Genomic DNA, 72,089 nt, shown 5'->3' on the forward strand with positions numbered 1-72,089 from the left:
CACTTCCTTCTCCTCCCTTACAGAAACCAAAACATACCAAATGAAGAATTATTAAAGGAGCAAATTTAAAGCAGGGTTATGGCCAATATTTGAACAGCGCACTTGGAAATTTTCATCACACAGGCTGCCAAAGTCCTCAATAAGAGAACTGCTGCAGATGCACCTCAAAGTTCTGTTTCACTACAGAAAATGCCAGCAGCAAACATCGACCACTCAGACTTGACCAATAGTTGTGAAACTAGGGTTGTCTCTGCCCTGCCTCAGCTCATCTGCTGCTGAAACCCTCATCTATGCCTTTGTTATTTCTAGTCTTGACTATTCCAATGCTCTCCTGGCCGGCATCCCACCTTGCTCCCTCGGTAAACTTGAGCTCATCCAAAACTCTGCTGCCCGTATCCTAACTTGCACCAAGTCCCGTTCACCCATCACCCCTGTACTTGCATTGGCTCCCAGTCTGGCAACGCCTCAATTTAAAAATTCTCATCCTTGTTTTCAAATCCCTTCATGGCCTCGCTCCCTCGCTATCTCTGCAACCTCCTCCAGCCCTACAACCCTCCGAGATCTCTGTTCTCCTCCAATTCTGGCCTCTTGCACATCCCCGATTTCCATCTCTCCACCATTGGCAGCCGTGCCTTCATCTGCCTAGGCCCTGAGCTCTGGAATTCCCTCCCTAAACCTCTCCACCTCTCTACCTCTCTCTCCTCCTTTAAGATGCTGTTTTTTAAAATTCGTTCATGGAATGTGGGCGTCGCTGGCGAGGCCGGCATTTATTGCCCATCCCTAATTGCCCTTGAGAAGGTGGTGGTGAGCCGCCTTCTTGAACCGCTGCAGTCTGTGTGGTGAAGGTTCTCCCACAGTGCTGTTAGGAAGGGAGTTCCAGGATTTAAAACCAGCGTTGCACCCGATCCTGCCAGTTTCCCAATGAACGAGGTTAGCTTAAAATTGTCCCCTCAATGTAAGGTGTGGACAAACAAAGGGAACTAGAGATTCAAATAGATAATTCGCTGAAAGTGCAGGAAGATAAAGTCGTAAAAGGATTTTATAAATAGGGGCATAGAATATAAGACGAAAGAAATGGGTCAAAATCCTGGAACTCCCTTCCTAACAGCACTGTGGGAGAACCTTCACCACACGGACTGCAGCGGTTCAAGAAGGCGGCTCACCACCACCTTCTCAAGGGGCAATTAGGGATGGGCAATAAACGCTGGTCTTGCCAGCGATGCCCAGATCCCATGAACAAATAGAAAACAGCACGTACAATGGGTTAGGCCACAGTTAGAGGAGTGGGTGCAGTTTTGGGCACACCATTATAGAAAGACCATTAAAGCCATGGAGAGCATACACTGTAGATTCACCAGGATGATGCCATGGATGGAAAACTATATGAGGACGAAACTTGAAATACTGGGTTTAAGAGAAGGTTTAATAAAGGTCTTTAAAATGACGAAGAGTCTGATAGAGTTCATAAGGAGGAAACTATTTCCTCTGGTTGGGGAGTCAGTTTAACATTGTCACTAAGACGAGGAGGAGGAATTTGTTTACAGGGAGGTTTGTTGGAGCGTTGAATGCTTTGCCACACGGAATGGCTGAGGCAGAGACCATTACATTTTTTAAGTGAAAATAAGATAAATATTTGAAACAGAGCCAGATTCAAGGCTATGGGGAGAAGGCAGAGCAGTGGGATTAGTCTTGGATTTTTGCAGCAAAAAGCCAGCCTCCTTCTGTCGTGCAAACTTCTGTGACTCTATAAACAAAATAAAGCAAAGTACTTGGGAGTTGCTGATCTAATATTTATGTGACTAACCATGTTATACAAATGAGTAAGTATGATGAAAAGCAAACGAGTAATCAGACACCAATGTGGGCAGGTCGTTTTTCCATACAGTAAAATAAAAAAGATTGCAAATGCCAGAAATCTAAAATAAAACCAGAAGAGAAAAGATAAGCTGTGGGGGTGTAACTCTTCATCGGAACTAAAAACTGAAAGATAGAAAAGGCAATTTAGGAGGGTCAGTAAAAAATGAAGAGAAAAAAAGAGGTACCCCTGACTGGTACTCTCTCCCTCCCCCATTATGTTATGCAAGTACCAAAGTATGATAAATGAGCATTGCAAACTAGTATAGACATGAGTTCAGTTGTGGTGACGGTATTGCTATAGTGGCATCACAATTACGCAGAAAGCACGTTGGAACTTGCACAAGTGTTTGCTCAATACCTGTCTTCTTCTTGCAAGTACAATATTGCAGAAACTTGTCTCACAATCTAAATGACAGATTTAAAACTAATTGCCAGCTTGCATGGCATAAACTCAGTTCATCACAAACGCCACTCTAGCCTGCAAATAACAAATGTTGTTCTGTTCTACTGAGCAGAGACAAAGGGGCAATTTTAACCTAACCTGCCCGTCAAGAAACTGACGGGATCGGCCGCAAAGCTGGTTTTACACCCCGCCCGATCGGAGTCAATGGAGAACACTATTGGGCGAAGAGTAAAACTGGTGCTCCTGCCCTGTGAGTTAGGTTAAAATTAGCCCCCAAAAGAACAGCAATGTACACAGTGGAACAGTGGTTTTAGTTCCCAAGCAACTTATCTTGCTTAATCACCGAAACTAGCCCAGTTTCCCATTTTTTGTTAAACATTTAGGGCGCTAGATTGGGCCGTGTAGTACCCGTTGCTTCGGCGCTACTCGGCCTCTCTGACATCCAAGATGGCTTCTTAGATGCGCACGCACGTTTCCTGCGTGACGTGCGCCAGACGCCATCTTGGTATAGGAGTTAGAGCAGGTGCAGATAACGAACGCTGGAATCATGTGAAGTAGGGAGAAAATGGCTTCAATCAGTGTGCAACGCTGATTTAAAGTGATAGACACCATTTTGGGTCTTAATGCTCAACTCAACGCACAGTCTGAACCCCCGACCATCTGAAAGTGTCTTAGAGTGCCTGGAGGACCCCCCATCAGCGCTATTTAAAGGGACCATGCAGGATTTACAGGTTAGTGGCTGGATTATTGCTTCTGGCTGCCGAGACATTTGTAACTGTTTTTGGAGGTCTCCTAGACTTGAATACTAGGACTAGGGGACATAGCCTAACATTTAGAGCCAGGACGTGCAGGAGTGAAGTTAGGAAATGCTTCTACATGCAAAGGTTGGGAGAAGTTTGGGAAGCTCTTCTGCAAACGGCAGTTGATACTAGCTCAATTGTGAATTCTAAATCTGAGATTGACAGATGTTTGTGAACCAAGGGTATTAAGGGATATGGGGCTAAGGCGGGTATATGGAGTTAGGTCACAGGTCCACCCTGATCTCATTGAATGGCGGAACAGATGCGAGGGGCTGAATGCCACTGCCACTTGCTGCTACTGATATGTGCTACCTTCCCCTGCAAGAAAGTGGGACGTGTGTCTGGGTGATGTGCCTGTCATGTATGAATAGCTGCCAGTGTGTGCGGCCAGTGAGTCGTGGGTCGGCGGCTTGCAACAGTGTTAATATGTGAGGGTGAGAGGAAGCATCTGATTGGAAGAGTTGAGTACTGATGGAAAGAGTTTGTTGGTAGGTGAGTGTTGGGGGGTTTAGTGCCTGGAGGAGTGGATACGGCTAGTGGTGCAGTTGTTAGGAGACGCCACTTGACAGTTGACCTGACTCACCTTGACCATTCATGTCAAAGCATTGAACTTCTTCCTGTACTGCATCCATGCTCATGATGCTGTGCACCTGGCATTGACTTCATCCCCTACTGCCTTTTGGGTGTATGTCTGGAGGGCCTCTTGCTCCCCCCACCCCCCGCGGATATAGGATGTCCCTCCTTCTGTCCAACTCTTGCACCAAGGCCTCTGGTGCATCAGCAGAGAACCTTGGTGCATGGACTTTCAGATCGGCAGATTGGTGAGGCCTGGCATGCAGATTGGAGGATATGGGATTTAGTGGTGCGCAACCTTTATTCAAACATAACTCATCAGTATGTAAACATAGGGATGGGACCTGCATCTGTGCTTTACGTGTGTGATGTCTGATCTCCGTGCAGACAGCAGGCTGTTAGATTCAGGAAATAACAGGTACCAGCTACCTTTAAGAGATTTCTAACGGACAGCCTGCCTTTAAGAGATTGGAGCGCCCCCCTGCTGGTGGAAAGTGCGAATTGCACAGAATCCTCGTTCAACGCTGATTTCCAACGCAGATTGCAAGTGAGTCCTCAGGCCTGACGAAAATCTCGTCCTACCCGCGCAGGGACCATTGGGCGCGGGGTGATGGCGGATCATGCCACTCCCGCCCAAAAACAGGCCCTATCTAATTTTTCCCCCTTCGTTCTCTATAACTCATGCACGTTTATCGCAGAATCCAAAGGCTGAATTATGTGCTGAAAACATAACAGGAAAAGAACAACTTGCTGCATTCATGACCCTGGTGTGATATCAGTTTGTTTTTAACCATGCAAATTTATTATCAATCATAAACATTGTGTTTGGAATAAGTCTACTCGTCTTCCTTATAAAGGGACTTTTGCTATGAAGAGCCCTACCATAAATTAAAGGAACTAAAGTTCCTGTGGTGAGGATGTTAGCAATCAAAATTCAAGGGAATACAAGCCAAGTTTATGCAACTCTCCTCATACCTTAACCCTGTAGGTCCCAGTATAATTTCTGGTGAATGCTCTCAAAGACCAAAATAGCCTCCCTGAGGTACGGTGCCTAAAACTGAATGCAGCACTACATATGGGGTCTGACCAAGGCTCTGTACAACTGAAGCATAACTTCCTAGCCTTTGTATTCCAGCCTCCTTGAGATAAAGAAATGTGTGACACAGGACTACAATTTGTAAAGTATTTATAATGCGGACGAGTTTTGTAAGCGCACCCCGGACAACATTTATTGCATCGAGGAACAGCCGTGTGGGTAAAAAAAACATCAAGACCGTGCTTCAATTCCTCTCACCAACGTGACTGGAACAGACGAGCGACAGCTTCTTGGAGGTCAAAAACCCACAATCCACTTACATCAGCAAAATGACAGTGGTCCCCAGCCTGTCGGCATAAGTGGTCAGACTGTACATTAAGGGATGAGGGCATGTTGAATGGATAGACATCACAGGGTAAATTTTCAGCTGGCGTACTGCCAGTGTAGAGCACATACTGAGAAACCGCACTGTCTTCCAACCATGAATTTTACCCTTGTGTCCTCCATCCAGGCTTGGGCTGATAAGTGGCAAGTAACATTCGCTCCAGACAAGTGCCAGGCAATGACCATCTCCAACAAGAGAGAATCTAACCACCTCCCCTTGACATTCAACAGCATTACCATCGCCGAATCCCCCACTATCAACATCCTGAGGGTCACCATTGACCAGAAACTTAACTGGATCAGCCACATAAATACTGTGGCTACAAGAGCAGGTCAGAGGCTGGGTATTCTGCAGCAAGTGACTCACCTCCTGACTCCCCAAAGCCTTTCCACCATCTACAAGGCACAAGTCAGGAGTGTGATGGAATACTTGCCACTTGCCTGGATGAGTGCAGCTCCAACAACATTCAACAAGCTCGACATCTTTCCAGGAAAAAGCAGCCCGCTTGATTGGCACCCCATCCACCACCCTAAACATTCACTCCCTTCACCACTGGCACACAGTGGCTGCAGTGTGTACCATCCACAGGATGCACTGCAGCAACTCGCCAAGGCTTCTTCGACAGCACCTCCCAAACCCGCGACCTCTACCACCTAGAAGGACAAGAGCAGCAGGTACATGGGAACAGCACCAGCTGCACGTTCCCCTCCAACTCTCACACCATCCCGACTTGGAAATATATCGCCGTTCCTTCATCGTCGTTGGGTCAAAATCCTGGAACTCCCTTCCTAACAGCACTGCGGGAGAACCTTCACCACACGGACTGCAGCGGTTCAAGAAGGCGGCTCACCACCACCTTCTCAAGGGCAATTAGAGATGGGCAATAAATGCTGGCCTTGCCAGCGACGCCCACATCACATGAACAAATAAAAAAAAATTCCCCTTATGCGTAGAGATGTTTCCACTTGTGGGGGAGTCCAAAACTGGGGGCCATAAATGTGAGATAGTCACTACTAAATCCAATAAGGAATTCAGGAGAAACATCTTTACCCAGAGAGTGGTTAGAATGTGGAACTCACTATCGACGAAGAAGTTGAGGCGAATAGCACAGATGCATTTAAGGGGAAGCACGATAAGCACATGGGAGGGGAAGGAACAGAAGGATATGTCGATAGGGTGAGCTGAAGTAAATAGTGCGTGAGGAGACTCATGTGGAGCATAAACACCAGTCTAGACCGAATGGCTTGTTTCTGTGCTGTAAATTCTATGTAATTCTGTTTAATCTTTTAAGGCCCGCTATTTAAATATGCTGGGTGTTTTTTATTAAATGTATTAGCAGCAGCTCCACTACCTACAGTGAACAATAAAGGGTCTGTTGTTCTGTTCTGGTGTTGTAGAAACCCATTGTTGACTCAGCACAGGGCTGGTTTTGGCAAGGGAACAGCACAGGGCTGGTGTTGGCAAGGGAACAAAGAGAAAACATTTTGTGTGAGTGTACAATGACAAAACTGTCTCACCCTAGCCTGTAATTTTCTGTCCGAAAAATAATGAACAAAAAATCCCAGGCTGGGTGGGGCATCATTTCTTGGTATGAGCTCCCGATGTCTTCAGAGAGTGAGCAATCTGAAGACACCCCTCTTGTGTGAAGACGTAATGCGAAACTCATAATGAGACCCATTGGCCTTTTGTGTGAAGCTGTAACTTTCTGTTCCTCACACACTGTGAATTTCCAACCATTAATTTAAAGAGAGGTAAATCCCAGTCACTGGGGGTAATTTTAACTTTGGGCACTGCTGTAAAACTGCCGATATCGAATTAACCGCCCCTTGTACACTCTGCCTGGTTTTTCCTTTCCATTGAAATTTAGCCTAGCAACCGTTTACACAGCAGGAAGGATGGAAAATACATGAAGTGGTTAAATCATACATATGCACACACCGTACTGCACAAACATAATTTAATTAATAAACAAAGCTGTATTTATCATCCAATTCTCCACTGGGCTATATTTTATAAATCTTTCATATTGACTTAAAAACTTGCTACACCTGCTCCAAACCACAGCGGGCTGGGATTTCCCAACTGTGTGCACCAGAAGGGGTGCAGTGTTTTTCCTTTACATATACTTGCTCTGCTGATCTGAGCCTGGATTTTTGGTTTAACGCTGGCATTAAACCACGGCCCTCGTAAAATCTAGTCTCAAGCGCGTGTGCTTTGGCAGACTAACGGACGAAGGCTTTTCTGGCCTTGGTGCTGGAGAGAAGTTTGCTCACCAGTGCGGCTGATTGCCTGCTGTATTAGGCTAGTCTCCTGCTCGAGGTAGCGTCAGCCTTGTGCCAAATGGGGAATATGGAAAGTCTGGACAGCAGCACAAATTTAAAGGGATGTGCACACCTAAAGGCGCCTAGGATTTCAAGTTTTGTTTCAGCTTTTATCGTGCTTCAAAATGAATTTTTAATTTTTGTCAATCTCTGCCAAGGCTGGGGGTGGGGTGCAGGAGGGGGAGAGGATTAATGTCCAATAAGAATGATGTGAGAAGAAGCAGAGGCGTGAAATGGATTCCATGGACAAGTGATGGAGTGGTCCAGCGTCCATCCTGTTGTTTGGTGGCTGACAATGTGGACCTGTAGTTGCATGACGTGACGTGAGGCTGCTTGGTGGGAAGCCACATATTCTTTAGTCTGCAATCTCCTCTCATTCGCGTTACTTGGTATTGGAAAAGCTGGAGTAAGGAATTGTCAGTGAAAAGAGGCTGAGATTCACATAAAATGAGGCCGAAACAGCACAGAGAGACGTTCTGGTGATAATGCTCCTAGGTTCGGGATAATTCCTTCCTGGTGCTCGTGCTCCTGGATTTGGGATGGCTTGTTCCTGATGGCTCATCCCCGGTGGTAGTGCTCCTAGATTTGGGATGGTTCCTTCCTGATGGAGCTCCTAGGTTTGGTCGGGTTCTTGCCCATTGGCAGAGCTTCTACAGGAGAAAGATAAAAGAGCAAAAGACATGGGCTTGGACATTTCCGCAGGGTTTGCCTAATTTCAAGCCGTGATTTCAGCGGGAGGCCAGCAGAAACCCCACAGGAGATTGGAAAAGCTCCCCACATGGGTTTTCAGGGCCCAGGTATATTTCTTTAACTTGCACAAAAATATAGAATCAATGACCAGCAACAATTGGTACCTTGAATTTGAACAGTTTCCCTCAGATGTTGCTTGCAGTGGCACTTCTTCCTTCAGATATCAACAAGAAACTTTATTAGTCAAATCTTTCAACAAATATCTCCGCCTCTCTGAGTGATGTAATGATGGAAGGGGGACCTGGGTTCACGAGGCACACCCATCCAGTCAGAATTTCCCAACTTACAACCAAAAAGAGGGGAGAAGGGGAGACCCAATGGAATTAAGCCCCACCCCAGATCCCAAACCCCGCTGTTGGACTCGAATCTTCCTGCACAGGCACAGGAATTTCTGGGTTGGACAACGAGGGATAGATTTGTCTCCTCCTGCGCCTAGTCCTATTGGATCACCTGGGCTCAGCGGCTACGGGGAAAATTGGTGCACATCCGTGAGGGAGCCTGCCCGAGTGGTCCCGAACTGTGTTCACTCCGGGCCACACGATAATATATGGACATTAATACAAGTAATTCAACTGATCTCTACATAGTAGTACTTTCAGTACTCATCTATCGCAATTCAACTATATTCTACAGTTCCCGCTCTTTTCAATAGAGCCCCCCCCTTACTGCTGTTTACTAAAAAGGAACATTTTCAACAAAAGAATACCACCCATCAGATTTTGACTTTGTGCAATAGTGTGAAACGGCCGATATTGATTCAGCCGCCCGTTATACATCTCCTCCGATTTTCATTTTCATTGAAGTCAGTGGAAATAAAAATCGGGAGAGATGTAAAACGGGCGGCTGAATCAATATCGGCCGTTTTACAGCATCGCACAAAGTCAGGATCTATCACATCCTTTTCTGATTCACCAACTTTGTTGACTCTTGACTTTTTTTTTTGCCATGCACTGTACATTTGTCATCGTAACAAGTAAGAAAGGCCTTCAAAACCAGATCCGAACTCTTAGCCGGGAATGTTTACAAGGACATTGTAAGGGCTGAAATTCCAGGGCCGCTCCACTTCCGGAAGTGCGGGTCGGGGGGGGGGGGGGGGGGGGGGAAGGGGGAGGGGGAGGGAGGGAGGGAACTCTCAGCTGTCAATCTGACCAGACATTTAGAGCACTACCCTGTGGGATGGAGGGGGGCAGAAAAATCAGAACGGCACCGTGCCACTTTGTCTCGGGGGAGGAGGAAAGACGGGATTGTGGTCACTCTTGCATTGCTCCATTGCCACTCCCCCAATGGCAGTTGATCACTCTGTGACGAACGGTTCAGAGCAATGGCTTAATTTCTAACTTATCTCTTTATCCCAATACTTACAGCGCATTGAGGTTGGCTGCTGTCTTCTTCATCTTGACATGCAGGTGGGGTTCCAGTTGTCTGTTGTTTCGGTTTTTTGTCTGTTGATGTGAACATACAATGAGTTGTATCAATGCCAAATGGGCTGAACAAAACCCGAAATAAAATATATGTTTTAATGTTCTTCAATCAGGAACAGGAGTAGGCCATTCAGCCCCTCGTGCCTGCTCCGCCATTTGATAAGATCATGGCTGATCTGTGATCTAACTCCATATACCTGCCTTTGGCCCATATCCCTTAATACCTTTGGTTGCCAAAAAGCTATCTATCTCAGATTTAAATTTAGCGATTGAGCTAGTATCAATTGCCGTTTGCGGAAGAGAGTTCCAAACTTCTACCACCCTTTGTGTGTAGAAATGTTTTCTAATCTCACTCCCGAAAGGTCTGGCTCTAATTTTTAGACTGTGCCCCCTACTCCTAGAATCCCCAACCAGTGGAAATAGTTTCTCTCTATCCACCCTATCTGTTCCCCTTAATATCTCATAAACTTCGATCAGATCACCCCTTAACCTTCGAAACTCCAGAGAATAGAACCCCAATTTGTGTAATCTTTCCTCGTAACTTAATCCTTGAAGTCCGGGTATCATTCTAGTAAACCTACGCTGCACTCTCTCCATGGCCAATATGTCCTTCTGAAGGTGCGGTGCCCAGAACTGCTCACATTACTCCAGATGCAGTCTAACCAGGGTTTTGTATAGCTGCAGCATAACTTCTGCCCCCTTGTACTCTAGTCCTCTAGATATGAAGGCCAGCATTCCATTAGCCTTATTGATTATTTTCTGCACCTGTTCATGACACTTCAATGATCTATGTACCTGAACCCCTAGGTCCCTTTGGACATCCACTGTTTTTAAACTTTTTACCATTTCGAAAGTAACCTGTTCTTTTGTTTTTTGAACCAAAGTGGATGACCTCACATTGTCTACATTGAATTCCATTTGCCACAGTTTTGCCCATTCACCTAATCTATCAATATCCCTTTGTAATTTTATGTTTTCATCTACACTGCTTACAATGCCACCAATCTTTGTGTCATCGGCAAACTTAGATTTAGCTGGTTTTCTTAGTTGTATTACCTTTCTAAAGCATGGGTAGTGTCTTTTGCGGTTTTCGGAGCAAAACTGTTGGGAGTCACACAAAGCTGATCAGTTCCACTTTGCTTGCCTTTGACCCTCTGCGAAACCATTCGGATTGCAGTGGGTGGTTGTGATGATGCAGAGGAAGAGGAGAGAATCTATCTCTACCGTCACCATTAAAGCTGCACTGTGCACCTAACAGATTCTCAGGCTCCCAATGGACCTCTCTCTCTCTCTCTCTCTCTCTCTCCCCAGCACCCACACCTGCTCGTGAGCGCTGGTAAGAAAAGCCTTTTATTTTATTTTCAAACCATCTAAATCATGAAGGGTCCAGACAGAAAAGATAGAGAGAAACTGTTCCCATTGGCGGAAGGGTCAAGAACCAGAGGACATAGATTTAAGGTGATTGGCAAAAGAACCAAAGGTGACATTAATAGTTCTACTGAATCACACAGTTCAACTGCTTAATGAAAGGGAGTACAGGGTTTCACACCTTGGCTCGTCAATGGACAAAGGTGCACATCCCATATGCCTGGCACAGGGCACCTCAGGCTGCAGTAGAACCACTAATACAGCACATTATAAATGGAGCACGAGAACTCCTTTGAAGAGGGTTGTCCTGGGCTGGCCGGCACAGACCCGGAAGTTGCTGTCAGGCTTTGTTCTAGCTGTAAAGTTTTCCTAGAGAAATGCAAGAAAGCAGCCAGGAGAGTTCCCATTCTCAAGGTTAAATACGGAGACATAGGGGGGTAATATTAACATAACCCACCCGGTGTGAAACTGACCGGTGCCGGTCGGCCACCAATTTCACGTCCCGCCTTGTTTTAGAATGGTTGCAGCACAGATGGAGGCCATTCGGCCCATCGAGCCCGTGCCAGCTCTCTGCAAGGGCAATCCAGCCAGTCCCACCATCCCCCCCCCCCCCTCCAGCCTTTCCCCGTAGCCCTGCAAATTTTTTCCTTTCAAATGCTTATCCAACTCCCGTTTGAAGGCCACAATTGAATCTGCCTCCACCACCCCCTCAGGCAGTGCATTCCAGATCATAACCACTCGCTGCGTAAAAAAGTTTTTCCTCATCTCACCTTTGGTTCTTTTGCCAATCACCTTAAATCTGTGTCCTCTGGTTCTCGACCCTTCCGCCAATGGGAACAGTTTCTCTCTATCTACTCTGTCTAGACCCCTCATGATTTTGAGCACCTCCATCAAATCTCCTCCCAACCTTCTCTGCTCTAAGAAGAACAACCCCAGCTTCTCCAGTCTATCCGCGTAACTGAAGTTCCTCATCCCTGGAACCAACTTTCCACTGACTTCAAAACGGCCAGCCGATCAGTGCCCACCAGGTGGGTTAGGCTAAAATGATCCCCCGACCTCCCCAGCCATTTCCAATAGACAATCACATCTCACCCTGAGATGCAACAGGCCTCATTCACGCCCTGTTAATTGACAGATAAGTGGCAGAAATTGTCACTTACCAATGGTGGCAAAGGTACATTCAAAAGCTTCCCCACCTAGCCCGTGTCCTAACATTTCACTCCAATGTGCGAAACCGCCATCCCAGAGAAACGGAGTCTTGTTTCACCGATTTAACAAGATCCCAACGACAAAAGCAAAACGAACAGTCGGAAAATCATTAGCTGGAGGTGCGGAATTTCCCAACAGGCATGCCCGGTGTGCGCCAGGAGTGATCGAAACAGAGAATCCCGCCCACACCATTCTGCCCACTTTGTGCCCATTACAATATAATGATCTTAAAATTCTCCTCCTCGGGTTCAGATCCCTCCACGGCCTCGCCCCTCCCTATCTCTGCAACCTCTTCCAGCCCCTACAACCCTCCGAGAACTCTGCATTCCTCCAACTCTGGCCTCTTGTGCGTCGCCCATTCCCTTCGCCCCACCATTGGCGGCCGTGCCTTCAGCCGTCTGGGCCCTAAGCTCTGGAATTCCCTCCCTAAACATAAGCATCTTTGTACCTCCCTCACCTCCTTTAAAACAATCCTTAAAACCTACCTCTTACCTTTCCAACATCTCCTTTTCTCGCTCGGGGTCAATTTTTGTCTGATTACACTCCTGTGAAACGCCTTGGGATGTTTTACTGTGTTAAGGGTGCTATATAAATGCAAGTTGTTGATGTTTCGAAACAACCTGAACCTGTATCATCATTACTTACAGTGCATGATGTAAACCCCAAACAATAGTAAAAGAATAATTAATGGCACCGCCACAGCAGGAATTATACTTGATTGTAGATTGGCAACTGGTTCACATCCTTTACCTGCCAATAGATATCATCATGTAAAAATATGAACTGCAGTCCTAATCAGTGCATTAGTTGAAAGTCCAATTGTCACAACTTTTGATCAAGTTTTTTATGGCAATATTTGACATTGAGATTGCCTATGTAAACATTAAGAAAATAAATCTGTAACGATGTGGTTACAGGCTACGGCCAATAGGTAGAATTTTGGGTGGAGATTCTTAAGTTTCTCTTCGAACTCTGTCACCATCTTATATCTCCAAAATAAAATACATCAGCTGACTGTGGGCTGCATTATTTACTAGTACAACATATAGGGGGGGAAAAAAAATAATTCGATATGGGCTGTTTTTGGGCGCGGGTAGCGTGATGTGCTATTACCCCATGCCCAATGACCCCTGCGCAGGCAGGACACGGGTTTCGGCCAGCCCAAGGGCTCACCTGCAATCAGCGTTCCAATCCAGGCCTTGCACGTGGTATCAATGCAATTCACACTTTCCACCAGCAAGGGAGCTCAATCTCTTAAAGGGAGGATGTTTCTTCGAAATCTCTTCAAAGGTAGCTGATACCTGTTATTTGCTGAAAATAACAGTCTACTCTCTGCACGGAGTCTGAACGGAGATCAGACATTGCACACGTAAAGCACAGATGCAGGTCCTATCCCTTTGTTTACACACTGATGAGTTACGTTAAAACATTGAATAAAGGTTGTGCACTACTAAATCCCACATCCTCCAATCTGCACACCAGACCTCACCAATCTGCCGATCTGAGTTGGTACCAGGCCTGCGAGAGAGCGTGTACCAAGATTCTCTGCTGATGCACTAGAGACCTTGATGCAAGAGGTAGTCAGAAGGAGGGACATCCTATATCCGTGGTGGGGTGGGGGGAGGAGACAAGGGGCCATCCAGACGTATATCCAAAAGCCAGTGGGAGGCAGCGGGGGACGAAGTCAATGCCAGGCACACAGCATCATGAACATGGATGCAGTGCAGGAAGAAGTTCAATGATTTGACATGAGTGGTCAAGGTGAGTGAGGTCAACTGTCAGGTGGTGTCTCCTACCAACTGCACCATGCACTACACCCCCATCACCCACATACCAATAAACTCTTTCCATCAGTACTCAACTCTGCCAACCAGATGCTTCCTCTCACTCTTACACATTACTGCTCTTTCAAGCCGCCCACCCACAATTCACAGGCCACACACAATAGCTATTCAACCATGACTGTCACATCACCCAAACACACATCCCACTTTCTTGCAGGAGAAGGTGGCGAATATCAAGAGGCAGCAAGTGGCAGTGGCATTTAGCCCCTCGAGCCTGTTCTACCATTCAATGAGATCATGGTGGACCTGTGACCTAACTCCATATACCCCACCTTAGCCCCATATCCCTTAATACCCTTGGTTCACAGAAATCTATCAATCTCAGATTTAACATTCACAAGTGAGCTAGCGTCAACTGCCGTCTGCAGAAGACGTCTCCCACCCTTTGCGTGTAGAAGCATTTCCCAACTTCACTCCTGCACGTCCTGGCTCTAAATGTTAGGCTATGTCCCCGCGTCCTAGTATTGAAGTCTAGGAGACCTCCAAAAACAGTTACTACTGTCTCGGCAGCCAGAAGCAATAATCCAGCCAGTAACCTGTAAATCCTGCATGGTCCCTTTAAATAGCACCGGTGGGGGGGTCCTCCAGGCACTCGAAGACACGCTCAGATGGTCGGGGTTAAGACTGTGCGTTGAGTTGAGCGTTAGACACCATTTTGGGATTTATCACTTTAAATCAGCGTTGCACACTGATTGAAGCCATTTTCTCCCTACTTTACATGATTCCAGCGTTCATTATCTGCGCCTGCGCTAACTCCTATCCCAAGATGGCGTTCAGCCCATGTCACGCTGGAAACGTGCGTGCGCATCCAAGACGCCATCTTGGATGTCGGAGAGGCCGTGTTGTGCCGAAACAACGGGCGCTACACGGCCCAATTTTAGCGCCCATAAAGTCTTAGATTGATACAAGGAGGCCATTCGACCTATCGTGCCTGTGCCAGCACTTTGAAAGCGCGATCCAATTAGTTCCACTCCCTTGCTCTTTCCCAGTAGTTCTGTAAATCTTTCCCAATACCCTATTGAAAGTTACTATTGAATCTGCCTCCACTATCCTTTCAGGCAGTGCATTTCAGATCATAACAACTTGCTGCGTAAAAAAATTTACCCTCATCTCCCCTCTGGTTCTTTTGCCAATTATCTTAAGTCTGGTTACCGACCCTCCTGCCAAAGGAAATAGTTTCACCCTATCGGTTACACCCGAGCAGGACCGGGACCAATGTCCTCGTGGGGGTGTTTGCTAGTGCTGTTGGGGAAGATTTAAACTAGAGTGGCAGGGGGATGGGAACCTGAGCGGGGAGTCAGAAGGGAGTAAAGTTGAGAGCAGCAAGAGAGGGGAAAACCCAGGAGAAATTTACAATACAAATAGTACAAACAGTTGTTCAAGAACAAGTGAAAGGGAAAAGCGTAGAGCAGCAGAAAGAAAGTGTACTTTAGACACTACAGATAAAGTGAAAACTAGAAGGCGTAAGGCGATTAACCCAGCATCAAAGTTGAAGGTCAGGCTAGGGTGTGTAGCCGAACTAAGAGTTCTATATACAAATGCACGGAGTATAAGGAATAAATTAAATGAACTACAGGTTTAAATTCAAATTGGAGGGTATGACATGATAACTATTACTGAGACATGGCTGTAGGATGGTCAGGATTGGGAACTAAATATACCAGGTTATAAGGTCTACAGGAGAGACAGGGAAAATGGAAGAGGGGGAGGAGTAGCCTAGTGATTAGAGATGAAATCTTGGAGGGAGTGCAGCATAGGTTTATTAGAATGATACCTGGACTTCAAGGGTTGAGATACGAGGAGAGATTACACAAATTGGGGTTGTATTCGCTGGAATTTAGAAGGGTAAGGGGTGATCTGATCGAAGTTTATAAGATATTAAGGGGAACAGATAGGGTGGATAGAGAGAAACTATTTCCGCTGGTTGGGGATTCTAGGGGTAGGGGGCACAGTCTAAAAATCAGAGCCAGACCTTTCAGGAGTGAGATTAGAAAACATTTCTACACACAAAGGGTGGTAGAAGTTTGGAACTCTCTTCCGCAAACGGCAATTGATACGAGCTCAATTGCTAAATTTAAATCTGAGATAGATAGCTTTTTGGCAACCAAAGGTATTAAGGGATATGGGCCAAAGGCAGGTATATGGAGTTAGATCACAGATCAGCCATGATCTTATCAAATGGCGGAGCAGGCACGAGGGGCTGAATGGCCTACTCCTGTTCCTATGTTCCTATCTACTCTATCAAAACCCTTCATAATTTTGATAACCTCCGTTAAATCTTCCCTTAACCTTCTCTGCTTTAAGGAGAACAATCCCAGTTTCTCCAGTCTCTCCACATAACTGAAGACGCTCATCCCTGGTACAATTCTAGTAAATCTCCTCTGCACCCTCTCCAAGGCCTTCACATCCTTCCAAAAGTAAATGTATTCTTTTGAAGTATATACAACACACATCATCAAAAAAAAAAATCAACTCTCATAACACTATCACCACTAGAAATTTTGTTTCCTTTTCAGCTTATATTATTAGTTCCAGCACATCCACCATAATACGCATCGCATCTATATTACAATAAAAAGGCAGGCTTGAGTTTCCCACTTCAGCACTCCTGATGCCTATTGGGAACGAACATTGCAAAATTCCAAGCCTCCGACCTGTGATTTTCCAATCATTACTTCTAATGGTTGGAGATTTGCAGGCTGGGATGCGGAATTTCCCGGTGCTCACTCCCAGTTTGCACCAGGAGCTCTTAAGTGGAAAATCTCCACCTGTCTGTCCAGCGTGCGTTTCTTGTTCATCACGGTTCTCTGTCACACATTTCCTGTCATCGCACTTCTCCGTCAAACTTCGAGACCCTCGCTCAAATTTCTGCTTCATGCTTCGAAACAACAAAGTAACCGAACGGCTGTCAGTTGAAACTCTCCAGGAACACATAAATACCAGAACCAGAACGTCCGCAGTCTCGTAACTGACCCAGTGCTTACTTAATAGTAGGCTTTGTGACCTGAAAGCTTAGTGTAGCAGCAGAATACTACTTCTATATCACACGGTATAGCATCCCTGTCCTTGCAAAACAATGTAGCATCTGACTTACTGTGAGCAATGCCAATAATGAGATTAATAATGTGTTTAACTTTGACTCTGATGTTTATGATATGAGCCTCTAGTCCATAGTTGGCTAAAGATACTTTGGTAAAAACAAAAGGTAAGAGTTTATAAAGTGATGGTTATCCCCATATTATTATATGGATCTGAGTGTTTTAACTTGAGAAAAGTTGACGAGCAAACGATACTAACAGCAGAGATGAGTTAGTTGAGAGGAATATTGGGAGTATCCAGGATGCAAAGAATCAAGAATGATATAAGATATAACATGGCATGGACAAGAAACAACACTTATACAGGAGATCCAAGAAAGATGACTACGATGGTTTGGGCAGGTTCCAAGAATGGAAACAGTTGGAATGCCTTTCATGGCCCTGCACACAGAGGTCCATGGGACAAGAAGCCAAGGAAGACCAAGGAAGTGCTGGGTCGACATTGTCAAGAGTGACTTGCCACAGAGGGGGAAACAGATGACTGAAGCAGCCTGGGCTAGTTCAGAATCAACAGCAGAGGTGTGAATTCATTCAGCCCCATCATCGCTGCTGGGCTGATGGGGAATTTAGTCCTGGTAGTAGTCCAAGTGTTTAGAGCATGTTCTTTCCTTTTTTTGGTTGATATTATGGGTTACGTTTGAATATTTCCCCCCTACTCACTGTCCTCCCCAGCGTGCACCAACCAAGACTAAAAAGGGGAACCCGATCCCAGGCATCCACCAACTGAACTGACCACCAAGAGCGGTCCAGAGTCCACAGACCATCATATCTTCCCACTCTCAATTCCTGCGAGAGGCACATGGCCTCAAACTGGCCTGACCGGTCCCGAACTCTTTAACCTCTTCCAACCCTAGAAACTCTCTGCTCCTCTCACTCTCCTTTCGGCCCACCATTGTCAGCCGTGCCCTCAGCTTCCTGGATCCCATGCTCTGGAATTCCCTCCTTGAAAGGCCTCCGTTTCCCCACCTCCCTCTCCTTAAAACCCAACCCTTTACTGAAGTTTGGGTCATCCCATCTAATCTCTTCTTCTTTGGCTCAGCGTCCCTGCTCCACAAGCCTCGGTGAAGCATCTTTGAACGTCGTTCTACTTTAAATGTGTTTGGGTGTTCTTCCACTCTGTAGTGCCTTCATTATGCAAATGGGTTCCTAATACAGTGAGCCTGCTTTTTGTACCTATGTGTACATGTGGATATGGCTAAAGATACCAGGAAGATGCCAGGAATGGGAAACCATAGTGACGAGGAGAGACTGGGACTATTTCCAATGGAACAGAGAAGGGTAAGAGGAGATTATGAGGGGTTTATCGGTGAACAGGGGAAGACTAATTCCTCTGGCTGGGGAGCCAGTGATGAGGGGTCATCAATGTAAAATGATCGCCAAAACAGGGTAATTTTAACTTTTGGCGATCGTGTAAAACAGGTGATATTGGATTGGCCGCCCATTATACCCCCCGTCTGGTTTTCCTCTCAATTGAAGTCAAAAGTTAAAATTACCCCCCATGAGAGTGAGGAGAAAGGTTTGAAGGAATTTCTTTACTCAAGAAATACTTTGCCGCAGGGAGTAGTTGAGACCATTGTTGCATCTCTTCAAAGAAAATTGGATAAATATTTGAAGCAGAGGAAGATCCAAATCTAAGGGGAAAGAATGAGGCAATGCGATCAGAATTGGATTTCGCGAGCAAAGAGCCGGCACGGACACAATGGGCAGAATGGCCTCTGTCTGCACTGTAAATTACAATGGCTTGATGGCTTCCTATGAAGATTGTGGCAAAAATTGACTGTAATGAACCCTCCTAATCACAATATTCCTCATGGGGTGTTACTTTCAGAATTGATTTGTTGGATACAACTCTACCATTGGACACTCACCTGCTTGTTTCATTACTTCCTCAAGCAGAATACCTGATGCACATATCACAATGATTACACCCAGTGGAGTTACTGCATCCATCATGACACTGCAAACTGATAACAAATAAAACAGGAAGAATCTCAGCGCACAGGACATGGACATGGACACATCCTAATCTCTCCGCCCCCACTTCTGGCTCCACGGACTGCAACTGGTCAGGAAAAACACAGGGAAGATTTTTCTGCTCCTGCATTTGGAATTATTGGATCATCTGGGACATTGAGCCTATAATCTAGGCCGGCACTTCAATGTGACGCTGTCATTTGGATGAGACATTAAACCGAGATCCTATTTGCCCTCTCGGATGGATGCTAAAAAATTCCATGGCACTATTCAAAGGAGAGGGGAGTTCTCCACTTTGTCCTCATCAACATTTATCCCTCAACCAACACCTCAAAACAAGAGGCCTGGTCATTTATTTCATTGCTGTTTGTGGGATCTTGCTGTGCGCAAATTGGCTGCTGCTTTTCTTACATTACAATAGTGACTACACTTCAGATATTAATCATTGGCTGTAAAGCTCTTTGGGACATCCTGAGGTTGTGAAAGGCGCTATATAAATGCAAGATCTTGCAGTGAACAGCTCTCAGCCTCATTCTACAGGATATAGAAGACAATTACCCTTTTGACCCCATACTATCTGCAAACCATGCTCGAGAACATTTGAAAAAAATCCACTAAAATTACAAAAAAATAGGAGTGAACTTAATTTATTTTTTGTTATTTCTGTCAGTCCTTTTGCTGCTGGTCTCTCAGAAAAAGAGAAGTTTAAAAGGTGTTAATTTTACTGTTTTGGCTTCCTCCTCTGAGTTCATTGCAAAACAAATTTCCTTAACCTTGGACCTGCCCTCTCTGAACTTAGTTCAGTCTCTGTCAGCCTGTTTATCTTGGTCGTTATTTGTTTCAGAACAATTCCAGCACAGATGGAGGCCATTCGGCCCGTTGTGCCGGTGATAGCCCCAGATGATGAACTATCAGCCTAGAAACTCAGCCCGTCGCTTCCGACTCTCCCCGACCCCTGACCCCAATCCCGGGAGGTCATTGATATATTGGGGACAGGCTCCTGAGCTGGTAGTGGTGCACACCCAGCATTGCCAGGGATATCTGGCTCCAGCAGCAAGCCTCTCGGAGGCAGGGAGCCACAAGCTGACCTAACTAATGACTTAAAGACTTCCCAAACTGTACAGTGACGCTCCGACTCTGGTAGATTTACAGCCCAACCTGCTGATCCTGCAGCTTGCTTGGTCCTAACTGCAATGTTCAAACTGAATGGAAGTATTACAGGGCCCTCCTGCCTCATGTCTCTCTTAAAGCTGCAGTATAACTAGGCTCTCCTGCCTCATGTCTCTCTTAAAGCTGCAGTATAACTAGGCTCTCCTGCCTCATGTCTCTCTTAAAGCTGCAGTATAACTGGGCTCTCCTGCCTCATGTCTCTCTTAAAGCTGCAGTATAACTGGGCTCTCCTGCCTCATGTCTCTCTTAAAGCTGCAGTATAACTAGGCTCTCCTGCCTCATGTCTCTCTTAAAGCTGCAGTATTACAGGGCCCTCCTGCCTCATGTCTCTCTTAAAGCTGCAGTATTACTGGGCTCTCCTGCCTCATGTCTCTCTTAAAGCTGCAGTATAACTAGGCTCTCCTGCCTCATGTCTCTCTTAAAGCTGCAGTATAACTGGGCTCTCCTGCCTCATGTCTCTCTTAAAGCTGCAGTATTACAGGGCTCTCCTGCCTCATGTCTCTCTTAAAGCTGCAGTATAACTGGGCTCTCCTGCCTCATGTCTCTCTTAAAGCTGCAGTATTACAGGGCTCTCCTGCCTCATGTCTCTCTTAAAGCTGCAGTATTAAAGGGTCCTCCTGCCTCATGTCTCTCTTAAAGCTGCAGTATAAATGGGCTCTCCTGCCTCATGTCTCTCTTAAAGCTGCAGTATAACTGGGCTCTCCTGCCTCATGTCTCTCTTAAAGCTGCAGTATTACAGGGCCCTCCTGCCTCATGTCTCTCTTAAAGCTGCAGTATAACTAGGCTCTCCTGCCTCATGTCTCTCTTAAAGCTGCAGTATTACAGGGCCCTCCTGCCTCATGTCTCTCTTAAAGCTGCAGTATTACTGGGCCCTCCTGCCTCATGTCTCTCTTAAAGCTGCAGTATTACTGGGCCCTCCTGCCTCATGTCTCTCTTAAAGCTGCAGTATTACTGGGCTCTCCTGCCTCATGTCTCTCTTAAAGCTGCAGTATTACTGGGCCCTCCTGCCTCATGTCTCTCTTAAAGCTGCAGTATAACTGGGCTCTCCTGCCTCATGTCTCTCTTAAAGCTGCAGTATAACTGGGCTCTCCTGCCTCATGTCTCTCTTAAAGCTGCAGTATTACAGGGCTCTCCTGCCTCATGTCTCTCTTAAAGCTGCAGTATTACAGGGCTCTCCTGCCTCATGTCTCTCTTAAAGCTGCAGTATTACAGGGTCCTCCTGCCTCATGTCTCTCTTAAAGCTGCAGTATTACAGGGTCCTCCTGCCTCATGTCTCTCTTAAAGCTGCAGTATTACAGGGTCCTCCTGCCTCATGTCTCTCTTAAAGCTGCAGTATAAATGGGCTCTCCTGCCTCATGTCTCTCTTAAAGCTGCAGTATTACAGGGCCCTCCTGCCTCATGTCTCTCTTAAAGCTGCAGTATAAATGGGCTCTCCTGCCTCATGTCTCTCTTAAAGCTGCAGTATAACTGGGCTCTCCTGCCTCATGTCTCTCTTAAAGCTGCAGTATTACAGGGTCCTCCTGCCTCATGTCTCTCTTAAAGCTGCAGTATAAATGGGCTCTCCTGCCTCATGTCTCTCTTAAAGCTGCAGTATAACTGGGCTCTCCTGCCTCATGTCTCTCTTAAAGCTGCAGTATTACAGGGCCCTCCTGCCTCATGTCTCTCTTAAAGCTGCAGTATAACTAGGCTCTCCTGCCTCATGTCTCTCTTAAAGCTGCAGTATTACAGGGCCCTCCTGCCTCATGTCTCTCTTAAAGCTGCAGTATTACAGGGCCCTCCTGCCTCATGTCTCTCTTAAAGCTGCAGTATTACAGGGTCCTCCTGCCTCATGTCTCTCTTAAAGCTGCAGTATTACAGGGCCCTCCTGCCTCATGTCTCTCTTAAAGCTGCAGTATAACTGGGCCCTCCTGCCTCATGTCTCTCTTAAAGCTGCAGTATTACAGGGCTCTCCTGCCTCATGTCTCTCTTAAAGCTGCAGTATAAGAGCTTCTTGAAAAAAGGCGGATGGGAGACTAGGTAAGGAAAGAGGATCGAGTTAATGAAAGAAAAATAAGGATAAATGCACACTCTGCTTGAGTAATGGGATCAAGGAAATCATTTACTCAGCGACGAGGCCATAAACCTCTTCACCATCACCCACTTGTGTGTTGCATGTTCTTGCACCCTTTTATTGGGAGACACAGTCACCAATTACATAACGGTAAGGCTCATAGAAAGGGCATTAAAGGCATAGAGAGCGTACTGCGTAGATTAGCAGGATGAGATTAATGGCACTCTTTAACTGGAGTAGAGAATGCGGAGAAGAAATTTAATGGAGGGTTTTGACAGAGTGGCATAAATAATAATATAACTCCATGCCCGAACTTACGTTTGATCGACAAGATCGCACTTAACCATTGTGAGACGCTGGCCTTCATAACATAAGCCGCTAATATGGTTAATATTAGCAAGACAGACAAAAGCACCAACATAAAGACTGCGATTCCAGACGGTCCTTTTGAAAGAACAAAAAGTGAATAAAATTACACACATTCATAGATTAGAGAATAAATACAAATGACCTGTAGATGTTTACAGCACAGTCAGAGGCCATTCGGCCCATTAGGTCTGTGCCAGCTTTTTGCTAGACTAATCCAAAACTAATCGCTCACTCCCCATAGGCTCCTCAATTTTCCCTTAAAAGAGGCAGTGGTCTCTGCCTCAAACAGACCCGGTGACACAGCATTCTACGCTCCAACAACCCCCAAAGTAAAGGATTTCTTCCTAACCTCTCTCCTCACTCTCTCGGTGACAAGTTTGCCCCGCAAACTGGCAGCCGAGTTCCCTACGTTACGACATTGACTACACTTCAAAAGTACTTCATTGGCTGTAAAGCGCTTTGAAGCGTCTTGAGGTCACGAAAGGCCCTATATAAATGCATGTCTCTTGCTTCCTTTTTCTGGGTTCTTAGCCTAGCACCTTAACCACTACACTACCACACGCACTGGAATATACAGAGGGTGATGTTAAACCCCAAGAACAGGTGGGTTGGGGGCGGGTGGGAGTTGAAAATAGTCATTTTTTGGGATCGGGACCGCAACCCGGCTTTATTTCCAGGTTTAAGGTTGGCCTGGAAAAGTCCAGGCTTCCCACTGGGAATGCCAAGTCCGAAAATGTTGCGGTCGCGACCCAAAAAGAAACAACTCTTTTCAACTCCCACCCGCCCGTTCTTGGGGGTTAAAATCACCCCCACTATGTCAGAAGTATTGTAAAAATGCAATTGCCAACTGAAAGAAAAGAAACAGGAGCATACAGTACCTTCACCACATACCCAACACACGAATGCAGCAAAAAGAATGATCAACGAAAGCATTGTAGCAATCTGCAAGAATTGTAACATCTTTTTGTGCAACTCAAGACCTGGAAAAATAAGCAAAATGTATATTAACGTCACTCATGGAATCATAGAATGATACAGCACAGAAGGAGGCCATTTGGCCCATTGTACCTGTGCTGGCTCTTTGAAAGAGCTCCTTTGCTCTTTCCCCATAACCCTGCAAATTTTTCTCCCTTCAAGTATTTATCCAATTCCCTTTTGAAAGTTACTATTGAATCTGCTTCCACCGCCCTTTCAGGCAGTGAATATTCACACGTTCGAATGAATGACTCAAGGTCCAGAATTTAAAATGACACGTGCGACGCATTTAAATATTTCACAGGGTCTCTATTATTAGTTTTAAAACTTTCAACAAAGAAAGTTCTGTGCAAAGAACACAGTTTTCTTACCTATTGCTTGGCTGTTCTCATGCAGGCATAAAATGATTATACCAAACAAGGTTGCAGCTGCCGAAATCAGTGCAGCAATGGACAATCCCACCGTGTAACGATGCAGAGGTGGAAGACCTGAAGCAGAAACATTATTTTAAACTTATACTATTTTCAAAGCAGATTACAAATTGCAGACAGGAACATTTTATTCCCTTAAAAGTGTAGGTATCACTCGTTACCCTTGGAGAGGGTAGAATGATACCAGGGCTGAGGCACTTCAGTTACATAGGATTACATAGGAACAGGAGTAGGCCATTCAGCCCCTCATGCCTGCTCCGCCATTTGATAAGATCATGGCTGATCTGTGATCTAACTCCATATACCTGCCTTTGGCCCATATCCCTTAATACCTTTGGTTGCCAAAAAGCTATCTATCTCAGATTTAAATTTAGCAATTGAGCTAGTATCAATTGCTGTTTGCGGAAGAGAGTTCCAAACTTCTACCACCCTTTGTGTGTAGAAATGTTTTCTAATCTCGCTCCTGAAAGGTCTGGCTCTAATTTTTAGACTGTGCCCCCTACTCCTAGAATCCCCAACCAGTGGAAATAGTTTCTCTCTATCCACCCTATCCGTTCCCCTTAATATCTCATAAACTTCGATCAGATCACCCCTTAACCTTCGAAACTCTAGAGAATACAACCCCAATTTGTGTAATCGCTCCTCGCTCCCTTGAAGTCCAGGTATCATTCTAGTAAACCTACGCTGCACTCCCTCCAAGGCCAATATGTCCTTCCGAAGGCGCGGTGCCCAGAACTGCTCACAGTACTCCAGGTGCGGTCTAACCAGGGTTTTGTATAGCTGCAACATAACTTCTGCCCCCTTGTACTCCAGTCCTCTAGATATAAAGGCCAGCATTCCATTAGCCTTATTGATTATTTTCTGCACTGGTTCATGACACTTCAATGATCTATGTACCCGAACCCCTAAGTCCCTTTGGACATCCACTGTTATAAGGAGAGACATGAGAAGTTGGGATTGTTCGCCTTCGAGCAGAGAAAGTTAAGGAGAGAGTTAATAGAGGTGTTTAAAATTATGCGGGATTTTGATAGAGTGAGTAAGGAGAAACTATTTTGCTGGCGGGAGGGTCGGTAATCAGAGGACACAGATTTAAGGTATTTGGCAAATGAACCAGAGGGGAGATGAGGAGAATTTGATCTGGAACGCGCTGCCTGAAAGATTCAATAGTAACTTTCCAAAGGGAATTGGATAAATACTTGAATGGAAAAATTTACAGGGCTATGGAGAAAGAGCAGGGACTAATTTGATAACTCTTTCAAAGAGCCAGCACAGGCACGATGGGCCAAATGGTCCCCTCCTGTGCTATATTATTCTATGATCAAAGTGAGGTATATTAGTGTTGCAAAATAGGACACTTCCCACTTCAGTTACACTTCGACGCAGTGTAAAGTGCCCTCCACTCTGCCCCAACAATATCCCTCATTGTACCCACAGGAGAGTGCATCATACTGCACTAGTGTGATACTTTTCATTTCCCACACTGGGCATCTTGGCTGCACACTGAGTGACACTGATAACATAAAGGATGATTTTCCACTTTAGCACTCCTTGTAAATGCCGGGAGCTTATATCGGGAAATTGGGAACTACCAGTCTGTGATTTTCCACCCTTTCCCTTATCCTGCCATGGAAACTCGTGGGCCACTTGTGGGAGAAAAGTGAGAAATGACGACACACGATGTTAGTCCCACATTAAGGCCCTTAGCGAGGCCGAGTGCAAGGGATGTCAGTGGAATATTGGTTTTAACTAATAACTGGAATTCACTGGCTGGCTTGACTTACCATGAATAGAAAGAAAGTACAAATTATTCATCTCGCTAACAGGGTTTTTCACAGTGCAAGTGTAGTTCCCACAGTCTGACTTTTTGGCTTTAGAAATAATCAACTTGTTTTGCACTAATTGATACTGTGGGCCATTCGTTATCACTTCATCGTCTTTCCTCCACTGAATGGAACTCGCTTTCCCCACAGAAACTTGACAGATCAGTTCAACGGTGGTATCCACATCGGTAAGATCACTCATGATCAAAGGCTGCGACAGTGGTTCTGTGGGAGATAATGCATCAACAGTTAAACGGGTTTGAGCATTAAGGCAACATTATCGCTTCACAGTGGGCCGGATTTTCGCTGCGAGTGGTGAACAAACAGCGCCTGCCTCTCATTAGCTTTAAAGTTACCCACAAACTATCCACAGGCTTTTGGGCGCCAACTTGCTGCGTCGGGGAGACGAGATGAGTGCAGCGTCCTCTCCCGGGCATCTGTGAGCTGTGGGAGCAGGGAAAGGAACTGTGTCCCCCCCCCGCAATCAAGCAGATTGAAGCATTTGAATAAGCCGCGCAGAGTGAGAACCAGGAAGTGTTAGTTAGAATAATAAATTCAATGTAAAATCGGTTACAGAAAGTGAAATAAAGAGAGAGGGTAAGAAATATTGAATTAAGAGTCAGAAATATAAGGGACAGAAAGTTAAAAAAAACCCACTTTTTTTTAAATGTCCAGCAACAATTTAAAGCAGAAGGAACGAGACTCCACATTTTTAGAAGTTAATTTTCAGTGCCGGAGAGATTGTTTAGCAATCATTAAGACTTACCACGCCATTTAAAGTAAGTTTAGACCCAAAAAACTGAGTGCACCTTTTTTTTTCTGGCGAGATTGTATCACTTCCACCAGGGCAGTGCAGGAATCTCACACCATTCCATTCATTTGAATGGAGAGCCAGCCGGAGAGATGGCATTCTCCCGGAATTTACGGAGAAGGGTCACGTCTGGTAAAGCAAATTCCGGATTTCAGTGTTTGGCTGCGCATGTGCGGTCACTGGAAGTTGCTGTACCAGATGCACAGAAATAACGGTGAGCCTTGCTGTTATTGGCACAGGAAAATCCAGCCCATCTTAGCGTCGTTAACTAATGAGAGCTCTGTCCCTCACATGTACCTCATAATACTTCTGTCTGTTATGATACTGATTCTTGGATATATAGTAAAGTTACTCATTACCATTGTACCCATAAAGTCATATGAGAGAGAGAGAGTTTGGACAGAATTTATTACCTAACAGCATTAGTGTCTTATCACTGCTCAGTAACAGATATAGGAAATTAAATGATTACTGAATTTTTCAACTGATCTCACAATAAACTAGTACAGAAAGATAGGGGCTGAATTTCCTTGGCCATTATGATATTGGAATGCCACACTTGGGATAGGCAGGGACTAGTAGGGTGGAAATAGGAACATGGCCTTTTTTCTTATTCATTCACGGGATGTGGGCATCGCTGGCAAGGCCAGCATTTATTGCCCATCCCTAATCGCCCTTGAGAAGGTGTTGAGTTGTTAAAGCAGGTGTCAGCCATGGCTCAGTTGGTAGCACACTCATCTTTGAGTCAAGAGTCCCACTGCAGAGACTCGAGCACATAATCTAGGCTGACATTCCCAGCGTTAGTACTGAGGGAGTGCTGCACTGTCAGAGGTGCCGTCTTTCGGATGAGGCATTAAACGGAGGCCCCGTCTGCCCTCTCAGGTGGACGTAAATGATCGCACGGTCACTATTTCGAAGAGGAGCAGGGGAGTTCTCCCTGGTGTCCTGGCCAATATTTAGCCCTCAACCAACCTCACTAAAGCAGATTGTCCGGTCATTATCACATTGTTGTTTGTGGGACCTTGCACGTAAATTCACTGCAGCGTTTCCTACATTACAACAGTGACTACACTTCAAAAGTACTTCATTGGCTGTAAAGCGCTTTGGGACGTCCTGAGGCCGTGAAAATAAATAAATAAATGTTATGTGCATATATATATGTAGCTTTATGACTGGGATTAGTGAAGGCAGAGACCATGGCATCTTTTAAGGAAAACGATACTGGCACTGCCAACTGTACAGATGCTGCTGCTTCTCACATTCCTGGTACCAACAGCCAATGTTGGCTCGAACATTTCCCACTGCCCAGTATGTGCTCCTGCTGCTCGTTGCTAAGATGTTTGAGGATTGTGGCTTGTGAGGTCAACAGGGACGAGAAAGAACAAATTGCATTACATGACACGTTATCACATCTTAAAGAAATATTCCCAAAGCACATCATGAACTGCTGCAAAGTGCAATCATATTTGCCATAGCAGCAAACTCAGTGAGCACTTTGCACACAGAATCCCACAAAAAGCAACGAGATTAAAAACTAGCAAACCTGTGTTTTGGTGGTGTTAGTCAAGGGAAGAATTTTGCCTGGGACACCGGGAAAATTCCCTATTTTCAATCGGAGAGTTTCATGGGATCTTTTACATCCAACTGAACAGGCAATGCACTATTTATACACTCAATTTATTTACTAATTTAATTTTTTTATCTCTAAGCAATGTGGAACACCCACATATATAACAGATTTGTGCCTCTTACAATTTTTCCCCAAATTCTTTCAATCATTTGTACCCTGCCTTCTCTCCCATATCAGCACCCTCCCCTTCAATATTGGTGTCAGCCATGGCTCAGTTAGGAGCACTCTGGCCTCTGAGTCAGAAGATTGTGGGTTCAAGTCCCACTCCAGAGAATTGAGCACATAATCCAGGCTGACACTCCCAGTGCAGTACCGAGGGAGTGCTGCACTGTCGGAGGTGCCGTCTTTCGAATGAGACGTTAAACGGAGGCCCCGTCTCAGGTGGACGTAAAAGATCCCATGACACCATTTTGAAGAAGAGCAGGGGGTTTCTCCCCAGTGTCCTGGTAAATATTTATCCCTCAACCAACATTGCTAAAAAACAGATTATCTGGTCATTTATTTCATTGCTGTTTGTTGGACTTGCTGGACACAAATTGGCTGCCATGTTTCCTACATCACAACAGTGACTACACTTCAAAAGTACTTCATCAGCTGGAAAGCAAAAGATGCTATATAAATGCAAGTCTTTCGTCACGCCCTCTGGCTGTGAGCAATGCCACGGGAGATCTGCTAGTCCCTGTTACAAGATATTACAAAATGATAAATACACATGGCACTTACCAACGACGTTCAGTTTTATCTCTCTGCTCCTGCTGTAATTTAAATTAATCTGCACTCTGTATTGTCCTTGGTCTTCCATTGTTACATTTCTCAACACCAGTGATCCATTAGAAGGGAAGAAGTTACATCGATTTTTATACAAGTTGGTGAAGCTTGGTCTTTGTGTCGTATTATAGTAATCTAGAATTTGTGTTGCTAAAAATGTCCAGCGGATGAAATGTACATTTTGAAAATGTTCTTTGCTGAATCCAGGCAACAAAATGGAAGAACCAGTGGCTCCAAACATCTCTATTCTTGCTTGGCTCGGCCTCCGGGTTTCTGATTGACCTGACGGACAAGAAAAGGCATAATTATCCAAGAGAGGCAGATTTTTCCTCTTCAGAACCTGAGCAGGGGTGGAAACACTTCTTGCAAACAGGTTGCTCACAGTTCCAATTAGTAGATGGTAAAATCATGAGCAACTTGTGCCTGAATTGGAGACAAGAGACGGGGTTGGGGAGCAGGGAGTTTCAAAGAGCAGGGCTGAGGCGTATGGAAGATCTGAGGTGACTATGACATTGGGGGAGGTCCACGTTCCAAACGCCAGGGACTGAGTTTCAGTAGAAGTAGTTCAAAATTTTGATAGAGCACATAGGGAGAAATTGTTTCCACTGGCAGCAGTAACCAGAGGACACCCGATTTAAGATAAAAGAATGAGAGGGCAGATGAGGAGAAATGTTTTTACACAGAGAGTTGTGATGATCTGGAATGCACTGCCTGAAAGTGGATTCAATGGTAACTTTCAAACCGGAACCGGATAAATATTTGAAAAGGAAAAATTTGCAGGGCCATGGGAAAAGAGCAAGGGACTGGGACTGTTTGGATAGCTCTTTCAAAGAGCTGGCACAGGCACGATGGGTCGAATGGCCTCCTTCTGTGCTGTATGATTCTATGTAATGGAAGCAGTATCAGTATCAGTTAAAGTAGTGGTGTCAGTACTGGAATTAGTGGGAGTAGTATTTGCCGAAATAGAAGTACTCGTAGAAATACTAGTACTACAAGTAGAAGTGGTAGGGCTAGTCATAGCAGTATTGCTAGAGGTAGTTGGAGAAGTAGTAGTAGAAATGGTACTAGACGTAGCAGAAGTAGGGGTAGTACAAGTGGTATTAGAATTAGTACTAGAAGTGGTACCAGACCTAGTAGAAATAGATGTTGTTGTAGTAGAAGTAATAGTAGAATTAGTAGATGTAGTAATAGTAGTAGTACTAGATGCAGCAGTAGAAATATTAGTATTAGAAATAGTAGTAGCTGGAGCATTAGTAGTATTTGAACTAGTAGTGGAAGTAGTACTAGATGTAGTATTATTAGTATTAGGAGATGGACCACCAGTAGAAGTTGTAGTATAAATAGTATAAGTACTGCAAATAATCATAGATGTTGTAGTACTAGAAGTAGTAGAAATAGTACTAAAGTAATAGTATAAGTAGTACTGCAAATAATAGTAGAAGTTTGAGTAGTATTAGAAGTAGATGTGGTAGAAGTAATAGTAGAAGCAGAAATAGTACTAGAACTCAATATATACACTAGCAAAAATAGTAGAAATAGCACTAGAAGCAACAGTAAAAGTGGTAGTAATAATAGCAAAACTAATAGAAATAGCAACTGAAGTAGAGCTAGTAGTAATAGAAGATCAAATATAGAGTGGAACTAAAAGTTATAGAAGTTATCGCAAAATAGCAGTTGAAATAGAAGAAATGGAAGCAGAAATATTAGTAAAAGTATAGAAAGTAATAGCAGCAGTAGTAAAATAAATACTAGAAGCAGTAGTACTAGAAGTAACAGTACAAGTAAAATAGATAAGAACATAAGAACATAGGAAATAGGAGCAGGAGTAGGCCAATCGGCCCCTCGAGCCTGCTCCGCCATTCAATAAGATCATGACTGATCTGATCCTAACCTCAAATCTAAAGAACACAAGAAGTAGGAGCAGGACCCGGCCACTCAGCCCCTGGGCCCTCTCCGCCACCCACTGGGCCTTGACCGATCCGAACTCAGCTTCATGTCCAATTTCCTGCCCGCTCCCCATAACCCCTAATTCCCTTTACTTCTAGGAAACTGTCTATTTCTGTTTTAAATTTATTTAATGATGTAGCTTCCACAGTTTCCTGGGGCAGCAAATTCCACAGACCTACTATCCTCTGAGTGAAGAGGTTTCTCCTCATCTCAGTTTTGAAAGAGCAGCCCCTTATTCTAAGATCATGCCCCCTAGTTCTAGTTTCACCCATCCTTGGGAACATCCTTACCGCATCCACCCGATCAAGCCCCTTCACAATCTTATATGTTTCAATAAGATCGCCTCTCATTCTTCTGAACTCCAATGAGTAGAGTCCCAATTTACTCAACCTCTCCTCATATGTCCACCCCCTCATCTCCGGGATTAGCCGAGTGAACCTTCTTTGTACTGCCTCGAGAGCAAGTATGTCTTTTCTTAAGTATGGACACCAAAACTGTATGCAGTATTCCAGGTGCGGTCTCACCAATACCTTATATAACTGCAGCAATACCTCCCTGTTTTTATATTCTATCCTCCTAGCAATAAAAGCCAACATTCCGTTGGCCTTCTTGATCATCTGCTGCACCTGCATACTAACTTTTTGATTTTCTTGCACTAGGACCCCCAGATCCCTTTGTACTGCAGTACTTTCCAGTTTCTCGCCACTAAGATAATAACTTGCTCTCTGATTTTTCCTGCCAAAGTGCATAACCTCACATTTTCCAATATTGTATTGCATCTGCCAAATCTCCGCCCACTCACCCAGCCTGTCTATATCCCCTTGTAGGTTTTTTATGTCCTCCTCACTCTCTACTTTCCCTCCCATCTTTGTATCATCTGCAAACTTTGATATGTTACACTCGGTCCCCTCCTCCAAATCGTTAATATAGATTGTAAAGAGTTGGGGACCCAGCACTGACCCCTGCGGAACACTACTGGCTACTGGTTGCCAGTCAGAGAATGAACCATTTATCCCAACTCTCTGCTTCCTGTTAGATAACCAATCCTCTACCCATGCCAGAATATTGCCCCCAATCCAGTGATTCTTTATCTTGAGCAATAAACTTTTATGTGGCACCTTGTCGAATGCCTTCTGGAAGTCTAAATACACTACGTCCACTGGTTCCCCTTTATCCACTCTGTACATTATGTCCTCAAAGAACTCAAGCAAATTTGTCAGACATGACTTCCCCTTCATAAAGCCATGCTGACTTTGTCCTATTAAACTATGTTTATCTAAATGTTCCATTACTGTCTCCTTAATAATAGAGTCCAAAATTTTACCCACCACAGATGTTAGGCTAACTGGTCTATAATTTCCAGCCTTCTGCCTACTACCCTTTTTAAATAAGGGTGTTACATTAGCGGTTTTCCAATCTGCCGGGACCTTTGCCGAGTCCAGAGAATTTTGGAAAATTATTACCAAAGCATCCACAATCCCTACTGCCACTTCCCTCAAGACCCTAGGATGTAAGCCATCAGGTCCAGGGGATTTATCCGCCTTGAGTCCCATTATTTTACTGAGTACCAATTCCTTAGTGATTTTAATCGTATTTAGCTCCTCCCCCCCTGGAGCCCCCTGTTTGTCCAGTGTTGGGATATTCTTAGTGTCCTCTACCGTAAAGACTGAAACAAAATATTTGTTCAGCATTTTTGCCATCTCCATGTTTCCCACCATTAATTTCCCGGTCTCATCCTCTAAGGGACCTACGTTTGCCTTAGCCACCCTTTTTCTTTTTATATAACTGTAGAAACTCTTGCTATTTTTAAAAATATTTTTTGCTAATTTATTTTCATAATCTATCTTCCCTTTCTTAATCAATCCTTTAGTTACTTTTTGCTGTCTTTTGAAGACTTCCCAATCTTCTATCCTCCCACTAAGTTTGGCTACCTTATATGTCCTTGTTTTTAGTCGGATACTATCCTTAATTTCTTTACTTAGCCACGGATGGCTGTCATTTCTTTTACACCCTTTTTTCCTCAGTGGAATTTTTTTTTTGAAAGTTGTAAAATAACTCCTTAAATGAACACCACTGCTCATGTACCGTCTTACCCTTTAATCTATTTTCCCAGTCCACTTTAATCAATTCCGCTCTCATACCATCATAGTCTCCTTTATTCAAGCTCAGTATGCTTGTTTGAGAACCAACCTTCTCACCCTCTAATTGGATATGGAATGTAACCATGTTATGGTCACTCATTCCAAGGGGATCCTTAACTAGGACATTCTTAATTAATCCTGGCTCATTACACAGGACCAGGTCCAAGGTTGCTTGCCCCCTTGTAGGATCAGTTACATACTGCTCAAGAAATCCATCCTTAATACACTCAATAAACTCTTCCTCAAGGCTGCCCTGCCCAATTTGATTTGTCCGGTTAATATGACAGTTAAAATCCCCCATAATTATAGCTGTTCCCTTATTACATGCCCCGACTATTTCCTGATTAATGCTTCTTCCAGCAGAGTTGCAACTATTAGGAGGCCCATATACTACGCCCACTAGTGTTTTCTTCCCCTTATTATTCCTTATCTCTTCCCAAACTGTTTCATTATCCTGATCCTTTGTCCCAATATCATTTCTCTGTATTACAGTGATTCCTTCCTTTATTAACATAGCCACCCCATGTGGAAGTAATAATAGATGGCAGTAAAGGCTCAGTGGGAGTATTCTCACCACCGAGCCAGAAGGCTGTGGGTTTAAGTCATGCTCCAGAGACCTAAGTACGTAGAGAGCAATTTTAACTTTGGCCGATAGCGTAAAACAGGTGATATCAGATGGGCCACGTCCGATTATACACCTCTCACGGTTGAAGTCATTTGAAAGGAGAATCGGGAGGGGTGTACAACGGGGAGCTGACCCACATTGTCCGTTTCACACCACCGCCCAAAGTTAAAATTACCCCCATAATATCTCTGATGTGGAGATGCCGGTGATGGACTGGGGTGGACAAATGTAAGGAGTCAGGTGAACTGATGAAGGAGCAAAGCTCCGAAAGCTTGTGATTTCAAATAAAGCTGTTGGACTATAACCTGGTGTTGGGCGACTCCTTACATTTGTCCATAATATCTCGGTTAACATTGCACTGCTGGATTATCAGAGGTGCCTTCATTCAGATGAAACGTTAAACTCAGGTCCCATCAGGCGTATGTCAAAGATCCCCAGTTACTGCTTGAAAAAACAGAGGTGGCTTCCTTCTATTTCTGTTCAATTTAACTTTCAGAATGAATGAATCACTTGCCTTCTGATAAGTGGCCCCCTGGTGGTATTGCAGTTCCGGGGAAATGCAGTGCAGGGGAGAGTGAGGATGAATGAACAACAGAAGATAGTTTAACAGTAAAACAACCAAACTGAAATGACACAGACCTGATGGGCTCTGCATTGCACTGGGACATCTCAACGTAGCCAGAACTGCCACCCTGAATAATTATAAGCTATTCGTGAATTCAGCCTCCGAATGATAATGGGCGGTCGCCCTGCAGAATTCTCACTGAGCACCGGCATCACTTCTCATGTAACTTTTCCGAGATGCAGAATTTACACAAAAGTCTCGTTCTGCTTACCTGCGGCGCCAACAGCTTCGAAAAACAGAACGAATTGGACAAACTTGCAGAAGTTGGAGACGGACATTATCAAAAAAGGCTTCTGATGTCAAGCAAGCTCTTTCAGTATTGAAACTCACGAAAGGGCTGCCTGTAACTTTGACCGCACTGGGTGTTGCAATAGATATTCATATAAATCGGGAGGGGTTGTTAAAGCAGCCTTGCAACGTATGTTCCCCACAGTGGGGGTTTAGGTTAAATTGCCCCCCCTGGAAGGGAAGAGTTGAGGCACCTCCAGCCCCTCCTATCTTTCAGCCTTTTCTGATTCCATTACTGCCAATAACTTTGATCTTCATCCCCCAGGTCTCTCCTACCCACCATTGCCAACCTCCCCTCCAGCAGGTGATTGCATTCTGCCTTCGATTACAGAACTGCTTCTGTCCTCCCAAAACAAAGGGGAGATGAGGAGGAAAAGATTTTAGGCAGGGAGTTGTTGTGATCTGGAATGCGTTGCCTGAAAGGGCAGGTGGAAGCAGATTCAGCAGTAACTCTCAAAAGGGAATTGGATAAATACTTGAGAAGGAATAATTTTGCAGGGCTGTGGGGAAAGAGCAAGGGAAGGGACAGCTCTTTCAAAGAGCCGGCACAGGCACGATGGGCAGAATGGCCTCCTTCTGTGCTGTAAGAGTCTACGATTCCTCGGCACTGGTGGAAATACCGCCGGGAGCCTGCCAAAAAACATGCAAATGAGGTTGACTCCTCCTTGTTTGGCAGCCGTGGGCCGGGTACCGACCTCTCCCCGCCACGGATCCACCAGCGCTACTGCCAAAGAGGGAACCGATGGCCACTGTGACCGGGGTGCTTCTGAGGTTCCCGGTGGGACGGGGCCCGTAGATGCAACAAAACTGGCCGGCTTCCTAACAGCAATCGACCGCCCCTCTATGCAAAGGACTCCCACCCCCTAGTAGGCGGGAACCAGGATCAGACAGCCGCGGCTGATTGACTGCCCGAAGTCCCGCCCTGCCGCACTTCTGGGGAAGGGTGGAGCCAACTGAAAGTGCACATGTGTCGAAGGTGGAGCCTCTGGCAAGGAAACCGGAAGTCTAACCAAGAATCATTTTGTCCGTTTGAACCATTCTTTGAGGATGTATTTTTTTGTCCTTGGAATGTCAGCTTACACTCCTGCAGATCCTGCATCTCTCCGAGGTGGGAGAAGGTCCTGGGGAGATGTGTCCTGTCCTCTCAGAGTTGCAATTTCAAGATCAGTATTTTATTGGCCCCCCAGTCCACCAACGCCTCAATTTCAAAAATATTCATCCTCGAGTTCAAATCCCTCCATGGCCTCGCTCCCTCCCTATCCCTGTAACATCCTCCAGCACCACAACCCCCCGAGATCTCTGCGCCCCTCCAATTCCGGCCTCTTGCGCATACCCGATTTTAACCGCTCCGCCATTGGCAGCCGTACCTTCAGCTGCCTGGGCCCTAAGCTCTGGAATTCTGTCTCTAAACCTCTCCGCCTCTCTCTCCTCCTTTAAGACCCTCCTTAAAACCCACCTCTTTGACCAAACTTTTGGTCACCTGTCCTAATATCTCCTTAGGTGGCTTGTTGTCAAATCTTGCCTGATTCCGCTTCTGTGAAGCGCCTTAGGACGTTTTACTACGTTAAAAGTTGATATTATGATTGGGAAAATATCTCACGACATATTACCTGTCCTTAATTTTTTAAAATTCGTTCATGGGATGTGGGCGTCGCTGGCGAGGCCGGCATTTATTGCCCATCCCTAATTGCCCTTGAGAAGGTGGTGGTGAGCCGCCCTCTTGAACCGCTGCAGTCCGTGTGGTGAAGGTTCTCCCACAGTGCTGTTAGGTAGTGAGTTCCAGGATTTTGACCCAACGACGATGAAGGAACGGCGATATATTTCCAAGTCGGGATGGTGTGAGAGTTGGAGGGGAACGTGCAGGTGGTGTTGTTCCCAAATGCCTGCTGCCCTTGTCCTTCTAGGTGGTCGAGGTCGCGGGTTTGGGAGGTGCTGTCGAAGAAGCCTTGGCGAGTTGCTGCAGTGCATCCTGTGGATGGTACACACTGCAGCCACAGTGCGCTGGTGGTGAAGGGAGTGAATGTTTAGGGTGGTGGATGGGGTGCCAATCAAGCGGGCTGCTTTGTCCTGGATGGTGTCGAGCTTCTTGAGTGTTGTTGGAGCTGCACTCATCCAGGCAAGTGGAGAGTATTCCATCACACACCTGACTTGTGCCTTGTAGATGGTGGAAAGGCTTTGGGGAGTCAGGAGGTGAGTCACTCGCCACAGAATACCCAGCCTCTGACCCGCTCTTGTAGCCACAGTATTTATATAGCGTAGTAACACTGGGCACTAGGAACACTGCACTCAGTCAACAACGTGTTCAATGATCTCCTTCACTTCCTCAGTTGCCCCAGTGCCAGTGGGCTGTACTCTGGCTGTCACTGGTGCCAGAGACCTGTAGCAGAGATGTTTCTACTCCCACTCCCCCTCCCCTCAATCCAGGGGGGAGAAGAGGAGACATTGCTTTACGCAGCGAGTTGTTATGATCTGGAATGCACTGCCTGAAAGGGCGGTGGAAGCAGATTCAATAGTAACTTTCAAAAGGGAATCGGGAAAAGATACTTGGAAAAGGAATGATTTTGCAGGGCTACGGGGAAAGAGAAGGGTGAATGGGACTAATTGGATAGCTCTTTCAAAGAGCCAGCACAGGCACAATGGGCCGAACGATCTCCTTCTCTACTGTAAGATTCTAATCTGACTGCTCCATAGCCACAGAAAGATTAGAAAATAAGGAGGCTGCTTTTACCTTATGCTGGGGAGCTCCGATCCTTTTAAATAGAATTCCCACTGGGATGTGGGCAATCCCTGCACAGGATGTGGAATTCCAGCGAGAGTGGCCTGTGCTGTTGTAGCCCTGGCGATTCTACGGTGGCTGTGGGAACGAAAGGGGGAGTCCCGGTAACGGGAGGGGAGCCCGAATTGTAATGAGCGATCCCTGTAGGGAGAGATGAATTCTCGTGGCAGCAGGCGACAATAGCGATCGAAGGCACGAGGGGGAAGAGACTGGGTGGGAGGGGGCTCTCACAGCGGAGGAAGATGATGGGGAGGAAGGGGTGGTCAGGTTAAGCCTCATGGCTGTCTTCTCAGGCCCCAGAGCTCCCACGGTAGGTTAGATTTGGAGAACTGTGCCACTGTATTTTGACCTTGCAGTTCAAGGCACTAATAATTGAAGGCCTGAGTGGGAGACTCATTTCTTTGCACACTCTGTCCATGCTAATATATTACCCCCAACCCCATGAGTCCTTATCTTGCGTAACAACCTTTTATGTGGCACCTTATCGAGTGCCTTTTGAAAATCTAAATTTACCACATCCACTGGTTCCCCTTTATCTACCCTGCTAGTTACACCCTCAAAAAACACTAATAAATTTGTCAAACGTGATTTCCCTTTCATAAAACCGTGCTGACTCTGCCTAATCATATTATGATTTTCTAAGTGCCCTGTTACTACGTCCTTAATAATAGATTTTAGCATTTTCCCTACTATTGATGTCAGGCTAACTGGCCTATAGTTCCCTGTTTTCTCTCTCCCTCCTTTCTTGAATAGCAGGGTTACACTTGCTACCTTCCAATCCACGGGGACCGTTCTGGAATGTAGGGAATTCTGGAAGATCACAACCAATGCATCCACTATCTCTGCAGCCACCTCTTTTAGAACCCTAGGATGTAGGCCATCAGGTCCAGGGGATTTGTCGGCTTTTAGTCCCATTAATTTCTCCATTATTTTTTCTTTACAAATCTCAATTACTTTAAGTTCCTCACTCTCATTAGACCCTTGGTTCCCCACTATTTCCGGTATGTTTTTTGTGTCTTCTACTGTGAAGACAGAGCCAAAGGGGGTGATTCTAACCCCCAAGAACGGGTGGGTTGGGGGCAGGTGGGAGTTGAAAATAGTTGGTTTTTTTGGGTCGCAACTGCAAAATTTTCGGAATTTGCATTCCCAGTGGGAAGCCTGGACTTTTACGTGCCCAAGTTAAACCCGGAAATAAAGCCGGGTTGCGGTCGCGACCCAAAAAACAACTATTTTCAACTCCCACCCGCCCTCAACCCACCTGTTCTTGGGGGTTAAAATCACCCCCAAAATATTTGTTTAACCTCTCTGCCATTTCCTTATAATTATTCCCCATTATAATTTCTCCTGTCTCTGCCTCTAAGGGACCCACGTTTACTTTTATTAATCTCTTCCTGTTTACATACTTGTGGAAGCTCTTACAATGTTTTTGTATTTCTTGCTAGTTTACTCTCATATTCAATTTTCTCCCTCTTTATCAATTTCTTGGTCATCCTTTGCTGATTTCTAAAACCTTCCCAATCCTCAGGTTTACTACTCTTTTTGGCAACATTGTAAGTCTCTTCTTTTAATCTAATACTACCCTTAACTTCACTAGTTAACCACGGTTGGATCACTTTTCCCGTGGAGTTTTCATTCCTCAAGGAAATGTATATTCGTTGAGAATTATGAATTATTTCTTTAAATGTTTACCATTGCTTATCTACCATCATATCTTTTAATCTAAGATACCTTATCCAACTCGCCCTCTCATACCTACGTAATTGGCTTTGTTTAAATTTAAGACCCTAGTTTCAGACTTAACTACATCAGTCTCAAACTCAATATGAAATTCTATCATATTATGATCACTCTGCCCCAGAGGTTCCTTATCTATAAGATTACTAATTAATTCTGTCTCATTACACAATACTAGATCTAAAATAGCCTCAGTCAAGGCTGTAGAGCAGAGTAGTTGATTTGGGTTAAAAACAAGCAGAGTGTGTCAGGAAGGGACAGAGAGTTTAACAAAAGTAATAAAGTATTCGTGACTAAGATTCCTCGACATCTTGTTCTAGAAAACTCTCTCGAATGCATTCCATGAACTCATCCTCCAAACTACTTTTGCCAATTTGGTTTGCCCATTCTATGAAGATTAAAGTCCCCCGCGATTATTGCATTACCCTTGTTACATGCTCCTCTAATTCCCTGATTTATACTCTATCCGACACTATAACTACTGTTAGGGGGCCTATAAACTACTCCCACCAGTTTTTTCTGCCCCTTGTTATTTCTTAGCTCCACCCAGACTGATTCGACATCCTGATTTTCTGAGCTAAGATCCTTTCTCACTGCTGTGTTTATCTCGTCCTTCATTAAGAGGGTTACCACCCCTACCTTTTCCATTTTCCCCGTCTTTTCTAAAAGTCAAGAACACTGGAACATGTTGGGCGCTAAATTGGGCCATGTAGCGCCCGTTGTTTCGGCGCTACACGGCCTCTCCGACATCCAAGTTGGCGTCTTGGATGCGCACGCATGTTTCCTGCGTGACGTGTGCCAGACGCCATTTTGGTGTACGAGTTAGCGCAGGCGCAGATAACGAACACTGGAATCATGCAAAGTAGGGAGAAAATGGCTTCAATCAGTGTGCAACGCTGATTTAAAGTGATAGACACCATTTTGGGACTTAACGCTCAACTCGACGCACAGTCTGAACCCCCGACCATCTGAACGTGTCTTAGAGTGCCTGGAGGGCGCCCCCACCGGCGCTATTTAAAGGGACCATGCAGGATTTACAGGTTAGTGGCTGGATTATTGCTTCTGGTTGCCGTGACATTTGTAACTGTTTTTGGAGGTCTCCTATACTTCAATACTAGGACGCGGGGACATAGCCTAACATTTAGAGCCAGGACGTGCAGGAGTGAAGTTAGGAAATGCTTCTACACGCAAAGTGTGGGAGACATTTGGAACGCTCTTCGACAGACGGCAGTTAATGCTAGCTCACTTTTGAATGTTAAATCTGTGATTGATAGATTTCTGTGAACCAAGGTATTAAGGCATATGGGGCTAAGGCAGGTATATGGAGTTAGGTCACAGGTCAACCATGATCTCACTGAATGACGGAACAGGCTCGAGGGGCTAAATGTCACTGCCACTTGCTGCCTCATGATGTGTGCCACCTTCTCCTGCAAGAAAGCGAGGCGTGTGTCTGGGTGATGTGCCTGTCATGGTTGAATAGCTGCCAGTTTGTGTGGCCTGTGAGTTGTGGGTGGATGGCTCGAAACAGTGGTAATTTGTAAGGGTGAGAGGAAGCATCTGATTGGAAGAGTTGAGTACTGATGGAAAGAGTTTATGGGTATGTGGATGATGGGGGTGTAGTGTGTGGTGCAGTTGGTAGGAGACGCCACTTGACAGTTGACCTCACTCACCTTGACCACTCATGTCAAAGCATTGAACTTCTTCCTGCACTGCATCCATGTTCATGATGCTGTGCGCCTGGCAATGACTTCGTCCCCTGCTGCCTCCACTGTCTTTTGAGTATATGTCTGGAGGGCCTCTTGCCCCTCCTGCAGATATAAAATGTCCCTCCTTCTGTCCACCTCTTGCACCAAGGCCTCTAGTGCATCAGCAGAGAACCTTGGTACACGCTCTCTCGCAGGCCTGGTATCAACTCAGATCGGCAGATTGGTGAGGTCTGGTGTGCAGATTGGAGGATGTGGGATTTAGTGGTGCGCAACCTTTATTCAATGTTTTAACATATCTCATCAGCGTGTAAACATAGGGATGGGACCTGCATCTGTGTTTTACGTGTGCGATGCCTGATCTCTATTCGGACTCCATGCCGACAGTTATTTTCAGCAAATAACAGGTCCCAGCGACCTTTAAGAAACATCCTCCCTTTAAGAGATTGAGCTCCCTCTGGTGGTGGAAAGTGCAAATTGCATTGATCGCAGGTGCAAGGCCTGGAACGGAACGCCGATTGCGGGTAAGTGCTCCCGTGGGTCCAAACTTGCGTCCTGCCCTGCGCAGGGTCTGTCGGGCGTGGGGTGGTAGCACATCGCTCATCGCACTACCACCGCCCAAAACGGACCCTCATCGAAATTTTCCCCCATGGTTCCCAACCTTGGTCACCCTGCAACCACATCTCAGTAATGGCGACTAGATTAAACCCATTTATCTCTCTTTGTGCCATCAGTTCATCTATTTTGTTTTGAATGCTTCCTGCATTCAGATATAACGCCTTTAATTTAAATTTTTAACTATTTTTCCCTGATGTGATCTTAGTCACTAATGCCCGACCACTTTTGTTAAACTCTGTCCCTTCCTGACACATTCTGCTGTCAGGAAGGGACATCCTCCTGTCTCTGACCACTAACCAAATCGAAACCACTCCCTAACCTTAGGGGTGTGACTGCCTCCTGGCTCAGAGTGCCCTGGTAACTCTCCCCCTCCCTGATGCTTCTCAATGTCTGCACCTCGGACTCCAGCTCAACAACTCTGAGCTGAAGTTCCTTGAGCTGCAGATACTCACTGCAGATGTGGTTGCTCGGGGTCACACTGCTCCCCATAAACTCCCACATGCTGCAGTTACAACATCTGCCCTGCCACCTCTCTCTAACCTTGTTTCAATTGTTTTCTTAAAGTTTCTATGTAATGAATTGGTTTATTTTTAGTTTTTTTTTAAAACTAATTAATTTATCTAGTTTAAGTTTAATAAAGTATTAGCAAGTTACAGGTTCCGAATTTAAAACACTCCCCTAGCTTAGAAAGTAAAAACATGTCTGGCTCACTAACCAGTCACCAAACTGCTGTCCTCTGCTGTCACACTTTCAAATTCCTGCCTGTGTTTCAGTTGGTCTCAGCTTTATATCCCCGCCCTGCTCTCGGTCACTGCTCCCTCTCCTTTATATCCCCGCCCTGCTCTCGGTCACTGCTCCCTCTCCTTTATATCCCCCACCCTGCTCTCGGTCACTGCTCCCTCTCCTTTAAATCCCCGCCCTGCTCTCGATCACTGCTCCCTCTCCTTTATATCCCCGCCCTGCTCTCGGTCACTGCTCCCTCTCCTTTATATCCCCGCCCTGCTCTCGGTCACTGCTCCCTCTCCTTTATATCCCCGCCCTGCTCTCGGTCACTGCTCCCTCTCCTTTATATCCCCTCCCTGCTCCCTCTCCTTTATATCCCCGCCCTGCTCTCGGTCACTGCTCCCTCTCCTTTATATCCCCACTCTGCTCTCAGTCACTGGTCCCTCTCCTTTATATCCCCCACCCTGCTCTCGGTCACTGCTCCCTCTCCTTTATATCCCCACTCTGCTCTCAGTCACTGGTCCCTCTCCGTTATATCCCCGCCCTGCTCTCGGTCACTGGTCCCTCTCCTTTATATCCCCGCTCTGCTCACGGTCACTGGTCCCTCTCCTTTATATCCCCGCTCTGCTCTCGGTCACTGCTCTCGGTCACTGGTCCCTCTCCTTTATATCCCCGCTCTGCTCTCGGTCACTGCTCCCTCTCCTTTATATCCCCGCCCTGCTCTCGGTCACTGGTCCCTCTCCTTTATATCCCCGCTCTGCTCTCGGTCACTGCTCTCGGTCACTGCTCCCTCTCCTTTATATCCCCACCCTGCTCTCGGTCACTGGTCCCTCTCCTTTATATCCCCTCCCTGCTCTCGGTCACTGGTCCCTCTCCTTTATATCCCCGCTCTGCTCTCGGTCACTGCTCTCGGTCACTGGTCCCTCTCCTTTATATCCCCTCCCTGCTCTCGGTCACTGGTCCCTCTCCTTTATATCCCCGCTCTGCTCTCGGTCACTGGTCCCTCTCCTTTATATCCCCGCTCTGCTCTCGGTCACTGCTCTCGGTCACTGGTCCCTCTCCTTTATATCCCCTCCCTGCTCTCGGTCACTGGTCCCTCTCCTTTATATCCCCGCTCTGCTCTCGGTCACTGCTCTCGGTCACTGGTCCCTCTCCTTTATATCCCCGCTCTGCTCTCGGTCACTGGTCCCTCTCCTTTATATCCCCTCCCTGCTCTCGGTCACTGCTCCCTCTCCTTTATATCCCCGCCCTGCTCTCGGTCACTGCTCCCTCTCCTTTATATCCCCGCCCTGCTCTCGGTCACTGCTCCCTCTCCTTTATATCCCCGCTCTGCTCTCGGTCACTGCTCCCTCTCCTTTATATCCCCGCCCTGCTCTCGGTCACTGCTCTCGGTCACTGCTCCCTCTCCTTTATATCCCCGCCCTGCTCTCAGTCACTGCTCCCTCTCCTTTATATCCCCGCCCTGCTCTCAGTCACTGCTCCCTCTCCTTTATATCCCCGCTCTGCTCTCGGTCACTGCTCCCTCTCCTTTATATCCCCGCCCTGCTCTCGGTCACTGCTCCCTCTCCTTTATATCCCCGCCCTGCTCTCAGTCACTGCTCCCTCTCCTTTATATCCCCGCCCTGCTCTCAGTCACTGCTCCCTCTCCTTTATATCCCCGCCCTGCTCTCAGTCACTGCTCCCTCTCCTTTATATCCCCGCCCTGCTCTCGGTCACTGCTCCCTCTCCTTTCATCCCCAATAACCACTAAAAACACTAACCAATGAACTAAATCCTTACTGACTCACCCTGGGCGTGCCTCCTTGTCTTGTGACGCTGTTTTTTAAAACTTTTTCTTGATTTTAAGCTCCCTTTCTGCTTCGCTCTGTTCTGGTCTATAGAATTGGTGTGTGGTTTATCTCACTCAGCACCTCCTTTCTGCTCCATCTTTCCCAACCTGTGTGCTGAACCTCTGTGCATTTGGTACTGTATACATGTCTGATATACTCTGGTTGCAACTAGTTAGTCAACTGCCAGCCGCAATAATTAACACCTAGTCAGGAATCTACTTTATTTTTTATTCATTCATGGGCATCGCTGGCGAGGCCGGCATTTATTGCCCATCCCTAATTGCCCTTGAGAAGGTGGTGGTGAGCCGCCTTCTTGAACCCCTGCAGTCCATGTGGTGAAGGTTCTCCCACAGTGCTGTTAGGAAGGGAGTTCCAGGATTTTAACCCAGCGACGATGTTTGTCTGTTAACTACTAACAGCCACTCTTTGCAGCACGGACTTGCAGCTTTTTAAAGTTTTTAAATTAAGTTAAACTTCAGTTTAAAATAAAACACTCTTACTAATTACCAGGGAATTCCCACACTCACCAAATTCCCAATTGAAAGTCGTCACTGTTAGCAATTCACTCTCTGTCTTTCCCAACCTCTGTGCTCAAGCTCTTAAATTGAAAGCCTCAAATAAAAGTTTTACATTGATTTACCTGAAAGGAAAACTCAGTCCCAAAGGTAGGGGAGTCTATAACGAGGGGGCATAGATTTAAGGTGAGAGGGGAGAGATACAAAAGGGTCCAGAGGGGCAATTTTTTCACTCAAAGGGTGGTGAGTGTCTGGAACGAGCTGCCAGAGGCAGTAGTAGAGGTGGGTACAATATTGTCTTTTAAAAAGCATTTGGACAGTTACATGGGTAAGATGGGTATAGAGGGATATGGGCCAAGTGCAGGCAATTGGGACTAGCTTAGTGGTATAAACTGGGCGACATGGACATGTTGGGCCGAAGGGCCTGTTTCCATGTTGTAAACTTCTATGATTCTATTGGAACTGGCAGGAACAGTTCAATGATTTGGGGCACAGAGCCAACTGGTGGCCAGATTATACAATTATAAATCCCGACAAGTATTGCTAAATCCCATTTTCAATGTGGACATCGGAACTTCCAATAGTACAAAGATGGCACAAGGATTAAAATTTTATAGACAGAAAGTGTGTGCGGATGTAAGATTTTTAATAAATTGGTGATATTTGATAAGAGCAAACACCTGGAAACAACATTCTGAGAAGCTACACATTGTAAAATCTTTAAAGGGGAATGTTCCACGCCCACTGCTTGCCCCTTTAGCATCTACAATTTTATATTTGAACTTCATATTATACTAAACATTTAAACATCTGGATTCTCTGCTTTAGCAGTGCCAGGAGCACACATCAGGAATTGGGGAAACTCCAGCCTGCGCTATTGATTTTAACGGTGACAAATCACGGGCTGGGAGGGGGTGTGGATTTTCCCGGTGAGTGCGTCCAGCTGTCCGTGAACTTCCGTACGTTACAACTAATTGATGGAAAACCACTGGCAGCTCCTGCCCGAATTTGTGATAAGCACTCGTGCCTGACAAGCCCCTAAGTCTGGACCCTGCGATTATTGGCACTTCCCTCATGACCGAACTCTCTCCCACCTTCTGCTGTTTCAGTGTCCACCCCCCCCCGCCAAATACAGACATTGCGGGGTCAACTTTAACCTAACCCGCCTGTGGGATCGGGTGCAACACTGGATTTACCCCCCCCCCCCAATTTTACTCCCCATTCCAGTGGGATCCCCACCCTGCGAGTTAGGTTAAAATTACCCCCTGTGGGTAGCTACATGATTAAATAAATTTAAAACAGAATTAGACAGTTTCCTAGAAGGGGCTGCTCTTTCAAAACTGAGATGAGGAGAAACCTCTTCACTCAGAGGGTAGTAGGTCTGTGGAATTTGCTGCCCCAGGAAGCTGTGGAAGCTACATCATTGAATAAATTTAAAACAGAAATAGACAGTTTCCTAGAAGTAAAGGGAATTAGGGGTTACGGGGAGCGGGCAGGAAATTGGACATGAAGCTGAGTTCGGATCGGTCAAGGCCCTGTGGGTGGCGGAGAGGGCCCAGGGGCTGAGTGGCCGGGTCCTGCTCCTACTTCTTGTGTCCTTTAGATTTGAGGTTAGGATCAGATCAGCCATGATCTTATTGAATGGCGGAGCAGGCTCGAGGGGCCGATTGGCCTACTCCTGCTCCTATTTCTTATGTTCTGGTAATAATTGAATGTTCCTTATCCCTGTAAGGAGAGCAGTGTCAGACAGTGACTCTCCTGTACTGTCCGTTTAGGGAAAAGGATATAGTTTCTCAGTGAGAGTGAGACATGTCCTCAGCATTGTAAAATGACACCTGTCCTGCCTCATAGTCCAAATAAACTCCCAATTTCCGAGGTTTCGTTCTCAGATGGAGGGCGGTACGAGGTGATGTCAGAGCTGCATATTGCCCTTTCAACATTAGCACGGTCCAGTATCCAACCTTCAGTTGCAAAGTGAAATTCTCCTTCCTCGGCCCAGTCTCTGTGGCCGCCCCTATAGCCCAGCACATGTTGTTCCCCACCTCCAACTTCCAGTACTGTCTCCCTGATGTGAATCCTTAGACCCCAGGACACAGGGCAAGTAATTAAATCTCTTCGGGTTGTCAGAAACCAGCTCTTCTCGCAGCATGTTGCTGCATGTCACCCGGGACCGCTTATCGGACAGGGTGAGATGGGTTGTGCTGTTTTTGGATCTAGAATCAGAGGAACTGAAACTGAAACAAAGAGAATGACAAAATGCTGCTTCTTATGAGTTAAAATAGTCTGACCGATATTTACTCTCTGTAGGTTTAGCCCCGACTTGCACAACAGAGCCAAGCGGCAGTGGGCCCTTCCCATGGCTCAGCTGTCACGAGGTCAGGGCCACCTCAGTCCAAAGAGGTTCTAATAACCAAACACCTCTTGAAACACCGGCCCTCGGGTGGCGTTTAGAAGCAGTCCCAAAACAGGTCATAGGAAAACACGTCTGGGCACCCAAGGGAAGCAAAGAAACAGGGCCTTAGAGAGAGGCTGAATCATGTTTACGTGTAATAAATGAGATGTTTCACTTTGAATTAGCTCTTTGGTTCCATGAGCTCATGAGTTGTTGAGAAGGTCTGTTTGGCACGATGTGTTGTGTTTGTTTAGAGACATACGAGCAGAGATGATTGGAGTTTGTAATCGAGCTGAGGAGATTTAGCGATGGAGATAATAAAGAGGAGAACTTTAATCTAAGGAGAGTGTATTAATGATAATCTGCCAATAAATTTTGGCTTGCAGCGTGGAAGAATCTTTTTACGGCCTGAAGTTCAGTTTTTAAAACTTTGTTTTTGGGAGGTGGGCGATGCTGGCAAGGCCTCATTTATCGCCCATCCCTTGTTGCTCTGAGGAGGTGATGGTGGGGCTTCTCCTGGAAACGACAAAGTCCTTGAGGTGATGGTGCTCCCAAGACGGTGTCAAGTATGGGTATATTGGCCTTGGAGAGGGCGCTGCGCAGATTCACCAGAGCTTAAAGGGTTAAGTGCGAGGAGAGGTTGCATAAACTTGGCTTCTATTCCCTTGAGTTTAGAAGATTGAGAGGCGACCTGATCGAGGTGTTTAAAATGATGAAGGGATTCGATAGGGTGGATACAGGAAAACTATTACCTCTGGTGAGAGAAACCAGTACAAGTGTAACCCTGCAATACAAGAAAGGAGGGAGAGAGAAAGCAGAGAACTACAGGCCAGTTAGCCTGACATCAGTCGTCGGGAAAATGCTAGACTCTATTATTAAGGATGCAGTAACAGGGCACTTACAAAATCATAATATGATTAGGCAGAGTCAGCACGGTTTTATGAAAGGGAAATCATGTTTGACAAATCTATTGGAGTTTTTTGAGGATGTAACTAGTAGGATAGATAAAGGGGAACCAGTGGATGTAGTATATTTGGATTTTCAAAAGGCATTCGATAAGGTGTCACATAAGAGATTGTTACACATTAGGGCTCATGGGGTTCGGAGTATTATATTAGCATGGATAGAGGATTGGTTAATGGACAGAAAACAGAGAGTAGGAATAAACGGGTCATTTTCAGGTTGGCAGGCTGTAACTAGTGGAGTGCCACAAGGATCGGTGCTTGGGCCTCAGCTATTTGCAATCTATATTAATGACTTAGATGAAGGGACTGAGTGAAATGTATCCAAGTTTGCTGACGATACAAAGCTAGGTGGAAAAATAAGGAGGACGCAAAGAATCTGCAAAGGGACATGGCAGATGGAGTATAATGTGGGGAAATGTGAGGTTATTCACTTTGGTAGGAAAAATAGAAAAACGGAATATTTTTTAAATGGTGAGAAACTATCAAATGTTGGTGTTCAGAGGGATTTAGGTGTCCTTGGTTGTTCTGTGAAACACAGAAAGTTAACATGCAGATACAGCAAGTAATTAGGAAGGCAAATAGTATGTTGGCCTTTATTGCAAGGGGGTTGGAGTACAAAAGTAAGGAAATTTTACTGCGATTGTACAGGGGTTTGGTGAGACCTCACCTGGAGTACTGTGCACAGATTTGGTCTCCTTATCTAAGGAAGGATTTACTTGCCTTAGAGGTGGTGCAACAAAGAGATTCCCGGGATGAGAGGGTTATTCTATGAGGAAAGATTGAGTAGAATGGGCCTATACTCTCTGGAGTTCAGAAGAATGAGAGGTGATCTCATATATGCAACAGACAAGATACTAAGAGGGCTTGACAGGGTAGATGCTGAGAGGATGTTTCCCCTGGCAGGCAAGTCTGGAACTAGGGGGCATAGTCTCAGGATAAGGGGTCGACCATTTAAGACTGAGATGAGGAGGAATTTCTTCACTCAGAGGGTTGTGAATCTTTGGAATTCTCTACCCCAGAAGGCTGTGGATGCTCAGTCGTTATGAATATTCAAGACTGAGATCGATAGATTTTTGAGCTCGAAGGGAATCGAGGGATATGGGGATCGGGCGGGAAAGTGGAGTTGAGGTCGAAGATCAGCCATGATCTGATTGAATGGCGGAGCAGGCTCGAGGGGCCGTATGGCCTACTCCTGCTCCTAAATACTTGTGTTCTTATGTTCATAAGTGGGCACAATCTAAAAATTGAAGCCAAGCCACTGAGAAGTGAAATCAGGAAGCAGTTTTTCACACAAAGGGTAGTGGAAATCTGGAACTCTCTTCCTTCAAAAGGCTGTGGGCGCTGGGGGTCGATTGGCGCTTTCAAGACTGAGATCGATAGATTTTTGTTGGGTAAGGGTATCGAGGGATATGGAGTAAAGGCGGGTAAATGGAGTTGAGGTACAGATCAGCCAGGATCTAATTGAGTGGCTGGAGGGGCTGAATGGCTTCCCCCAGTTCCTAATGTTCTGACCAGTTGGTTTAACCTGGTGTTGGATTTACTTAGTGACCGACCTTCCCGTCTATGACACATTGCACAGTGTATCCAACATCATTGCCCACTGGGATAGCAGTGGAAGAAATGTGATCAATAACATACATACAATAACACATGGGGGGTGATTTTAACCCCCAAAAACGGGTGGGTTGGGGGCAGGTGGGAGTTGAAAATAGTTGGTTTTTTTGGGTCGCAACTGCAAAATTTTCGGACTTTGCATTCCCGGTGTGAAGCCTGGACTTTTCCGCGCTGACATTAAACCCGGAAATAAAGTCGGGTTGCGGTCGCGACCCAAAAAAACAACTATTTTCAACTCCCACCCGGCCCCCAACCCACCTGTTCTTGGGGGTTAATATGAACCCCCCCCTGGTCTCAGGCAGGGCATCAGCCATCTTGTTCCTGTGCCTGGGGTGATTGGATCACCTGGACGCAGTGATCACAGGAAAATGGGGGTGGTGGGTGGGTGAGCTATTGTCGTTAACGGTGCTCACCTGATTTCCCGTCCGTTAATTTAGTTGGATGTGTAATTAGTTGGGCTCCTTTAGGGTGGAGGGCTCCCTCCCAACCGAGTCTCCTGTATTAGTGCACCAGGTGTTCCAATTACCTCAGGAGCGAGGGCAAGTAAACCATCCCCCTCCCCACCACCTTTAGTCACACGGATAACAGCAAGGTGAGCGGGGACATTATAGTTTTGTTACTGGATTAGCAACCCAGAGGCCTGGACTAATAATCCTGAGATACGTGAGTTCAAATCCCACCACGTCAGTTTGAGAATTATCAGTAAGAGTCACCATGATACTGTCGGATCCCAGCTGGTTCATGAATGTCCTTTAGGGAAGGAAACCCTCTAGCGTATAAGTGACTCCAGTCCCACAGCAACGTGGTTGACTCTTAACTGTCCTCTGAAGAGGCCGAGCGAGCCACTCAGGTGCATCAAACCGGACAAATCGTGGTTCATGCAGGTGACCTGTCACCACCGTCTCAGGGTGAATGGGGGATGGGCAATAAACACAGGCCTCGCCAGCCAGGCCCGCATCCTGAGGATGAATTTAGACAAAGGAAGATGGCGCCCAATAATAACATACAGTGAACGATGCCTGGTGAAATCACTGCTTTCATTTCCTTCCACACCTTGACGTATTTCAATGGTCCACCAACTAGACCCACGGGTAACTCGGCGGAGAAAGCTCCAGGTTGGTGAACCTCGATCTCACACCTGTAAAACGGGGCTGGGAATCAGACATTGTTCGAGAGAGAGAGAGCGGCCATCAGATCACAGACGGCTTCTTTAAATCTGTTCAAGAGGGCTTAGAATGTCCTGAGGGGAGAGGAACAGAATAAACGTTACTGAATCAGATTAAAGTGCTGCTGCTACAAATCTCTCGTTGAAACTTTAACAAGGGAGGGCAATAAGACACCAAGGAATCAGTCCGAAAAGGACTCGGCAACTTTACCCAACTGTTAGATTTATTTCCAACTGTTCCTGAGTAACTTTTTGAGAATGAACTTTGGGTTCCACACGAAGAGGGATATCATTCAGTGATGGGGAGTGGAAGATTACGGTCAATTCCCCAATCGGGCTCTCTCGCTGAGGAGTGGCACTAGTAGAGAGTGGGGAGGCTTAAATTGAAGGCCCCCTGATTAATGCAGATTCGGAAATGTTGGCCTGGGATTTCCCAATCAGCGTTCCCTGGGAACTCTCCACCCCATTCCTCATGGAATCTGGCCACATACACATTACAGTTCTGACCCTCAGTGTCAGCATCAAGTGCTCCCAGGGTTAGGAACAGCAGAACCAGCCAGACAGCACCTCTTCTACGTCTCTCCAACAATGCACCTTATGTCCATCCTCTGAGACTAAGATGAACTTTCCCACGTCCTACACCAGTACATCTGGAGCATCTTTTAGTCTGATTGATAATTAGTGGCGATTTTACACTTGCGATCCCGCCCAGTAGCAACTTCCTGGCATTTCCTCAAACTCATTTCCCGTTGGACACTTACTGACCTCCATTCCGCCAATAAGATTGGGGCCAAGCCCAGGCCCAGAGGTGAAAGGTCGGTGTGTTAACCCATTGCCGCCCAATCCCCGAGTCCCCCGAATGTTGGAGTGTTTCTATTGAACTGATCTCACTGAGGGAGATGGTTTGATCCCATTTACCCTTTAGATCAATCCCAATAAGAGATATTTCACTGTCCGCTTGGATTCCCTGTACAAGGAGCAGAAACATTTGTACCTTGAGGAGCTCTGGAGCTTCTTGTATCTCCAGCCTTGCTTTTAGATCTCTTATCACTCCTTCAAGAGAAGACATTTCATCCAAGGTCCTCTTTAAATTGATCTCCATTTAAAAAAAAATTTCGCTCCAGCTCTGCTTTCATCAGCTCCTCCCTCTCAGACAGGAACTTGTGCATCTTTCCAAATTCAGTATTGATTTCACTTCTCAGAGTGTCAACGTGGGCCTGGAGCAGATTGAATACAGAACGGGACAGACAATATTTATAAACCCAGTGTCTCTGGACTCCATTATGTTAAATCATTGAATAAAGGTTGTGCACTACTAAATCCCACATCCTCCAATCTGCACACCAGACCTCACCAATCTGCTGATCTGAGTTTGTACCAGGCCTGCGAGAGAGGGTGTACCAAGGTTCTCTGCTGATGCACTAGAGGCCTTGGATGCAAGAGGTGGACAGAAGGAGGGACATCCTATATCCGCAGTGGGGGGAGGGGCAAGAGGCCCTCCAGACATATACTCAAAAGACAGTGGAGGCAGCAGAGGACAAAGTCAATGCCAGGCGCACAGCATCATGAACATGGACGCAGTGCAGGAAGAAGTTCAACGCTTTGACATGAGTGGTCAAGGTGAGTGAGGTCAACTGTCAAGTGGCGTCTCCTACCAACTGCACCACACACTACACCCCCCATCACCCACATACCCATAAACTCTTCCCATCAGATGCTTCCTCTCACCCTTACACATTACCACTGTTTCAAGCCGCCCACCCACAACTCACAGGCCACACACTGGCAGCTATTCAACCATGAGAGTCACATCACCCAGACACACGCCTCGCTTTCTTGCAGGAGAAGGTGGCACATATCAAGAGGCAGCAAGTGGCAGTGGCATTTAGCCCCTCGAGCCTGTTCCATCATTCAGTGAGATCATGGTGGACCTGTGACCGAACTCCATATACCCGCCTTCGCCCCATATCCCATAATACCCTTGGTTCACAGAAATCTATCAATCTCAGACTTAACATTCAAAAGTGAGCTAGCATCAACTGCCATCTGTAGAAGAGCGTTCCAAATGTCTCCCACACTTTGCGTGTAGAAGCATTTCCTAACTTCACTCCTGCACGTCCTGGCTCTAAATGTTAGGCTATGTCCCCGCGTCCTAGTATTGAAGTCCAGGAGACCTCCAAAAACAGTTACAAATGTCTTGGCGGCCAGAAGCAATAGTCCAGCCACTAACCTGTAAATCCTTCATGGTCCCTTTAAATAGGGATGGTGGGGGGTCCTCCAGGCACTCTAAGACATGTTCAGATGGTCGGGATTAAGACTGTGCGTCGAGTTGAGCGTTAAGTCCCAAAATGGTGTCTATCACTTTAAATCAGCGATGCACACTGATTGAAGCCATTTTCTCCCTACTTTACATGATTCCAGCGTTCGTTATCTGCGCCTGCGCTAACTCCTGTACCAAGATGGCATCTGGCGCACGTCACGCAGGAAACGTGCGTGCGCATCCAAGACGCCATCTTGGATGTCGGAGAGGCCGTGCAGCCCCGGCCCAATTTAGAGCCCATTTTCCCTTTAAGAGAAGGAGCTCCCTCTGGTGGTGGCAAGTGCGAATTTCATCCATTCCACGTGCAAGGCCTGGAACGGAACCCAACTGCAGGACCGAACTTGCTTCCTGCCTGCCCAGGGTCCGTGAAACACAATGTTACAGCAGGGCAGGGAGACACCGACAGTGAATTATTCAATCATTGTAAACAATTTTACAACACCAACAATTTTATTTGAAATTCACAAGCTTTCGGAGGCTTCCTCCTTCCTCAGGTGAATGTTGTGGAAATGAAATCCTCGAACCCTTCGCATTTATAAATCACAGAACAATACCTGGTGATTGCAGACAGTCTTTCCAACTGCCCGTTGCCAAGGCAATCACAGTGTGCAGACAGAGAGGTGTTATCTACAAGGCCACCGAATATACAAACAACCAAAAAAAAAACAGAGAGAGAGAGGCAGAAACATAGAAACATCCAGAAGGAAGAGAAAGACAGCAAATGACCCGTTATATTAAAAACAGATAACATTTGTTCGCTGGTGGGGTTATGTGTAGCGTGACATGAACCCAAGATCCCGGTTGAGGCCGTCCTCATGGGTGTGGAACTTGGCTATCAATTTCTGCTCGACGATTTTGCGTTGTCGTGTGTCTCGAAGGCCGCCTTGGAGTACGCTTACCCGAAGGTCGGTGGCTGAATGTCCTTGACTGCTGAAGTGTTCCCCGACTGGGAGGGAACCCTCCTGTCTGGCGATTGTTGCGCGGTGTCCGTTCATCCGTTGTCGCATATTATTCAATCATAACAAAGCTCGGGCAGTGAACTCACCAAAGATACCAGTTTGTGAGCCGGCAGGGACTCACATTATTGGCACCAAGAGCGAATGAAGGGCACAGGTGCCTAAAGTCAGATCGTTCTACGATAACTAAACGTTTACATATAAAATTACAATACTCTCAGTGGATAATTATAATTCTGATTTACATGTTGGTAGTTTGGGTCAAGGGACTTCCTACTTATATCCATACAGTTAATTGAAATCGATATCCAGGAGTCAGTACCAGAGTGTCAGGTGTGTTTAAAGGTGATACAAGTAAAGATTGTGTTTAAAATGAAATCAGTGCGAGACGTGCAGAGAGTTCGATGATCCGGTACCTTGTATATCTGGGCTGCCTCCTTTACAGGGATCACCCTGTGAGTTCGATGCTCTGAGCTCCAGCAATCCACACAGATCGCTTTCTGCTCCTCTTCACAGAACAGTTTCAGCTTCTCGTCGTGTTCCTCACAGTAAAACTCCTCCTCCCGCTCTGCCACCTTCACCTTTAGCAGTCTGACCTGCTCCACCACGTTGCCCAGGGTCCGAGCTGGACTCGTGTTTCTCTGGGTGAAGACCCGCCGACACTGGGGGCAGGAGACATCTCCCGGGACCTCCTCCCAACTCCGAGAGATGCAGGATCTGCAGAAGTGATGCTCACATTCCAGAGACACTGGGTCGGTGAGCAACTCCAGGCAGACGGGACAGGTTAGTTCATGTGTTAGATCTGCAGACGCCATCTCAATGCGCACAGCCTCTCTCTCTCCCTGTCCAGTACTTCCAGTTTCAATTCTTGATCACTGCAGCAATTCCTGACTTTGACTTCACGTGGTCAGGGAGAAACTCAGACTAAATTATATTATCTGTCACTGCAAGGATTTGAGCAAAACTCACATTGAATCCATTAAAATAAACTGGTTAAATAATATTGATATTTTTTAATGTCCAGTGTCGTGTATTTTATAATTAAATCAAGTGACTGTTTATTGTGGACACTTGTCAGGTGTTTTCTTGAATTCATTCTCGGGATGTGGGCATCGCTGGCGAGGCCGGCATTTATTGCCCATCCCTAATTGCCCTTGAGAAGGTGGTGGTGAGCCGCCTTCTTGAACCGCTGCAGTCCGTGTGGTGAAGGTTCTCCCACAGTGCTGTTAGGGAGGGAGTTCCAGGATTTTGACCCAGCGACGATGAAGGAACGTCCGATATATTTCCAAGTCGGGATGGTGTGTGACTCGGAGGGGAACGTGCAGGTGGTGGTGTTCCCATGTGCCTGCTGTCTCTGCCCTTCTAGGTGGTAGAGGTCGCGGGTTTGGGAGGTGCTGTCGAAGAAGCCTTGGCGAGTTGCTGCAGTGCATCCTGTGGATGGTACACACTGCAGCCACAGTGCGCTGATGGGGGAGGGAGTGGATGTTTAAACCAGTGGATAGGGTGCAGATCAAGCAGGCTGCTTTGTCTTGGATGATAGTGAGTTGATTTGTCCTGAAGTGACTGACAGTCTGTATCACCGGGGGTGATGGTAACAGTTTCAGAGTCTGACTCTTAACTGCATCAAGTGTTTTTCCCACAAACTCTCCTGATGGTGGGTCTTCAGTCCCAATCAGAGACCTGTGACCCTGACACATACAGTGGGCGCCCCCTACCTGGGGTGAGCTTATATCACTGGGGGGTGTTCAAGGGACGGGCTCATGTCAGGTCACTTAACCAGGTTTTAACATAAGGAACTGGGATATTAGCTGCAGAAAAACATCCTTAAATTATTGATCACCTCCTGCCTGAAAAATGTGTTAATGTTTTGTTAGTTTTAATGAATTGTTTTACTGATTCTACCATTGTCTTTTCCACAGTGAAGTCATGCTACCAGGCAAACCTATTGTGCTTTAAAGATCACTCCCTTGATTGGCTCAGCTTCTTTCTATCTTTCCCGAAGACTGTGTACAGGAGACACTGATGAAGGAGATGGTTCTCCCAGGACGAGGCTAGTCCATTGCACTTGAGGCGTGCCAAAGCTTGCAGTGCCTCCAAATGTTTGGATGCTCGGCTGGATTATTTGTGTCCGTGGGGGAACTGAGTTAGCACTTTCCCCCTCTTCATCACAAAATCATGAGGAGGCCACTCAATGAATCTTACCCCTCCCATCCAGAGAGCCCGTACAATCCCCGATCACAACAGTCAATGTTTTCCTAAATGATTCCTTTCATTTCTCCCCTCTTGGTTACTTTACCACCTCCCTCCACTCCCCCACCCAATCCCTATCTCAATGCATCACTAATCCCTTGTCTTTCCACTCTACTGCCGCCATCCCTGGCTTGGATGCCCCTTGGATAAGCCCACAGATACCCCTTCTCTGCCCCTCTTGGCATTCTCCAAAGGGCCCATCGACACACTCATCACTGCCTTCATACAAGCAGCTACCCAAACTGCCCCGTCCACCTCTCTTGCCGATCGTCCCATCCGTTGGGGGTCTAACCTCACCAACTTCCTTTCCACCCTCGCTCAGCCCACCCACCACTGCCCTCTTGGGCCCTCCCAGCAGGCCAACAACCATCGTCTCATCCGCGACTCACCTCCTGCTCCCTTTGATTCCCATCCCACTAAACCGCGGACCGCCAAACTCCCCGTCCCGGCCTCCGGGCCAGCTGACGTTGTTGAACGGGTACTGCCCCCTCGGGTCGGTAGAGAATGTGGCTGGGGGGCAGCCCAGTGAGGCTTCTTATTTCTTCCCCTTGGCCCTCGCTCACTCGGGTAGCAGGCGGGCACATCTGCCCAGCAGCGACACGCCCCTCAATGTACCTGCGCGGGGACTTTGTCCGGGACCACATCGCGCACCACCTGGGAGTTCTTGGTGCTGACGCTGATTGCCTAAGTAGGAATGTATTCTACCTCCTGTCACTAAACAGCCTTCTCGCTGATGGGGCATAAAACCTGGGAGTGTTTGACTCTGAGACTGGAGCAGAGGGTAAATCCCCTTCCACTGGACTGACGACCCTCACTGTGAAGAGCACAAGTGGGGAGATAAAGGGAGAAAGTATTACAGGGAAGGCCGTTCGGGTCATGTGACTCACCCAGCCTGGCCCATGAACAGGACCCTCCCCCTCCCTCTGGTATTGGGCCCAAGACATTGTCCCCCTGCTCTCTGATGATTGAGGAATCTGTCCAATTGAGATGTATAAGACGATCAAAGGATTTGACAGGGTCGATAGAGAGAAACTATTTCCTCTGGTGTGGGAGAGTCCAGGACAAGGGGGCATAACCTTAAAATTAGAGCCAGGCCATTCAGGGGTGATGTCAGGAAGCGTTTCTTCACACAAAGGGGAGTGGAAATCTGGAACTCTCTCCCCCAAAACGCTGTTGAGGCTGGGAGTCAATTGAAAATTTCAAAACTGAGATTGATAGATTTTTGATTGGGTGAGGGTATTAAGGGTTACGGAACCAAGGCGGGGAGATGGAGTTAAGATACAGACGAGCCATGATCTAATTGAATGGCGGAACAGGCTCGAGGGGCTGAATGGCCTCTTCCTGTTCCTAAGTCCCTAATTCTTTCTACTGTTTCCCTGACTCAACAATCATCACACCAGATATCAGTCTACAAGTTGAACATTTATTAAAGAGTGAAAATAAAAACAGATTCACGACTAATTGTTAGACAGCAGGACACAGTTATCACAATTACACTTCATTTTATTCCTGCACGGTGGGTCGTAGTAGGTTGAGATAGGGAACAGAGAGATGGAGAGAGACACCGAGCTAAATGTGCAGAGCACAGGCCAACAGCAAACACACTCACCGGCCGGCAGCATAGGTCAGAGGATCGGGGCAACGTGATCTGCTCAGGCATTGGGTAAGGTTGCTCACCACGGCCGTGACCTCAGAAAATGTGCCCCACTGTTTTAACTAGTGAGCAGTGTGAGCGGTTCAGAGTTATTGCCAGCTTTATTAGTACAAGGATTAAAGATGGGATAGATTTTCTCGGTGAATGTGTCGGTGAAAGTGTACAGGTGAGACATGTCATCGGCATTGTAAAATAACACCTGTCCTCCCTCATAGTCCAGGTAAACCCCCAACTTCCGGGGTTTCACTTCCAGATGGGAGGTGGCGTTTGGAATTTTCAATGATTTGTAGTCAGGAAGCAGGCCGATCACCCAATATCCATTCTCAGGGGAAGGTATGATGTCTCCCTTCCTGTTGACAGACTCTGAGCAAATACCCACAACCCAGTGAGTCTTGTTTCCAAGGCCCACCTCCCAGTAGTGTCTCCCTGAGGTGAAACCCATTGAGCTCAAAACGTACCAGGCAGAATCAAATCTTTCCAGCTGATCAGGAAGTTCCCTCTTCTTTTTCCTCAAATACACACTCGTCAGATCCTGAGATAAGACGAGTTGATTGTTTGCCGTCTCTGGGTCGAGGGTCAGGGACGTTGGGACTGAAACAGAACATGAATGGGAAGCTGTTACCATGAGAGAAACCAGGACTTGAATCACGAGATCTGTACAGGCGACGATGGGCCATCACCACTTCCCTCAGCCCGAGAGCTGTGGAGCCCCAGCGACAGGGAATCTGAAGGGATTCCTCACCTTTCAACCCTCACCTTTGAACCCTCACCCTATTTACACAGTGCAGGTTTTCGTCAATCTACTTAAAATAAAGATCTCGCTCCAGGACAAGGCCTCAGTTATCAGGAGCTGTAGGACCTCCGATTCCCTCCCTGAGCCCAGCCTGCTGGATTCTGGCAATTTTTGGGCGGTGGGGACACCATTTCTAATGGATGAACGGGACTGAAGAGGCAACAGTTCCATTTCCATCTACATGGCAACCAATGGGGAGTCTGGAAACATGTTAATTTATTCTAGGTGTGGATCCATGGAGCTAAATATTCTCCCGGCAACTCTACTCACTCATGAAAGGAGAAGTTCCTGGGGCAAATTCAGCTCCTAATAACAGGGACTGAGTTCAGTTGGCTGAATAAAATGGCTGCTTGCGTTTACATGAGCCCTAAACTTCTTGGCAGCTCCCCCGGACTCCTTGTCGGCTCCCTCGGAAACAGTTCCTGCGAGCTGCAAGGGGTGGAACTTTGACCTGCCCCTCACGAGGCGAATGATGGAGCTGAGGCTGGACCAAAAGGGTGAGGCCTCCCTAAGAATGGGAGTTCCCATTCCTTGGCCATGGAAGGGGACGTGACGTAGTCGTGGGAGCTGGTACACTGAGCGAGACGCAGTGTGTCAGACTCCATGAGGGCGCACGTGGGCCCCACCGGTGGCCTGGTAAGCCAATCAGAAGAGTGCCGAGGTCATCTGATGTCCCTCAGAAGCAGACCCCTCCATACACTGAATATCATTAACCCGGTGGGAGAAATGGACCCAGTAATATACAGATAACGATACCTGGTGTCATCCATTGCATCAAACGTCATTAGTCATATGAATAACAGTGGGGAGAAGGTGATATACAATGGACGATACCTGGTGAAATCACTGCTCTCATTTCCTTCCACACCTTGACGTATTTCAATGGTCCACCAACTATATCCACAGGTAGCTCGGCGGAGAAAGCTCCAGGCTTGTGAACCTCGATCTCGCACCTGTAAAACGGGGCTGGGAATCAGTCAGAGTTCGAGAGAGAGAGAGCGGCCATCAGATCACAGACGGCTTCTTTAAATCTGCTCACCTGTTCAAAAGGGCTTGAATGTCCTGAGAGGAAAGAAACAGAATGAACGTTACTGAATCAGATTGAAGAGCTGCTGCTACAAATCTCTAGGAGAAACTATAAAGAGGGACGGAATCGAGACACCAAGGAATCGGTCAGAAAAGGACGCGGCAATTTTAACTAACTGTTGGATTTATTTCCAACTGTTGCAGAATAACTTTGGAGGGATCAATTTGTGCTCCATAAGATAAAGGATACTATTGGGTTTCAACTCCCACTCCAGGGACTTCAGCTCGTAATCCAGGCGGACATTTCAGTGCAGTACTGAGGGAGTGCTGCACTGTCAGAGGTGCCGTCTTTCAGATGAGACGTTAAACCGAGGCCCAGTTCACCTTCTCAGGCGGACGTAAAAGATCCCACAGCAATCTTCGAAGAAGAGTATGGGCGTTCTCCCCAGTGTCCTGGCTAATATCTACCCCCCAAACCAACACCTAAATTATCTGGTCATTTGTTTTATTGCTGTTTGTGGGAGCTTGCTGTGCGCAAATTGGTTTCTTACATTACAACAGCGACTAGATCAAAAATACTTTGTCGGTTGTAAAGCGCTTTGGGACATCATGAGGCCATGAAAGGCACAATATGAAGAAAGACTCGGTAACTATAATGAACTGTTAGATTTATTTCCAACTGATCCTGAGTAATGTTTGAAGATAAAATTGAGTGGTCGATAAGACAAAGGATACCAGTGTTGGAGAATGGAGGAACATGGGGGACAAAGCATGCAACCCCCAGCCCAAGATTTTGCTTCCATTAACATTGACTTGGAGCACAAAGGCAGACGATTTAACCGTGCATTTTCCAGTTTAGAGTCAGCATCAAGTACTCCCAGGGTCAGGAACAGCAGAGCCAATGGCAGAGCAAAGCCCTACCAACTCCGCCTCAATGACGCACCTTAACCCCATCCTCAGAAGAGCCCAACCTGCACCAGTGTGAACTTCTCCACTTCCGACTCCCTGAGTCCAATCGCCAATCAGAGCCACTGTTACACTGTGTGTAGGAACTGCACGGAGATTCCCTCACCTCAGTGCCCATTGGACCCTTACTGACAGCAGAAAGAGGAGATCTCCATTCCACCAATCAGATTGGGGCCAAGCCCAGGCCCAGAGGTGAAAGGTCGGTGTGTTAACCCATTGCCGCCCAATCCCTGAGTCCCCCGAATGTTGGAGTGTTTCTATTGAACTGATCTCACTGAGGGAGATGGTTTGATCCCATTTACCCTTTAGATCAATCCCAATAAGAGATATTTCATTGTCCGCTTGCATTCCCTGTACAAGGAGCAGAAACATTTGTACCTTGAGGAACTCTGGGGCTTTTTGTATCTCCAGCCTCGCTTTTAGATCTCTTATCACTCCTTCAAGAGAAGACATTTCATCCAAAGTGCTCGTTAAATAGTTTCCCATTTCTTCTAATATTTTATCTGTTTTTCGCTCCAGCTCTGCTTTCATCAGCTCCTCCCTCTCAGACAGGAACTTGTGCATCTTTCCAAATTCAGTATTGATTTCAGTTCTCAGAGCGTCAACGTGGGCCTGGAACAGATTGAACACAGAACGGGACAGACAAGATTCAAAGCCTCGTGTCCAAGGATTCCAAGTGCCCTCTACAGAATTAAAGCTTTTATCCAGTATGGATCTGTCACATTTCAAAGTGTCACATTGTGTGTCACACTGTACATCGCTCCTAATGTCACATTGTGTTTCACACTGTACATCACACCTAATGTCACACTGTGCGTCACACTATACATCGCTCCTAATGTCACACTGTGGGTCACACTGCAGATCACACCTAATGTCAAACTGTGCGTCACACTGTACATCACACCTAATGTCACATTGTGTTTCACACTGTACATCACACCTAATGTCACACTGTGCGTCACACTATACATCGCTCCTAATGTCACACTGTGGGTCACACTGCAGATCACACCTAATGTCAAACTGTGCGTCACACTGTACATCACACCTAATGTCAAACTGTGCGTCACACTGCACATCACTCCTAACGTCATATTGAGTGTCACACTGTACATCACACCTAATGTCACATTGAGTGTCACACTGTACATCACACCTAATGTCACACTGTGTGTCACACTGTACATCGCTCCTAATGTCACACTGTGTGTCACACTGTACATCACACCTAATGTCACATTGTGTGTCACACTGTACATCACACCTAATGTCAAACTGTGCGTCACACTGTACATCACACCTAATGTCAAACTGTGCGTCACACTGTACATCACTCCTAATGTCACATTGTGTGTCACACTGTACATCGCTCCTAATGTCACATTGAGTGTCACACTGTACATCACACCTAATGTCACATTGTGTGTCACACTGTACATCGCTCCTAATGTCACATTGCGTGTCACACTGTACATCACACCTAATGTCACACTGTGTGTCACACTGTACATCACACCTAATGTCACATTGTGTGTCACACTGTACATCACACCTAATGTCACACTGTGTGTCACACTGTACATCACACCTAATGTCACACTGTGTGTCACATTGCACATCACACCTAATGTCACACTGTGTATCACACTGTACATCACACCTAATGTCACACTGTACATCACACCTAATGTCACACTGTGTGTCACACTGCACATCACACCTAATGTCACACTGTGTATCACACTGCACATCACACCTAATGTCACACTGTGTGTCGCACTGTACATCACACCTAATGTCACATTGTGTGTCACACTATACATCACACCTAATGTCACATTGTGTGTCACACTGTACATCACACCTTACATCACTCCTAATGTCACATTGAGTGTCACACTGTACATCACACCTAATGTCACATTGTGTGTCACACTGTACATCACACCTAATGTCACACTGTGTGTCACACTGTACATCACACCTAATGTCACACTGTGTGTCACACTGTACATCACACCTAATGTCACACTGTGTGTCACTCTGCACATCACACCTAGTGTCACACTGTACATCACACCTAATGTCACATTGTGTGTCACACTGTACATCACACCTAATGTCACATTGTGTGTCACACTATACATCGCTCCTAATGTCACATTGTGCATCACACTGTACATCGCTCCTAATGTCACATTGTGTGTCACACTGTACATCACACCTAATGTCACACTGTGCATCACACTGTACATCACACCTAATGTCACACTGTGTGTCACACTGTACATCGCTCCTAATGTCACACTGTGTGTCACACTGTACATCGCTCCTAATGTCACACTGTGTGTCACACTGTACATTACACCTAATGTCACATTGTGTGTCACACTGTACATCACACCTAATGTCACACTGTGTGTCACACTGTACATCGCTCCGAATGTCACACTGTGTGTCACACTGTACATCACACCTAATGTCACACTGTGTGTCACACTGTACATCGCTCCTAATGTCACACTGTGTGTCACACTGTACATCGCTCCGAATGTCACATTGTGTGTCACACTGTAAATCACACCTAATGTCACATTGTGTGTCACACTGTACATCACACCTAATGTCACACTGTGTGTCACACTGTACATCGCTCCTAATGTCACACTGTGTGTCACACTGTACATCGCTCCTAATGTCACATTGTGTGTCACACTGCACATCACACCTAATGTCACACTGTGTGTCACACTGTACATCACACCTAATGTCACACTGTGTGTCACACTGTACATCGCTCCTAATGTCACATTGTGTGTCACACTGCACATCACACCTAATGTCACACTGTGTGTCACACTGTACATCACACCTAATGTCACACTGTGTGTCACACTGTACATCACACCTAATGTCACACTGTGTGTCACACTGTACATCGCTCCTAATGTCACCCTGTGTGTCACACTGTACATCACACCTAATGTCACACTGTACATCACTCCTAATGTTACACTGTGCGTCACACTGCAGATCACACCTAATGTCAAGCTGTGCGTCACACCGTATTTCACTCCTAATGTCACAATGTGCGTCACAATGTACATCACACCGTTCATCACACCTAATGTCACACTGTGCGTCACACTGTACATCACACCTAATGTCACACTGTGCGTCACACTGCAGATCACACCTAATGTCAAGCTGTGCGTCACACCGTATTTCACTCCTAATGTCACAATGTGCGTCACAATGTACATCACACCGTTCATCACACCTAATGTCACACTGTGCGTCACACTGTACATCACACCTAATGTCACACTGTGCGTCACACTGTACATCACACCTAATGTCACACTGTGCGTCACACTGTACATCACACCTAATGTCACACTGTGCGTCACACTCTACATCACTCCTAATGTCACATTGTGTGTCAGATTGTACATCACACCTAATGTCACATTGTGTGTCAGATTGTACATCACACCAAATGTCACAGTTTGTCACACGTGCTTGACTGGATAAAAAGATTCATAAAACAAACAACAAATAACAACTCACTGCTAACTGAACAATTTAACTGAATAATGGATACCCGGGAGTGAGTTACAAACTGGAATCTAATCGAGGGGTTCAGATGGTTTATATATAGAATAATGGATACCTGGGAGTGAGTTACAGACTGGAATCTAATCGAGGGGTTCAGATGGTTTATATATAGAATAATGGATACCTGGGAGTGAGTTACAGACTGGAATCTAATCGAGGGGTTCAGATGGTTTATATATAGAATAATGGATACCTGGGAGTGAGTTACAGACTGGAATCTAATCGAGGGGTTCAGATGGTTTACATATAGAATAATGGATACCCGGGAGTGAGTTACAGACTGGAATCTAATCGAGGGGTTCAGATGGTTTATATATAGAATAATGGATACCCGGGAGTGAGTTACAGACTGGAATCTAATCGAGGGGTTCAGGTGGTTGAAATATAGAATAATGGATACCCGGGAGTGAGTTACAGACTGGAATCTAATCGAGGGGTTCAGATGGTTTATATGGAATAATGGATACCCGGGAGTGAGTTACAGACTGGAATCTAATCGAGGGGTTCAGATGGTTTATATATAGAATAATGGATACCTGGGAGTGAGTTACAGACTGGAATCTAATCGAGGGGTTCAGATGGTTTATATATAGAATAATGGATACCTGGGAGTGAGTTACAGGCTGGAATCTAATCGAGGGGTTCAGATGGTTTATATAAAGAATAATGGATACCTGGGAGTGAGTTACAGACTGGAATCTAATCGAGGGGTTCAGATGGTTTATATATCGAATAATAGATACCTGGGAGTGAGTTACAGACTGGAATCTAATCGAGGGGTTCAGATGGTTTATATATAGAATAATGGATACCCGGGAGTGAGTTACAGACTGGAATCTAATCGAGGGGTTCAGATGGTTTATATATAGAATAATGGATACCTGGGAGTGAGTTACAGACTGGAATCCAATCGAGGGGTTCAGATGGTTTATAAATAGAATAATGGATACCTGGGAGTGAGTTACAGACTGGAATCCAATCGAGGGGTTCAGATGGTTTATATATAGAATAATAGATACCTGGGAGTGAGTTACAGACTGGAATCCAATCGAGGGGTTCAGATGGTTTATATATGCAATAATGGATACCCGGGAGTGAGTTACAGACTGGAATCTAATCAATGGTTGATTACTAACAGTGTCAGATTTTGGTATATTTGGTATTTTTGCCAGATAAGGAGTTGTGTATAATTGATATTTAAATGATGATATCGAGGGAACATCCCACAGCAACGCGTGAGGGGAGGGAGGATGTGAGTTCGGACCAGTTGGTGGAGTCTTGCTTCTCATGTACCAGTTCAGGGGAAATATTGGAATCCCAGTCAGACCTTCCTGTGAACCATCCAGACACTTCTCTCCGGATGGTTCCATACGTTTGGGAACAGCAAGAGACAGTTTCCAGGGGTCCCTAACCAGTGGTTAATCTTCAGTTTGTAGCAAACCCTGGAGAGGATCAAAAGTCAAGTTGCTGGCTAAGAGATGGGAGCTCGTGTTCTGGACAGACAGTTATAGAAGTCCTGCTGAGAGAGACAGACGGGGCTAAGATGTCCTTAATACAAAGACGACCAATTTTTTTGTTCAGATAAATTAATTTTGCCTGCTAACGGGAACAGCGCTGCATGCTTAATATTATTGTCTTTGTTATGCGGACGTTTGGAATCGGATGGATGAAGCAAATATCAACCTTCTTATATTGTTACAATAATTAACAATTTACAAACGGTCCCTTACACTGCAGTTCAGGTAGCGGCCATCAGCGTGCTGGGACAGACAGTAAAACTCTCTCAATGTGTCATTCGGTCAGTCACAAACCCCCCAAAAGACACCCCCCTACCTTTATCTGTAAGATCCCAATCTCTCCTTCCACTTTCCACTGAAAAATGAGATCCGTTTGCTGTTGCAGAAACCCCAATGATTTTTCCAACTTTGCCTGATGGACAAAAAAAAACACATGGGCTTTGAGAAAGGAAAGCATTCCGAGGGCCCTCCTGACACTCGGTGGTCCTAAAGGTGGGAGGGGAATGGAAGAGGAAATCAGGAGACAGATGAGGGAGATGAGTTCGGAACAACAGAATTATTGTTCTGGGTGATTTTAATGTGAGTTACCTTCATTGACTGGGACATGAAGCTCTTTCAAAGAGCCAGCACAGGCACAATGGGCCGAATGGCCTCCTTCTGTGCTGTATGATTCTAAGATAGGGAGTAAAAAAATGGAAAGGGGAAGATGATTCTGAAGTTCCGACTGTTCCACCACAACTAAATGTTTACATATAAAACGACAATAATTTTAATTCTGGCCACATGTTGGTAGTTTTACTGAGGGGGGGGGCACCTATTCAGTGCCAATTTCTGGAGATGGTAGGTGTCTATAAATAAAGTAGAAACTGCCCTTTGAGTCTAGATGTCGGGATGAGCCCATTGCCCTGTTCAGTGATCCGGTACCTTGTATATCTGGGCTGCCTCCTTTACAGGGATCACCCTGTGCGTTCGATGCTCTGAGCTCCAGCAATCCACACAGATCGCCTCCTGCCCCTCTTCGCAGAACATCTTCAGCTTCTCCCCGTGTTCCTCGCAGTAAAACTCCTCCTCCCGCTCTGCTGCCTTCACCTTTAGCAGTCTGACCTGCTCCACCACGTTGCCCAGGGTCCGAGCTGGACTCGTGTTTCTCTGGGTGAAGACCCGCCGACACTGGGGGCAGGAGACATCTCCCGGGACCTCCTCCCAACTCCGAGAGATGCAGGATCTGCAGAAGTGATGCTCACATTCCAGAGACACTGGGTCGGTGAACAGCTCCAGGCAGATGGGACAGGTTAGTTCATGTGTTAGATCTGCAGACGCCATCTCAATGCGCACAGCCTCTCTCTCTCCCTGTCCAGTACTTTCAGTTTCAATTCTTGATCACTTCCTGGCTTTGACTTCCCGTGATCAGGGACTAAACGATATTACTTGTCAACTGCAAGAACCTGAACTTTGTCCAGGACAAAGCAGCCCGCTTGATTGTCACCCCATCCACCACCCTAAAAATTCACTCCCTTCACCACCGGCGCACAGTGGCTGCAGTGTGTACCATCCACAGGATGCACTGCAGCAACTCGCCAAGGCTTCTTCGACAGCAAACCCGCGACCGCTACCACCTAGAAGGACAAGGGCAGCAGGCACATGGGAACAACACCACCTGCACGTTCCCCTCCAAGTCAAACACCATCCCGACTTGGAAATATATCGCCGTTCCTTCATCGTCGCTGGGTCAAAATCCTGGAACTCCCTTCCTAACAGCACTGTGGGAGAACCGTCACCACACGGACTGCAGCGGTTCAAGAAGGCAGCTCACCACCACCTTCTCAAGGGCAATTAGGGATGGGCAATAAATGCCGGCCTCGCCAGCGACGCCCACATCCCATGAACGAATAAAAAAACCTCACATTGAATCCATTAAAAATAAACTGTTTAAATTATATTTATATTTATTCATGTCCAATGTTCTGTCTTTTGTAATAAAATCAAATTACACCATTTATTGTGTGTGGACACTTGCCAGGTTTATAAAGCCGAGTTTATAAAATTCATTTACTTCTCCACGACAAACCAGCTCCTTAAACCCCTCTCCCCTGCCCCCCTCCACCCTCACCTCCAACAAGTGTGAGGAGCTCATGGACCTCTTTGTCACTAAGATTGAGACCATCTGTTCAGCTGCTTCGGCCATTTCCCTCCCTTCCCCGAGCCCACCAAGCCGAGCTGCCTCAAAGGTGCCCCCCTGCCCTAACCCTGAACTCACATCTTTCTCTAGTTTCTCTCCTATCTCCCCTCATGCGCTCTCCGAGCTCATATTGACCATGAGACCTACCTCCTGCTCCCTCGACCCTATTCCCACTGAACTGCTGACCACCTAACTTCCCTTCCTGGCCCCCATGTTAGCTGATATTATAAATGGTTCCCTCTCCACGGATACTGTCCCTCTCCTTTTCGAATCTGTCGTCATCACTCCCCTCCTCAAAACACCCGCCCTTGACCCCTCTATCTTTGCAAACTACCGCCCCATCTCCAACCTCCCTTTCCTCTCCAAAGTCTTTGAACGTGTTGTCACCTCCCAAATCCGTGCCCATCTTTCCCGCAATTCCATGTTTGAATCCCTCCAATCAGGTTTCCGCCCCTGACACAGTACTGAAACGGCCCTTATCAAAGTCACTAATGTGACTGTGACCATGGTAAACTATCCCTCCTCATCTTTCTTGACCTGTCTGCAGCCTTTGACTCGGTTGACCACACCATCCTCCTCCAGCGCCTCTCCTCCGTTGTCCAGCTGGGTGGGACTGCCCTCTCCTGGTTCCATTCTTATCCATCCAGTCGTAGCCAGAGAATCACTTGCAATGGCTTCTCTTCCCACTCCAGCACCGTTACCTCTGGAGTCCCCCAAGGATCTATCCTTGGCCCCCTCCTATTTCCCATCTATATGCTGCCCCTCGGAGATATCATCTGAAAACACAACATCAGGTTCCACATGTACGCTGACACACCTAGCTCTACCTCACCACCACCTCTCGACCCGTCCACTGCCTCTGGTTTGTCACACACTGCTTGTCCGACATCTAGTCCTGGATGAGCCAAAATCTCCTCCAATTAAATATTGGGAAGACCGAAGCCATTGTCTTCAGTCCCCGCCGTAAACTCCGTTCCCTGGCCACCAACTCCATCCATCTCCCTGGCCACTGTCTGAGGCTGAACCAGACCATTTGCAACCTCAGCGTCCTATTTGACCCTGAGATGAACTTCTGACCACATATCCTCTCCATCACCAGGACCGCCTACTTCCACCTCCGTAATATCGCCCGTCCCCGCCCCGCTTTAGCCCACCTGCTGCTCAAACCCTCATCCATGCCTTTGTTGTCTCCAGACTCCACTAGTCCAATGCTCTCCTGGCCGGCCTCCCATCTTCCACCCTCCATGAATTTTAGCTCATCCGAAATTCTGATGCCCGTATCCTAACTGGCACCAAGTCCCGTTCACTCATCATCCCGCTCGCTGACCTACACTGGCTCCCGGTCCACCAACCAATTTTGAAAATTGGCCCTCGTAACATCTGATGGACCAGGAGAATACCTGGCAGGTCAGATCAGTATCTGTTAACTTTCAAGATTAAAAGAGCATTTACCCCATCCCCCACCCCAAACCCCAACCCAACCCGACCCTACAGTGCGTCACCCCTCTTTTAATGTAGAGGGCCTAACCCATACATGCCACTTCCCAACAGTTTCACAGTGGGCTCCATGACAAAGGTTAATAAGGCCATAAAAAAGTCAAATCATGCACTAGGGGTTCATTTCCAGAGGGATAGAATTGAGAATCAGAAAAGCTATGTTAAACTTGTTTCAAACCTTGGTTAGACCACACTTGGAGTGTTTGGTGCATAGTTCTGGTCTCCACATTATAGAAAGGATGTAGAGGCACTGGAGAGGGTGCAAAAAAGATTCACAAGGATGACATTAGAACTGAGAGGATATCCTTATCAGGAAAGACGATACAGGCTGGGGCTCCGTTCTCTAGAAAAGAGAAGGCTGAGGGGTGACCTGATAGAGGTCTTTAAAATAATGAAAGGGTTTGATAGGGTAGACGTAGAGAAGATGTTTCCACTTGTGGGGGAGACCAGAACTAGAGGTCGTCAATATGAAATAGCCCCTAATAAATCCAATAGGGAATTCAGGAGAAACTTCTTTACCCAGAGAGTGGTGAGAATGTGGAACTCGCCCCCACAAGGAGTAGTTGAAGCAAATGGTAGAGATGCATTTAAGGGGAAGCTGGATAAACACATGAGGGAGAAAGGAATAGAAGGTTATGCTGATAGGGTGAGATGAAGTAGGGAGGGAGGAGGCTCGTGTGAAGCTTAAATGCTGGCATTGACCAGTTGGGCCGAATGGCCTGTCTCTGTGCTGTAGTTTCGATGTGACTTGATGTGACACATCAACTGAACCTGATGATTGACACACTCATGCACCACCCGTGGAAGGATTTGATGAACTGAGGCACGTGCTCTCAGTCATAGCTCAGTGGGTAGCAGTCTCACCTCTGAGTCCAGAAGGTCATGGGTTCAAGTCTCACTCCAGAGACTTAAGCACAAAATCCAGGCCGGCACTCCCAGTGCAGCACTGAGGGAGAGCTGCACTGTTGGAGGTGCTGTCTTTTGGATGAGACGTTAAACCGAGGCCCCGTCTGCCCTCTCAGGTAGACGTAAAAGATCCCACATCAGTATTTCATAGAAGAGCAGACGAGTTCTCCTCGGTGTCCCGGCCAATATTTATCCCTCAACCAACATCATTAAAAAAACAGATGATCTGGTCATTATCACATTGCTGTTTGTGGGATCTTGCTGTGCACAAATTGGCTGCCGCGTTTCCTACATTACAACAGTGACTACACTTCAAAAGTACTTCATTGGCTGTGCTTGATTGTACACGAATCACAGAAAGTTAACATGCAATTAAGAAAGCAAATGGTATGTTGGCCTTTATTGCAAGGGGGTTGGAGTATAAGAGTAAGGAAGTCTTGTTGCAATTGTACAGGGCTCTGGTGAGACCTCACCTGGAGTACTGTGCACAGTTTTGGTCTCCTTACCTAAGGAAGGATATACTTGCCTTACAGGCAGTGCAACAAAGTTCACTAGATTGATTCCTGGGATGAGAGGGTCGTCCTATGAGGACAGATTGAATAGAATGGGCCTCTACTCTCTGGAGTTCAGAAGAATGAGAGGTGATTCCACTGAAGCATTTAAATTTTTAGAGGGCTTGACAGGGTAGAGGCTGAGAGGCTGTTTCCCCTGGCTGGAGAGTCTAGAACTCGGGGTCATGGTCTCAGGATAAGGGGTCGGCCATTTCAGACTGAGATGAGGAGGAATTTCTTCACTCAGAGGGTTGTGAATCTTTGGAATTCTCTACCTCAGAGGGCTGTGGATGCTCAGTCATTGAGTATATTCAAGACTGAGATCGATAGATTTTTGGACACTAAGGGAATCGAGGGATATGGGAATCGATGGGAAAGTTGAGTTGAGGTAGAAGATCAGCCATGATCTTATTGAATGGCGGAGCAGGCTCGAGGGGCCGAGTGGCCCATTCCTGCTCCTATTTCTTATGTTCTTAAAGCGCTTTGGGATGCCCCAAGAATTCTTAATCCAGCTGTAACATCAGGAAAAGGTCCAAAGCTAAGACTTTTGCAAACAAACAGAATGAGGGAAGGAAAGTTGTTCAACGTGGAAGTAGAGAAATGCTCCCCGCACAAATTAATAAAGAAACAGGACATGGCAGCAGTGACAGAAACAGCGTCCCTGCTTTAATTATCAATGGAAAAGAAATCGTGCCAGCTAGTGTTATTCCCAAATTTGCAAAGCGAGCTGGAACAAATCCAGGGAGCTATCGACCAGTTAGCTTAACGTCAGTGGTAAGAAAGATATTGGAATCTTTACTTTGCATTTAAGGGGGAGCGAGATAAGTACAGAAATAGGATATGTCGATGGGGTGAGATGAAGTTAGGTGAGACGATGCGCGTGTGGAACTTGTTGGCCTGTTTCAGTGCTGTAAATTCGATGTGAGAAGGCCCGGTCACTTTAGGAGTCGTGCGGCCATTTTATCTGGGGGAGACTCGGGCTGGACTCTTGCCTGAAGTTCAGTGTAGGACCTTATTACTCGACTTCAGTGAGGCCTGGGCCTGCCAATGGCGTCACAAAATGCAGCATTTACGCCCTGTGTCCACTGCCAGTGAGGGTCGATCGTGCTGCTGGGCTGTGGGGGGCCTCA

At 46.4% G+C, this 72,089-nt stretch overlaps 2 protein-coding genes across 6 annotated transcripts; both read right to left on the reverse strand.

Annotated features, from left to right (window-relative positions):
* Positions 1-6,994: 6,994 nt before the first annotated feature.
* Positions 6,995-34,802, reverse strand: LOC137305209 (cell surface A33 antigen-like). Of its 5 annotated transcripts, none has more exons than XM_067974039.1 (11): positions 34,613-34,800; positions 29,019-29,345; positions 25,816-26,079; positions 23,975-24,091; positions 23,507-23,608; positions 22,578-22,703; positions 18,934-19,029; positions 12,769-12,873; positions 9,488-9,567; positions 8,230-8,279; positions 6,995-8,025 (listed from the first exon to the last, which is right to left on the reverse strand). In XM_067974039.1, the coding sequence occupies exons 1-11, from the start codon at positions 34,677-34,679 to the stop codon at positions 7,989-7,991; spliced, it is 1,371 nt and encodes a 456-aa protein (XP_067830140.1). In that variant the 5' UTR covers positions 34,680-34,800; the 3' UTR covers positions 6,995-7,988. The 5 variants fall into 5 exon arrangements, with proteins under 5 accessions (XP_067830140.1, XP_067830141.1, XP_067830143.1 ...); XM_067974040.1 differs by lacking the exon at positions 34,613-34,800 and adding an exon at positions 34,416-34,575; XM_067974042.1 differs by lacking the exon at positions 12,769-12,873 and having other exon boundaries at positions 34,613-34,802.
* A 22,850-nt stretch (positions 34,803-57,652) lies between these two features.
* On the reverse strand, positions 57,653-67,179 carry LOC137305218 (zinc-binding protein A33-like). Its single transcript, XM_067974059.1, has 6 exons — positions 66,751-67,179; positions 66,143-66,238; positions 61,067-61,300; positions 59,736-59,758; positions 59,531-59,649; positions 57,653-58,494 (listed from the first exon to the last, which is right to left on the reverse strand). The coding sequence occupies exons 1-6, from the start codon at positions 67,147-67,149 to the stop codon at positions 57,962-57,964; spliced, it is 1,404 nt and encodes a 467-aa protein (XP_067830160.1). The 5' UTR covers positions 67,150-67,179; the 3' UTR covers positions 57,653-57,961.
* Positions 67,180-72,089: the final 4,910 nt, after the last annotated feature.

Source organism: Heptranchias perlo, chromosome 39, assembly GCF_035084215.1.
Source record: "Heptranchias perlo isolate sHepPer1 chromosome 39, sHepPer1.hap1, whole genome shotgun sequence".
NCBI lineage: Eukaryota > Metazoa > Chordata > Chondrichthyes > Hexanchiformes > Hexanchidae > Heptranchias > Heptranchias perlo.

Coding starts and splice junctions, on each gene's coding strand:
- LOC137305209 (XM_067974039.1), bottom strand. CDS start 34,679: ATGTCCGTCTCCAACTTCTGCAAGTTTGTCCAATTCGTTCTGTTTTTC. Junction 23,609..23,974: donor TGAGAACAGCCAAGCAATAG/GTAAGAAAACTG, acceptor TTATTTTTCCAG/GTCTTGAGTTGCACAAAAAG. Junction 8,026..8,229: donor GGAAACTGTTCAAATTCAAG/GTACCAATTGTT, acceptor TTTCTCCTGTAG/AAGCTCTGCCAATGGGCAAG.
- LOC137305218 (XM_067974059.1), bottom strand. CDS start 67,149: ATGGCGTCTGCAGATCTAACACATGAACTAACCTGTCCCATCTGCCTG. Junction 66,239..66,750: donor AGGCAGCCCAGATATACAAG/GTACCGGATCAC, acceptor TTTGTCCATCAG/GCAAAGTTGGAAAAATCATT. Junction 58,495..59,530: donor GAGAGCAGTGATTTCACCAG/GTATCGTCCATT, acceptor GTTCTGTTTCAG/TCCCAACGTCCCTGACCCTC.